This window comes from Sciurus carolinensis, chromosome 6, assembly GCF_902686445.1.
Source record: "Sciurus carolinensis chromosome 6, mSciCar1.2, whole genome shotgun sequence".
NCBI classification, from domain to species: Eukaryota; Metazoa; Chordata; class Mammalia; order Rodentia; family Sciuridae; genus Sciurus; species Sciurus carolinensis.
Window position 1 is genome coordinate 45,372,098 of NC_062218.1, and position 72,089 is coordinate 45,444,186.

A 72,089-nucleotide genomic window follows, 5' to 3' on the forward strand; every position below is an offset into this window, starting at 1 on the left:
TGTCATTTATTGAAGTACTAGACTATGTTTTAGGTATAATATCTCTCTCAATCTTCATTCTAGTCCTTGAACTATCAGTTCTTGACAGGGAAGGCAATAGTCTCAGGAAGGCTAGTGGGTTGCTCAAATATATGCAACTAATGGCAGAGCCAGGGTCCAATACAATGATATTATTACAAAGGTGATAACTATTTAGCAAACAAATATGAGATAAGAATAAATTGGACTTGGGATAAACATGAGTTGAAGAATTTTTTTTTCACTGTGCTTAAAATTCCAAGCATTTAACAGGTCTTTTGGTTTCCAGAATCCGTGTTAAAAACAAAACACTACTTGATAGAAATTCGGAGAGAAAGCATGGAAAGAACAATTCCCTAGAGGACAGACGCCATGGCATTCGACTGGTTGCAAGGAACACTGATGTATACGGCTCTGGTTATGAGGCCTTGGGCAGTAGAAACCAGGGCAGGGCTGTGCGAGGTGGGTCTGCGCACACTCTCTCTGGCTGCTCCCTGGCTCCTGGCTGCATCGCTGGTTAGCTCCCTCGGTGTCAAGACCTGGGATGAATAATCTAATTAGGAAGGGTGCTACAATAAATATTTTAAAAAATAGCATGAAAAAATCATTAAAGAAATTTAAATGGTTAAAAAAAAAAGAAAAAGAAAAAAGAAAAACAGGAATGATACTTCCTTCCTGAGAGCACTTGCTGGCTGCTACCCAGACACCTCCTCAGGCCTATCTATAGCTTTTCTGTTTAGACAGGGTAAAGAGATGGTAGGAAAGATGAGCAAACACTGCATGGGGCCCGCGGCAGAGGAAGCAGGCTGTCTCTGTCACAGCAGAGCAGAGATGCAGGCAGATGGGAGCCACCAGGGTGATCTGAAGAGGCCCTTCTGTAATTAGAGTTCCTGGGATGCTTGCTAAAAATCCATCCTCCCAGGCACCATCCCAAACTTACTGAATCAGAACTGTGGGATGGAGCCTGGCAAATCTCCATTTTTAACAAGTTTTTCTGGTGATACATTCTGAAAATCTTTCAACCTAGACCACTGGTTGTCATCCCTGGCTTCGTGTTGAAGTCACCTAGAAATCTTCTAAAACCAGCACTTGCTGACCTGGCACCCTGTGTTTTTTTAAGTTGCTCTGGGAGATTCTAAAATAAAACTAGTGGGGAAAACCATTGTTCTAGAATTCAGCACTTTTCAAACTTAACATGTACTCTCAGATTATCTTGGATCTGATTAAAAGGCAGAGTTGGACTCAGTGGGTTTGGAATGGGGCTTGAGACTATGCATTTTTTTCCCCAGTAAATATTAACTTTTATTAACAATTATCATAGAAAAATAGATCAACAAAATGACAAAAAAAAAAAAACACCCAAAACTCCAATGCCCCAAAATAAATAACATAAACATCATGCTGATATTATTTGTAATAAACTCCCTGGTGCTGCAGGTGCAGTTGCTCCTTGGCTGCAGCTGATGTTCTTCATCATTGATTCTGATCATTAACTGGTCACTAGAAGCACCAAGGGAGGTTTTATTAGTTTCCTAGGGCTGCTGTAACAAAAGACCACACTCTTTCTGACTTAAGACAACACAAATATATTCTCTTACAATTCTGGAATTCAAAAATCCAAACTCTGTCTCTTTGGGCCAAAGTCAAAGTATCAGCGGGCCCGCATTCCTTCTGGAGGCTGGGAGGGAAATTCTGTTTCTTTAGCCTTTCCAGTTAGAGGTCATCTGGGTCCCCATGGCTTGTAACCCCTTCCTCCATCTTCAAAGGACATGTCTCCAATCTCCGATTCCACTGTCACCTGCCTTTCTCCTCTGAGTCCTATACCTTGTGATCACATCAGTTTCACCTGACCCTGACTAACCCAGGAAAACTTCATCATTTCGACATCCCTAATTTAATCTGCAGAGTCCTTTTTGCCATATAAGATAACATCACAGGCTCTGGGGATTAGGACATGGGCATTTTTCAGAGAGGAAAGATGAGGGGAGATGTGTTATTTAGCCTACCATGGAGCTTCTGAACTCAGGCCCCACAGTGAAGATCCCGATGTGTTTGGTCCAGGCACAGGCAGGGCACAGCATGATTTAGAGCTCTCAGGTCAATGACAGGGATGGACAAGAAGCTTGAGAAACACTGCGCTAGCCAGGCCAAGACACATTGCCAGGCCTTCTGCTGCCCTTTCATGGATTTCTCCCTGGATTTCTACACAAAGATTCCATCGTAGAAACCTGCGTCTCACTGAGAGGCAAGGAAGGAGTAAACTAGGGTCCCAGGTCCTGCCCTTTGTCGCAGGAATTCAGAGACCCAGGGCAGCAGACAGAGGGTTGAGTCAGCACATCTTCCACAGCAGGCCTTGCGTGTTAGTGAGTTTCTTTTTTATTTGGCATTTATAGTATTCCCAGCCACTTCTCAGCCCTTATAATTATAACCCGAATCTACTCAGCCTCCTTCAGTTTGAATTTAAAGCTGAGAGCTCTCTTGAAGCAGCCAACTATTAAAACTTCATGGCCTTTTACAAAATATTGGTTGACAGGAGGTATTACGAAACACTGTCTAGTATAATTAAAATTACACTGCAATTGTCAACACCCATGAGTCAAACGCCCTGTGTGAAGCCACATTCGGGATGGCAGTCTCTTCCCTAGCTGGCTACCCAGGCCTGGGGCTTTCCTAATCCCTCTCCAAAGCCTGGGCCTTGCCATCAGCCATGAGCTGCCAAGGCCAGCTGTGCCACCAGAGATGGGGCTGTCCCTACCAGTGGCTTCTGCCCTAGTCTTTATACCCAGTGAGGATGCTGCCTTTGTATTCAGCCTTTTGGGGGGGCATTGGCACAGACTTGAGGAGGGGCAGGGGGTTCCATTTTTCCTGTACAACTTCATCTACAGTGAGAAAATGAGCCTTGGTTTGTGACCATCAGCATGATGCCTGAGTGTCTGAGATGTGTATGGTCTCAGGTTCCCAAGAAGATCTCCCTCCTCGCTCCCTTTCACCACCAAATTTACAGATGTGTCAAGTCCCACAATACTGCATCTCTCTCTCTGCTCCTTTGGAGACAACTGATGAGGTCCAGTGGCTGAATGGAGTCCCGGAGGCTGAATCCAGTGGTGTCTCCATCTCCTCTCTCGGTGAGCTCTCTTTCTCTGTTTTCAGTTTCATACTGTTGACATTTGCTCTTACTATAAATCTCATTACCCAGTCCATATCATCTGACACCTCTCTACCTTTCCAACTTTATCCAATGTCCTCTTCCTCCCTAGTCTCTTTTTTCTGTCAACCCATCCATGTGCCAGTATCTTCAATGAGCCAAGGTCTTTCCTGTCTTGCCACCTTGGGCTGTTGCTCTTCCCTCTACTGGGACACTCATCTTCTCCTTTGACTTGCCCAGGCCCTTCTCACCTGCACATCTCAACTAGAAAGAAGTATTCCCTGGTCACTTCTTCACTTCTTTAAAAGGATGTGTCACCCATTCTTTTTTCTTTCTTTTTTATTTTTTTGCAATGCTGTAGATTGAATCCTTGTGCATGTTAAGCCTATGCTCTGCCACTGAGCTCTCTCCTCAGCCTGATCCATTCTTAACATCCTCTATCAGAGCATCAAGCTTATTTCTTTCATAACTATTATTGTTATCTGTAACTATTTGTGAGTTTCTTTGATTACTTGCTTCACCTGACTTTTCCTCTGGACAGCAAGCTTCATGAAGGTAAGGACCATTTGTCTTATTCATCCAAGGAGTCTCCAGCAACAGGAGCTAGATGCATAGACTGAATCAACTTACTGGATTGTATGACATCTCTCCCCTTAGCTCTGGGGTGTTTTGCTCTTCTGTTCTTTCTCCAAGCCTTCTTTCCCTCATCTGTCTTTTCACCATTTCTTTTCTTTTTCTTTTCTTTTTTTTTTTTTTTTTTTTTTTTGTGGTGCTGGGGATTGAACCCAGGGCCTTGTGCTTGTGAGGCAAGCACTCTACTACCTGAACTATATTCCCAGCCCCTTTCACCATTTCTTAAGAGCTGTCCTTGCTCTTCTCATTTGCTTTGTAGACGACTGTGAACTCAATAAGTTCCTCTTTGACTCTGGGGACTACCTCCTCCTAATTGCCTGATATCCAGCTCTCAAAGCCCATCTTCTATCTGCTGTGCTTGCTGACATTTCTATCAAGATGGTCAAATTCCCCCCAAACTAGCTTTTCCTCTTGACTCCCTAGCTCTCTTGACCTTCCTATTTCTCATTGGTCAATTGGGCTTGGAATCTTGTACCATTCTTGATTGAGCCTCCTCTTTCATTCAGTCAGGTAAAGACTACACAGTGGGTATCCATTATCATTGGCCAGTGCTCTTATTCGGACCCAGGATCCCTTTTCCTGGACTACACAAATAACCACTCGCAGTTTTTGTAGCTTCAGCTTCTCCTCACCATGATCCACCTTCTGTCTTGAGATTAATCCATGTTAACTCAACTTAATCCTCTTACTCCAGGACTCAAATGCCTTCACTGGCTCCCTGTTGACTACAAAAGTGAAGTTCAAATTTCTAAGATGATCAGGCTTTCCATTACTGCTTCATCTGGAGTACTCATGTTCCAATCCAACTGTCGTTTCCTGTTCCTCATTCTCCTCTGAGCTCTCCTATCTCTGATTCTTTGTTTTTGCCATTTTCTTCCTCTGAAAGTCCTCTTGCACCTTTGTCTGACAAAATATTTCAAGGGTCCCTCCAACATTGCTTTTTCAATCAATTCTTTTCTGATTCTGTCCAGTGAAAGTGAGCACTTCTTTATCCCAAAAGCTGTGCCTTTTGTTTGACCTTTCTTTGAATTTTAGTTATTTGAACACCTACGTCTTTTTAGAGTATATTCAAATTCATTGACACCCACAAAGGATGGAACAAGTTGCCTTTACTCACTTTACTCAGATGCCAGGGTAATGCTGGGGCTTATTCTCTATAGAACGTGGGCCTTTAAACCAAACTAAAACTGCCCATGTGATCATCCTCCCATCACGACTATACTACACCTTCCCAAGTGAAGTTCAGGGAAAGAAACCAGTCTTGATCCAGAGGAAATCAAGCTGCTGTCTGAGAGTCTGGGTGCCTCATCCATACTGGCTCCATCCATACTGATCCCAATGAGTTTGTCACTGATATGTTTCTGCAGCACAACATGGAGTATTTGCCAAGGAATGCTGGGAATTTTTACCAGTAACAGATGGCTTGCTCACCTCTGAACTCTTATGGTACTTTTTTACTATTCATCTTCAGGAAACCTAATAAGCAAACATACCAAGTAAACATTATAGTCCCCAGTGGCTAGCATAAACAAGACCCATGGTAGATAATTCAATATTTCCTTAATGAAAGAATGAATGAGTGAACTTCTCTATTCCTCTTGTACCCTGGAGAAGCTCATATTTTCTAGTATTTGGAGGAAGAATCTTCTACTCCATTTCTCTAGTGATAGCTCACAGGACACTTCTAACTACTACCCATTTGGAAGTTTTATCAAGGGACCTGGCACCATAAGTCTCCTGTTCCACTGAAGAAGCCCAACTTGACCTGCAGTTTTGCGTGAGAACAGAACAAAAATAAAATGATTTAAAATAAGAGACCTAGTATTGCATCCCAGTTCTTTGACCTTGGACCTATGTTGTCCAATATAGTAGCCACCAGTCACATGTAGCTATTTAAATCTAAATCAATTAAAATTAAAAACAGTTATTACAAGTTTAATTCCTCACTAGCACCAGTCACATTTTTAGTGGTTCAGTAGTCACATAAAGCTAATGGCTTCCATATTGGGCAGCACAAATACAGAATACTTTCAACATTGCTGACTGTTCTCTTGGGCAGGCACTGTCATGGAGAAGTCTCTTAACCTCTTTGAAGCCTCAACATACTCACTTGTGAAAACTGAGTCAGTTGGACCAGATGATACCAAAGGTCATTTCCTCCTCCAAAAATTTTGGAATGTTTAGTATCTCTGCCTGTTCCTTTTGAAGCTCTAGAGTATGACTCATTCACAAGCAATTAGAATAGAAAACGGCCTGAGAACAAAGACAACAGAAGTTTAGCCACTCACCAAGTCAGGGAAAGAATTGGAGAAAGGAGACAAGTTCGTTTTGGTCCAGATCCTTGAAGTCTTGAAGATTTTAGCTGTGCTAAAGATTCTAGTGGTGCCAAATCCACACTTTGCTCCTTGCCACTCTACTGATAGCCCCTTCTCGAACCCAGCCTCAAAAAATATATCCAGTTGTTTGGACCTGCTCTCTGCTATGCTGTAGTCAGCTAATCTGATCAACTAGACACCAGTGGATTTTAGAATTGATGCCTGAAGGGTCAAAGCAATGGTTCAGCATGTTGCAGGGCATGCCAGGATGTAGCAGAGCTCAGAGCTAGCCCTTGACCTGTCACTCCCCTTCTGGTAAACTTGGGCAAATCACCCGATGAAATACCATTTCTCCATATGCAACATTAGTTAAGTCTCCATACCCCAAGAACATCCCCAAGTCCAAGATTCTAGATTGTAACATTAAGTTTTCCAAACCAGCCACAGGCCTTTGGGGAAGTTGTATTTTGGAGGTAGAATAAGTTTGTATTGGCAGAGGCATTAGTGAGAGCTACAGAGGTCTCAGGGAAGGGGACATTTCCCTTCTTGAAGGTTTAGGCTAGGAAGAACAGAGCAAGACGTCCTTGTTTTGGATCAAGCTCCCTCCTAGGAATGAGTCACCCAACAGGAAAGGTGTGTCCAGGTGCCTGCTTTCCCTGCCCTGTTGGTTAATGGAATTCCTTATATGGTACTTATTTTTCTGATAGGTGATATTTTCCTGGACATAAAACATATTCTAAGTCAGTTCTTCAGGTGACATTCAGAAAATGTTTGTTTTGTTCTGTTTCACAAGATGTTTTCTCAAGGGTCTCAGTCTTCTCACTGGGAAGTTCCCTTCTGGATATGTTAGTTGCACAGAAGCCACTGAGATTTGGGGTTCAAATCCAGGGCCACAGAGTCCCCTTCCCCTTTCCTACGACTAGTCTCATGCTCTTTGAGAAGAGTGCAGTGCAAGGGCAGGAGTATAGACAATGGAAGCCCTGCTGAAGCCAATGACTTGGAGCTCCACCCACACCAGGGTCGTGGGTGACCAGAGCCTTCCACAGGTCTTCCCGCCCCCACCTCCTCCTCTCACAGAAAGTGGGTTGCTGCAGTACAGCAAAGACTGGTGTGTCCATGTTGGCCAGGTTGGTCCCAGGGCCAGCACAGGGACATTAGGATATAGTGAGGGTAGTTCACTCTGCTTACACACAGACACACACAGACACACACACACACACACACACACACACACACATGGGGCCTTCTGTCTGGACCCCACACCCTCAGTTAGAGGATACCAGCTGTCTCAGTCAAGTTCAAGATATCCTTAGCAATATAGATCATAACCCTGCCTGCTTGATTCTGGAGTTTTCCAATATAATGCATAGGGTCAGTTGTTTGCCAGGGGGCCATGTTTGCTGTCTTATCACACTGTCCGAGTCCCACGATCACACTGAAAGGTAGGTGTTATTATCTCCTCTACTTTACCGATGAGATACCTGAGTGAGGGGCCAGGACTCACCCAAGGCTGCCCAAGCAGAGAAGCCGCAGAGCTGAAGTAGAGCAGTCTGGGGAGTCTTCGGTATCCAGGCTCTGATTCCCCAAACACTAAGCCCTCCTAAGAATGAGTAGGGTTAAGATCCAGCATTGCAGAGTTTGAGGAAAAGCTTAGGAAGAGGAACGTGTTAGTTCTCCATTGTTGCTGCAGCAAATTACCACCAATTTAGTGGCTTAAAATAATTCAAACTTAATTTCTTAAAGAGTTTGGAAGTGAGAAATCTGAAATCAGTTTCACTAGGCTGAAGTCAAAATGTTGGCAGGTTTGGTTCCTTTTGGAGGTTCTGGAGAAAATTCGTTCTTTTTTGCCTTTTCCAGCTACTGAAGTTCACCCGCCTGCCTTCATCACATCTCCAAGGTTCCTCTTGCCATATAAGGTAACATATTCACAGGTTCTGGGTTTTAGAACGTGGACATCTGTGGGAGGTGTTTTTTCAGACTACACAGGGAATTTCTCATTTACCTTCAGAAATGGGTCGCATTGCTGGAAGTGCATTGAGTTTCCTCCTTCGCCTCTGCTCAGCCCTTTTCTCTTCCCCTTGGGTGGGAAGTAGATCTGCGGAGATTGCAGGGGTCATGCAGTGGTCTGAGGAGAAGACTCCCATCCAGAGGCCTGGGGCACACGCACTAGGCCCCTGCTTGCCTCTCTGTACCCCTCTTTCCTGTGGAGGTGGCGGCAGGAAGAGCCAGAGGTTGGGGCTTGATGAAGCAGCCAGTGACCTGAGGTCTGATGAGTCAGTGACTTTCTCCCCCTGGCAAGTCCTCTCAGATGAAGGAGGCCAAACTGCTCCCTTTACACTCTTGCTGGGAAAAAAAAGAGCACCAACTGGCTTTAACTATTTTGTGTGTTCCATTACACTTGAAAAGAATTCAGCTTCCTTCCATGGTACACACAAGGCCCTGCAGACGAGCCTCCTGTCCAGGTTCCCACCTCAATCCATGCCACTCCCCCGACCCACTGTGTTCTGGCTACACCGGCGTGGCCGGCAAAGGGAATGCTCATAATTTCAGCAGAGGCAGCCATTACTTGTTCCTGGTACTGCTTGCTGCTAACAGGTGTGCTGTGGCTTAACTAATCCACTTATGTCAGAATCTTGGTTTCCACTCTGCACAGGCTTTAAAGGTGATTTAAGCAATCCAGCCTCCTAATGAAATATTGTGAAAACCATGACACATACTTTCAAATCACTCAAATTGCAACTGGGGTCTATTAAGAATGACTTCTTCCTTCAAAGAATAGTATGTTTTATAAAACTGCTTTGGCAATTCCAAAACACAGTGTATGGACTGATATCCTTACTTTACAGATGGGATGACAGCTGTTGAAAAGAAAGTCAAACAATTTTTAAACAACAGGCCTCAGACTAGGACCCAGAATTCTGGACTACCTTCCCATCCATGTGCAATGTCTTAGGGGGCTTGAAGATAAATGGATGAGGTACCTCATAAAGGTTAGGGCCAACAGAGAGGTCTGTAACTCAGTGATAACTAGTTTATTGAGAAACGACTCTGAATTACACATGATTGTAATTAATCCTCTTTGCAATCCCTGAAAGAACATTCTTATTTCACTTGTAGAGATCACAAAATTAAGGCTCAGAAAGTTTATGACCTGCAGTGCAAACTGATAACTGGAAGCTAATTGACACAATTGTGAGTGAGTGAGGTGTGTGTGTGTGTGTGTGTGTGTGTGTGTGTGTATGTAATGGGGGTCAACTGGATTGGAGGCAGAGGGTGAGAAAGACTTCTGGTGGACCTCCTACCTCCTGCCCGTACGTCCCCTGTACCCTTTATGCCCTTCCCTGAGGTTTACCTGCATCTCTCAAATCCACCCTCCGGCCCAAAGGTCAGAATCCAGCAGCTGAGGCCACTGCGAGGTGGGGAAGGAGAAGAGGGTCCTGGACATCACTTCCTATCTGTGCCCTCACGGTCTTCTGCCGGTCATTGATTATCTTTGCTCAGGGAGTTCGTGGGACTCCAGGAGCTGAGTGACAGGAACAGAGGCATTTCTTTCAGAGCCTTCAATGGGCAGGTCTTCCTAAAACATTTGCAGGGACACCCCAGCCAATGGCAAATGTTACATAAGCAGGTTTTTTGTTTGTGTGTTTGTTTGTTTCCAATGACCAGATTACAGAGAACACAGCCTCTACCCTGTGACCCAGCAGATTCTCTTCTATAAACACACACTATTCTGGGCAGGTGACGATCTTTCTGAGCCTTAATTTTTTCATTGGTACAAGTAAAATAAAATGTCCTTTCAGAGATTATAACCAGGGTTCATTAAGATAGTGTGTAACTAAGACAGTGTGTACTTCGCCACCATGCAGGTTGTAATGTTTACAATGTATTTGTTTTAATTGGATGAAGGACATGTAAGCCAGGTATACTACTGCATCCACATTACACACAAGAACCAGAGCTCTGGAACCCAAGCAAAATCCTGGCACTTCTTAGGAATAACTTTAATCTTCAGGACCCATGTACGGTGCTCATTGTGGAAGGAACATGGATTATTGGTAAGGATCCTGACCAGGCTACAACCATTAGTGGATCTCAAACAACATTTAAAAAATAGTCTAGAGTAGAAATTATTAATAGTAAGCATATTATTTATTAAGCTTTCATTCCCTTTTTATTTATGGATACACATGGATATGCTGAGTGTAGAATACTGAATTTAATGTACCACACAGTTTCTGCTATGGGTTGTAGTCCAAAAACTTTGAAAGATGCTGTTCTTGGTAGGAGTATAGCTTTTGCCCAATATTCATGGAGCAATATTTACTGTGGATTGTCCATTTTCATGATTTTGGGGGGTTGCGTATGACAGGGGAGAGAGCAATACTGAGAGGGAAAAGGAGAGCCCAGGGTTTGTGGAAAACTCCTGTTCTCAAGTTCTGCCCAGAGCACCCTCATTTTTCCTTCAGGGAGCAGAGATAATGGTGTTTTAACCAGTGGATCCACTGAATGATTGACGCCTAGGGCTTCAGGTCAGGGAGATAAGCCAAAGGCTGCTTGCTGGGCTGCCCCTGCCTGTACCTATGGTGCAGGTGGGACTTCAAAGAGCTGTCACAGAACCCAATTTCCTTTTACATTGCTTGCAAACCACATCTCCAGTTCAGCTCCCAGCATTTCCTGAGCTCTGTGGTGAACACTCACTTTGTACAAGGAAGATTCACAGGAGGAAAAGAAACCCTGAGGGGAGAAAGGAAGCACACCAGCTTCCTGGGATTGCCCACCCCCGGCAGGAAATTAATCACCTAGTAATGTCAATAGTTATTCCTCCTGGTACCCCAACTCAGGGATGATACTCATGCTGATTTGAATTAGATAGACCTGCAGCAACAATAATAATAACTACCTTTCAGGAATCATGCAAGGGGGGCAGAACCATGAGCTCCTCAATAGATGTTGCTTTAAGCTGCTAAGTTTATGTTAATTTGTTTAGCAGCAATAGGCTACTAATATACTCTGCATATTGCAAGATAACTGAAAAGGACCTCCACAGAATGCCTTCCCCTGAGGACCCCTTGGGAAACCCAGAACTGGTTTGTCCCTGCCATCTCTCCTGACTCCAACTTTGTCTGTTCCTCCATTCCACTTCCTTCTGATGGAACGGAATGGCTTTAAAGAAATTGTATTTGAAACTATGAGGTGTACGAAGTCTTCATTTCTCCTTCCCCTTCCCCTTCCCCTTCTTCTCCTCCTCCTCCTTCTTCTTCTGTGTCTAGTGACCCAGGGACTGTTAGAAAGAAGTGGGGCTTCCTAAGCAAGTACTGCATAAAATGGAACAAGGACATAAACATTTTTTAGGGTTAGGGCATTTGATGATATGGAAAATGTATTAGTTGGCAGTAGCACCAAGGCCCATGTGACCGCCAGGGAGGTAGCCTAGTGGATGGAGTAGTACCTCCTATCTATAGCACCAGTACGACAATGTCAGAGTCACCTTTGTTCTCCTGCTCACTCCAGATGAAATTAAAGCCCAGGCTTTATGTTCAGAGAGAGTAGTCAGTCCCCTTGGCCACTTATGACCAATAAAGAATGAGAAGAACTCAGTCAAGGAAGCTGGTGGAGTCCATCTGTATCCGTTGGGTTGTTCCTTTTGAGTGTCCTCTGACGCAAAGGAGGAAATTCATGGGTGACTTTAAATCTCACCAATGTTCCAATGAAAACAGGAATATTGCCTGTGGAAACACTTCCTGACTTGGAAAAATAGTCACAACCTCCAGGACCCCACTTGCCCCAGGCCTGTTGCTATGCTCGCTTGGTGGGACTGCTTCAGGGATAAGGAACAGTTACAGTCAGACACTTGGGTTTGACTCAGCTCTGCCACTTACCATCTGAATGTCTCAGCTAAGTGGCACAACTTCTTTGAGCCTCAGTTTCCTCATTTGCATGGATGAACAAGAGGAGCACCTCCTGAACAAGAATAATAGAGGTCTAAGGAAAATTTTATAAGGTAACATACTCAAAAGATTTCCTACAGTGTTCAATAAATATCAACAAAAGGAGTGGTAGTCACATCGGTATCCTCTGCCCTTTATCAGTTTCCTTGCACAAACTCTATTGAAGGCATTGCTTTCCTTCTGGGGGAACTTTGTCGTCCTTTCTCTGGCCTGGTGTTCATCCCCGCGGAATGTACGAGGTAGCTGCTGTGTGGCCAGGGCTCCCTGGTGAGCACAACCAAAGGCCTGCAAGAAACAGCCCTTCCTCTCTGGAGGCTCATGTTTTCATAATAATAATATGTGTGGGTTATATAATCAAAACGGGATGAGTTAGGGTATTAATAAATAATAAACTGTCATGGTTAACCATGTGTCCTTGTCATCATCGTCACTAGGAGCAGCCAAAGAGACATCATAGGTCTCAGTGTTTATTAAGAACATTTAGAGTAAACTAAGTCTTTATTTTTATTTATTTTAAGGTAAAATAAGTTTAAAAAGAGTATAAAATAAGCATTTTATGAGCAAAGTTTAAAGTAAATCTGTAGGTTGGGGAAGGTCCTGTGTGGGGTGCGGTGGGTGAGGATGGCACCGGAACTGGTCCTTGAAGACGTGGCAGACGTCAGCAGAACAGAGGGAAGAAGAGTTCAGTAAGATACCTGAATTTGAGGCTGATCACAGTGTGGTCAAAGTACAGGGATGTCTCTGGCAGGTCACTGAAAGCCTTTTGGAGCTTCAGTAAGTACAGAAGAAAGCTCTGACTATCACACTTGAGAGGTGGGGACTCAGCACTCAAACTGTTAATATGAAGCCTCTTAAGTTACTTAAGAAATGGGGCAGCATATGGAGACTGGCACTTTAGGGATAATCCCAGGTGGCAGTTTGTAGGAGGCTCAGGGTCGCTTCAGACAGAGGTAAAGAGCTTATCTCAGCAGCATTTCTCAACCTGCAACATGCACAGTCGTCCCAAGGATCTTGCTCAAATGCAGATCCTGATTATCTGCACTGAGTATCTCCCAGGTGACGCTGATGCTACTTGTCAAGAGATTACATTGTGAGTGACAAGCACCTACACTAGTAGAGTTAGAACAGAAACGGAGAGAAAGAAGTGTGTGCAGCAAGGGAAGAGTCAATAAAAGTCAGAGTTTGAAGAAGTTCTGATGTAGGCCACAGCACAGGTGAGTCTCCAGGGCACTGTGGAGTGAAACAAGCCAGACACAAAAGAACACCTGTGACTGTTGGTCCACTTATAGTCATCGCTCCATATTCTTGGGGGACTTGGTTCAAGGCCTCCCCTAGGATACCAAACTCTGCAGCTGCCCAAGTCCTTCATATAAAATGGTGCAGTATTTGCATCTAGCTTATGCATGTCTTCCCTCAGGATACCTAATGTTGTGTATATATTGTTACACTGTGTTGTTCAGAGAATAGCAACAAGAAAAAGATATGTATATACATTCAGTACAGATGCAATTTTTTTTCAAATATTTTCAATTCACTATTGGTTGAATTCTTAGTTACAGAAGCCATGAATAAGGAGGAACAATTCTGTAGGCAGTGCCCAGAAGAGGCAAATGTACAGAGACAGAAAGAAAATGAATAGGTGCCTAGGACAGAGTGTGCAAAGAGAAGTCATTATATGAGAGCATGAGTGTTTTCGGGGGGTATGAAAAATGTTCTAAAAGTGAGATTGGGGAGATTTTTGTACAACTTTGTAAATGGTCATGGTAGAATTGTATATTTAAAAGAAGTGAACTTTATGGTTTGTAAATAAAGCTGTTAATTTAATTTAATTTAATTATTATTATTTGGGATTATTATCAGGGATTGAACTCAGTGGCACTCAACCGCTGAACCACATCTCCAGCCCTTTTTTGTATTTTATTTAGAGATAGGATCTCACTGAGTTGCTTAGTGCTTTGCTGTTGCAGAGCCTGGCTTTGAACTTGTGATCCTCCTGCCTCAGCCTCCCAAACTGCTAAGATTAGAGGTGTGCCCCACTGCGCCAGGAAAAGCTGTTAATTTTAAAAAAGTTCCAATGTGTGTTTGTGAGGAAGTAATGCAAGAGATGACTCACATATGAAGCCTGTGTAGACTGGCACTTGCTCTCTCTGCTTCCTCCTCCAAGAAGAACCAAGCCTATAGGGCTGGTGTCTGAGCTTAGGGCTGGTCTGGGTTTTCTAGATACGTGCATAGCTAGACAATGCTTTTAAGTGACTTCAAATCACACCCTAGGTATAATTACCTTCACTGTAAGATCAGTCAGGTCAGTAACCTGGAAATACATTAGAGGAAAAGATAGGGCCACCAGAAAATATCTAATGTAATAATATAAATAGTTAACTCACTAATCTATTAATTTTTTATACTTATTCTCTAATTGGAGTCCAGTGATATGGCTCAGATTGCAAAACTATATATCTTCAGGTTTCTGAGCACAAAATTTGTTTTCAAACGCTGCATTTCTTTCACTACAATCTGTGTGCAACACCAGAGCCTAGAGATTCTAGGTGAGTGTGGTCCCAGGACCAGTAGACCAGCATTATCTGAGAATTTGTTAGAAATGCTAATTCTTTCCTATTCCCATCTCCCCTCCCTTCCCTTCATTCCTGTTTGTCTAATCTAATGAACTTCTATTCTCCCCATCCCTTATTGTAAGTTAGCACCCCCATATCAGAGAGAACATTTGGTCTTTGATTTTTGAGGACTGACCTTTCACTTAGCATGATAGTCTTCAGTTCCATCCATTTACCAGCTAATGTCATAATTTCATTCTTCTTTATGGCTGAGTAATACTCTATTTGTGTATATGTACCACATTTTCTTTATCCATTCATTCGTTTAAGGGCATGTAGGTTGGTTCCATAGCTTAACTATTGTAAATTAAACCACAATAAACAATGATGTGGCTGCATAACTAAAGTATACTGATTTTAACTTTCCTACTATCTTGGGAATGCAGAAATCATGATGATGCATATGGGGCATGAGCACAACCACTTCCATCTTTTCCATGACAGTCACCACTCATCAGTGAGTGCACTCTTTTACAATGAGATGGGGCAACAGAGGTCTGGGGCCAGCCTTGGAAGTGACAACCTCGCCAGACCTTCTGCACTATTGTGGCACAGGATGAGGAAAGCTAAAGTAGATTCAAAATTATAACATGGAAGGATGTAGCAAAGAAAAAGCGTCTGACATAGTGTCACTGATTCTCCCAGGTATTTGGTGGTATGTAAGAGATTCAAAATTTCCTATTGCCCAAGATAGGAATCATGTACTAAAAGGTTCATGACTCAAGCAAGGTCTGGAGTCCAAACGAGTTCTCAAAAGTGCCAGTACCTTAAATACAGAATCAATGGCAAAGTGCTAGATATTCACATGAGGTTCCAAAAGTCCTGATGGTATTAGCTATGCCTGGTGGAAACTGGCATGGTGAGAAGGTAAGACACAGGCATTCTCTGGAGAAGCCAGAGAAGATCCAGAGGACATTCTGGACCCAGGAGCCCTTTCTCAACTTCCTTGTTTGAGAGGGAACTTCTCCCTACTAGAAGTCATCTAGGGGGAAGGTAACAGAGAGAGTTTCCTTGAGAACAGAGGCATGATCTTGATGTTAAAATGTTTAACCCAGTATTAACCCAAAAGAGACAGCCATAAACTGGAAGAGATTGGATTATCTGGGAATGTTACATAGATAATAATTACTGATCAGTTACAAGAAATAAAAATTTTAAAACTTTGGCAAATATCTGATTCATAACTGTTTCAAAAACTACCTATCCACATGATATTGATTTCAGATTTTTTTTTTTTTTTTTTTTTTTTTTTTTGTCCTCAATTGAATTCCTCCTGGTCCAGCTAAAACAAATGGGAGGTAGGAGGCAGAAGCAAAGGTCAGTCCTGGCTTCAGAGAGTTGACCAGCTCCAGGTTTCAACATGAGGTGCCCTTGTCCCATTTCAGAAAGCTTCCCCTTCAGCCTAAAACGTTTCGACAGTTAGTGCTTTCCCTTCAACCTAAAACGTTTCGACAGCGCCATTTGGTCCAGTCACATTCTCACAGCTGGTAACTGGAGAAGGTGAACATGTGCTTCCAACATTCACTTTTCATAGAATCATGAGGTCAAAGATCATCTGGTCAAACCTTCTCATTTTACAGATGAGGAAACCAAGGTCAAAGAAGCTAAGCTAAGTTACGCGCGAACTATAGACGAAGATGGAACTCAAATCCAAATTGCTCCAAATCCAGATCCGTCACACTTTCTACCACATCCAACTGTTCATATGCTAGAAATGATCAGTTCTACACACTATAGCCATAGAGCAAAAGCCAAAGATTCAAAATAGTGACTTTCTTTAAAGCAATCATTGATTTGCTTCCCATCTTCTTCCTGTGTTTGTTTTGAGAGACGTTATGAGTCTCCGGATGAAAAGTTATTCTGAGAGATGCTGAGACAAAGCCTCCATGATCTATGGCTGCCAAAGTTAGCTGCTTCACAGCTGTACCAGCACAGCCGAGTCTCGGAGGCAGCCAAGCTGTCTTTGGTGCTGTATTAAGAGGTGCGAGCGCCTGCAATCCTACAATCCAAAGAGACCTTGTGGCGGGCAGCTGCCTTCTCAGAGTCTTTGAAGGACCACCCTGGTTTGACTGAAGGAGGACTCTGCATGTGTCAAGGGGCATGACTTTCAGAAGTGCCAGAGTCCAAAGTCTGGACCAATCCATTAGAATGTAGACAACTCTTAACAAGATTTGGTGATGATGTCATGCATATTTTATTTTTTCCCAGACCTACAGAATTGTGCCTTTAACTTGGGAAGACAAATGGAAATCAAAGCAATTATCTAAATAATTTAATTCAAAAGCACATTTGTTTTAGTTTTCTAGAGTATTAACTCATGAATGGATGCAAATAGAAGTGCTCTTACTATGAAATAAATCTCAGAACATGGGTTTAGAAACCTACCACAATTCTTTCCCAAGTGAACAGGACCTTCCCAGTCACCCAAAACAAAGGAGCCCCAGCCCCGTTTTTGTCAGAGAGTTGGTAAGAGAACCAACCCTTTAAATTGCATTTTTAGTGTTGATTTTATTGTAGGCTACTAAAGTTTATATGCTTTTAAAAATGGTCTCCCCATGGACAGGGTCTCCCCTTTCAGATCACAACAGTAGCTGGCAGGATAAATAGAGATAATTTTCTACTTTAACTCTTGGGGTAAGTGCCTGACTCCTATTAGCTCTAATATAAAGGAGGAGAATACAATAAAGTTTATAGTACTAATTTTATGGCTAATTTTTGGCATACAGGTAATAAGTATCTAACTCTGGGCTAAATGGCCATTTGGAAGACATCTTTTACTATCAATTAACATTTTTCAACTTTTCCAGAACTTATGGAGAGAGGTTGGACACTATTCTGTTTGTCTAACAGTAAAGTCTGCAAATACTTCAATACTAAAGGTCTTCACCAAATGTTAGTATTGTCTTATTGTTGCTTACCATTTCAATTTCAAACTCACTTTGGTCTAAAGAAAATTGAAAATTTTCTTCTTCCCTAAATATTCCTCCTATTTTGATGAGAAAGAAAATAAAACACGCCCATCTGTTCCACCACTCCTCCGGTCACGGCCCGGACTGTCCTAGCCTTTACGCATCCGTGCTGGGTAGGTACACGGTTCCCGACCCTCACCTTGCTCAGAGTCCTGGGAAGCTGTTTAGAGAGGCCCCAAAGAGGCAAACACTATGCCTTTGTTCTGGAGGCAGATTTCCTAGACAGAAGTTCCTTCACCTGCTCCCTTGGGTTGACCTTGCTCCCACGATGTGGAAACCAAGGCCTCTGGTGAGTTGCAGAACAGCTGTTAGCTCACCGCCACTGGCAGATGGCCTGCTTGGCATATGGGTGCCTAGGTGAGCTGAGTCCTTGGAACTGATAGAACCATGATCAAGAGAAGAGATAAGACAAACCACTGAGGGATATCAGGGCCAACCCCCAGTGGTGAAGGTTATGCACCACCATCTGAACTGGTGGCAAACACACGGGTGCATTTTCTAGAAAGAGTAACATTTGCTTCAAAAATTCTATCTGGCTTTTCATGGAGGACATAATTATTATATGCCTGAAGCTTTTAAAAAAGCTCTACCTTGGATCCTTTTCCAAATGACAACAATATACTAATGGAATTTCAGGGCAGAAAGAGAACTTAGCACTCCTCTAGTTGAGCCATTTTAATGATAAGGAAAATGAAGTCCAAAAAGGATGAGTTTTCCAAACTTTCACAGTAGACTAGTTGTGATTAGAATTAACTTAGCCTTGTAAGACAATTCTTTAACAAAAACAAGTTTAAAAAAAAAAAAAAAAAACCCTGCATTATTTTAATTAGAAAAGCAATGTGTGTTGAAAGAGCAAGATGGATACAGAAAAGGGCAGTAGCTGAGCGTGCAACAGGGGCAGCTTATCACAGGGATGAAAAGCAAAGGTCTGGGGCAAGCAGACTTAGTCGTGGGCTTGGCTCTACCACTATCAACCACAAGTCCCTGGGTAATTCCCTGGACCTCTCTTACCCTCAGTTTTCTCCTCTGTAACACATTCAGATAATAATACAGCACAAAGCGATCTAACTGCCCCCTCCCCTTTGTTCTTTATAACAGAACTCTGATCCTGGTGACAAGGCTGAAGGGACAAACTACCCGGCCTATTGTCCTTAGGGCAGTTTGGGGCAATTTTGATGGGTATTAATGAAAAGTCCTTATAAATACTTTTAATAGGTATCCTTGACTGGATGGGAGCATGAAAATGTTTTCCCTCTGGCTTAAACCTGATCTCATACCCCTAAGTGATTTTTTGCTTTGTTTTGTTTTTGTAGTACCGGGGATGAAACTCAGGGCCTCACACATGCTAGGCAAGAGCTCCACTACAGAGTATATTCTCAGCCCTTTTATTTTGAGACAGTCTTGCCAGGTTGGCCAGATTAGCCTCAAACTTGCCATCCTCGTACCTCAGCCTGGAGCTGGGATTATAGGAGTGAACCTAACTAAACATTTTTGGTTCTTAGCCACTTCCTTTTTGCTGGAGGGGCATCCTGGGGATTGAACCAGAAGCACTTCACCACTGTGTTATAGCCCTTTTTATTTTTGATTTTGAGACACAGTCTCGCTAAGTTACTCAGAACTTTGCTAAATTTGCTGAGGCTTGGTCTCAGACTTGCGATCCTTCTGCCTCGGCCTCCCTTTGAGAGTACAGGCCTGCATCACCATGCCCAGTTCTTAGCCTTCTCTTACATGATTCAAGCACACATCAAACCTTGATTGGCCTGGAAGCCAGCCATGGTGGTCCCTTTTCTCCCCCCATGATAGCTACTTTAGGCATAAGCATGTGAAGCGATTGTATACACTCTCTAGAGGAGTGTGGGCTTCTGGGAAAGGTTTACAACAAAAGGCACAGTGAGAAAGAGACTGGATGTGACCACAAGTGGATGTAACGTAGCAGCCATCTCAGGACCATGAGGCGAGACTTCTTAAGCAATACATGGCATGTTGATGATGGCAGAGCGAAAACACAGAAATGTGAGATCCTAATGCCTCTGTATTTATCACCCCTGGAGCCATTTGCTCATGGAATTTCTTATAATGTTAGATAATAACCTTTGCTATTTCTGCCAATCCTATGTTACTTATGGCTGAATAGAAAACTGGCACAGTAGCACTTATCACATAAGGTTACTGTGAATGGTAAATGGTAACTGCAGTAAGGGAGATGCTTGTAATCAACACACAGGGATTCTCCACTAAATATTAGCTGTCAATATTACTGCAGTTATTGTAGAAGAATATATGATGAAAATAATTACTTCCCATACTTCCCAATCTGTTCTCTAGTAACAAAAACTTGTTAATAATGTTTTACTTAACCTTATATGAGTTTTTTCAAAAACAAGTAAAATACCATAGCTATTGTTTTCCAATCCAAAGATATTTTCTAATAGAGATGTTGATGTCCATAGTAACTTGCCAAACCAATTAGAAATTACCTCCAATTCCCAAGAATGCATTTCACTTAATAATCTTCCAAAGATTTGGAAATATTGCCTTCCAACTGAAAACATTTGGTTTTCAAAATCCTCCTTTTAAATGCAGAGGGCAGGGGGACAGTATGCTTAGAAATGACAAAGGATATAACTAACCAACATGAACTTCCCTACTGCACACTCAGAGCCAGTTCCGACCATCTTAATGATAGATTTTTTTGTTGGAAGTGAATTTTACAGTATCTGCAGAGACAGAATGGTAGTCACTGTATGAACTGTGGCAATAATTTGATCTGTTTCCAAGGGCAGGACACCCTAAGTCAAATGACCATCGGGACTTGGACTGCAGCTCCAGTCTCTAAGGACCACACACTATTCCCTGCTATAACCAGTGGGCCACGGAAATCCAAGCAAAGTTCAAATGATCCAAGAGGAAATCCCTAAGTAGGGATGGAAGGAGAAGAAGCCAACTGTCAGCTGAAATTTCCCTCCAGAAATGATGAGCGACCAGGGATCATATTTGAGTGATGAACCAAGATTCAAAGAAAGATGGTTACAGATCTCTTTTCCCCTCAGGAATTTGTAGTAACTACTGTTCTCTTTGAGCAACATAGTCCTCAGGAGCCTAGAAATTTTTGTACATGGAAAGGAATAAGGAAAGCGATCAAAAATTTCCTGAGAGTTCAACCCTATCCAGACGTTTCCTGATTCTAATGTGTTTTGGGAAGCGCTTCCTAGTACTTTAATGGGGGGGAGTTCTGCTCTTTTTTATATCAGTGTGGTATCATGTGACTCGGGCATGAAACCAATCATCTCACCCTAGTTATACTTTAGAATCATACAAGAAGTTTTGTTTAAAATGCCAACACCAAGACCCAACTCCAGGCTACCAATTAAATCAGAATTTCTGAGACAGATGTCTAAGCACGTTGAGTATGTAGGTATGGGGATGTATACATGAGTTTTTATAAGTCTAGGAGTGAAAATTTATTAAGTTAGGCCCAGGGTTCAATCCTGGCTCCCTAGCTTCTAAACTGTGTGACCATAGACACATTATTTCTTCTACCTCATTTTCCTGTTTATAGACTGGAAATTACACTATACTATAACATATTAAATGCTATGTTTCCTGTAAAGAAATTAGTCTAAAACTCAGCAAGCCATGTCCCATCTGTTCCCTCTCCCTGGGACTCTTCACTCCACTCCCCTGCAAGCTGAGGTGTGCACTGGCAGAGAGAACCAGTAGGTACAACCAATGGTGGAGGAAGTTCATTGGGAAGAGAATTACCATTCTCTCTTCTCTGGCTTGTTAGTTGAGCTGACAAATTCCTGGAAGAAAACAAGTATACAGAAATAGCCACTCAAAATGAATCTATTAGAAAGAATTCCACAATGAAGAAAAAAAAGATCCTCTGTCTCTTCTCCCTGCAGGCAATCACATGGATGAAACAGTTACCACACCCTGCTGTGGACACTGGCCAACCTGTCATAAATGTCCAGAGTCAGTAAACAACAATGGTGTCTACCCCTGTCCTGAAAGACACAGAAAAACCCAGACGACCAATGTTCACCTGGCAATAACTGCCAACAGGCCAGGCTTTCCATGATATCATAACTGTGTGTGTCTCTTCATCAGTCCACAGTAAAATCCCTCCAGAGCTAACAACTGAAACTTCTTAACAATGTCTTCTATTTATTGAATAATTTCCAAGTACTGAACATATTTATAGTTTACTTCCTTTAATATTCATAATTGTTTAGAGAGGCACTGCTACTCTCTGCTGAGCAGGAGATAGATTCTAAAGCCAAGGAAGTTGAATGACTTGCCCACACTCACATAATCATGAGAATGGTTAGATTTGAACCCAGAATTGTACTGGACTCTAACTATTTGAAACCTCTAACTGAAAAACTGATGCTGTATAGTATACTTAATCTTTGATGAATGAAGGAAGATTTTTTTCCAGAAAAGAAAAGAAATTGAAAGTCAGCATTCATGTCATCCTTATAATTTACACTCCCTTATTGATTTTTTCTAAACCACAATCAGGAATAAATCTACATGGAAGCAGTAGATGCTGTGAATATTTTTTTCATCCACCTGAAAAAAAAAATCACACTTAGTAATTCATAATTTTATTTAAAACATGAGCATTAAGATAAAACACATGCATTCATCTCGTCTCCCTAACTTCATTGTAAGTCCCTAAGAATAGAATTATACATAATTCTTCTTGCATTGTCCCATACGCCTAAGTCAAAATATGGGTCATATTGCAGAAGGGTTCAAGCCTTGGCTAAAACCTGCTGTGAACTTGGCCCTCTCTCATCATTTTTATCCATGTGAAATCAAATTAAAACAAGCATTCCAAGCAGAGTAACAGAGGAAAATAAGCCACCAAATGGTAGCAAGAGGCACGGCCCTAAAAAGGCCAATCAGCCCTCTAGCCTCTGAGCTGTGTTGATGGTGGAAGTGTGTATTGGTTTCCTGTCTAAATGTACAGCCATCTCTAGCGCACCTAGTAACCCCCTAGCAGGCCCTCCACCTTCATTTTTGCTGCCTCCGCAATTCCTCCTTGAGGTTAAGTCACTTCTTCAATAATGAAAGGAGCAGAAAGGAGAAGCAGGCTCTACCCTGCCAATATGGACAAACGGGCAATCAGTGGATTGGAGAAAATTTCCTCTTTGAAAATCCGTTATAAATCATGTGTTCAAGCCTCCAATTTTCACAGGTAAGTGAACTGAGACCACAAGTCAAGAACTGATGTGCTCATGGTGCTAGAACTTGAGCCCTTAACTCCTGGCTCCCTGTCCTCCGCTCCTCTGGCTTCTCTAGGCTGCCTCTTTACAATGTGAGCAAAGAAAGCCCCTGCTTTCTTTCTGCTGCTGGGAAGAGTGGCGGGGCTGCTGAGGACTGGGGCTCTGAGGGAAGTCAGCGAGCATGAGGAAGCCACGTGCAGTCTGGCTAAGGAAGCTGTGGCCTTCCAGGACCATGAGTTCCCTGCACGAGAGCCAGGTCAAGGTTTTCATCTGGCCACTGCAATTCTAAGAAGAGGTGGTCCTGGCTATGTGCCCTTGGCATTGTTAACTCTCTAAGGATGTTGTAAGCTGCCCAGCCATTACCATGGAAACCCAAGAATCTGAATTTTCAGAAATTGGAGCCCTCCTATTCCCATATAACCAAATCAAGAGTGAAATTCATGTTTGTTTGTTTTAATTCTGGCCTTCTCAAATTAATCAGAAAAAGACATTTATGATACCAACACATCTAGTTAGTCTTCTTTACAGCTTGGTAGCAAGAAAAAGAAACAAATGATTTAGGTGAAAATGTGCAATCAGTAACTTCATAGACCTGAAAAGGAGAGCTGCAAAGATTATTCAGAAGAAAAGAAAGTTTCATTTTTTGAAGCTACTATTGCTTCCATCTTTTCTTTATGCAATGTTTTCTGATTTAAATCTTTTTTTTGGGTTGTCCCAGAATACCCTACCTTGGTATCCCATCGTGAATGAGTATCACTTTAAGAAATCCCCTTCCATTAGCTAATATATTTCTTTTTTAAAAAGATTTCTTGATGTATTCATTTATTTAAACATTTGTATATTTGTTTATTTATAATTGCACTTTTTATATTATAATTTTTTGAGGTCAATTATAAAAAGCATGCATGATATATAATGCAAAACTAAAATAGAAACAAAAATATGGATTACAACATAAGTTAAGAAAATGCCAAAAAAAAAAAAAATCCAAGGACACAGAATACAGATACAGTAGATATGCAATGCTATTAGTTACATTGTATTTTTGTTAAACACATATCAAAACACAATAGAGAAACTGTTCTTTCACATTCTTATCATTTGCTGGAAAACAAGTTTTATTTTTCAAGGGAAGAAATATTTTTCTACATTTCATTGAAAAATTAATTGTAACATGTGGCTTCAGATAAGACAGAATAAGATACAAGAGATAAAATTAGCCAAGGGTAACACTCAAGCAAATGATTTTGTTACTAAAAGCTCAGTCCTTGCCCTGATGCCAATCCAACGAGGACACAGTTTTGATTGAGAAAAAGGAAAAAGAAGGTTTATTGGTTTGCTAGCAAAGGAGAAACACAGGGGATTCCTGTCCCAGAGACTGTGATTCTGTCCATCAGCAGAACAGAGACCTTTTAAAAGAAGATATTCAAAGGCTACATTCCACGTGTTCTCTGTTGGAGTTGTAATTCACTTGTTAATTTGGGAGAGTCATTTCTGAGATCTTCTGGTGCCATCCCCAAAGTCTGGATTACATTGTTCCTGTGGTGGGTGTGTGCTCAAGGACAGATGACTCTGCCTAGAATGGGGAAAGATTAGGAAGGAACAAGGAGAAAGAAACATGTCCATTTAAAAAATCAGTTGCAGTGGCAGAGCAGCAAGGGCTGTGTTCAGAGCATAAAGTGGACCACTGTTACATTCCCCACTGTCAATTTCTACATTTCATTTCTATGAAAAAATGGATGACAAATCTCCAAGCTGCTCCCTGTTGAAAGAGAGCAAAGACGGGAAAAGTAACCCAAAATCCTTATTCTCTTTCGGGGGGGTGTGGACAGTTAGGGGAATTCAGCATCAAAGCAGTCCAGAGGTCCACAGTGGCAGATGGCAGGTGACTGGACAAGGCACACATAGGGTAGCTAACGTATTTCCCAGGCTAGTTCATGGCCAACACTCCCCTCTCCTGAGTGGTGTATGTCTAGTAGGTCTTCACCTTCCTCCCTAGTGTTCTTTGCTCAGGAGGGTGTGATGCTTGCTGATGAACAGGGCCCAAAGGCACCTGAAAACCAAGCATGCAGCCAGAGTTGGTTGGCACTACTGTGCTTGTTGTTGGCTGCTGCTGTTTTGGAGGGGCATCCTGTAATATCCAGGACAAAGCCATTGCTAGTACCTGCCTGATCTTGAAAGGTCTTGGCCAGCTATGTGCTCTCTGGTTTTTTGAACTTTCATGAACGATCTTGTAGCTTTGTTTATCTTCTGGCGCCACAGCTGTCAAACTCTGCAGCATAAATCCATTCATCTTGCAAGATGCGTTACACACCCAGTGAAGTTGGCATTGACCTTGAATTAATCCATCACATGTGAAATTTATACCTTGGCATCCAATTATAGCACGTTTACCCAATTGAATCCTTGGGGTCTGTTCAGGATCATCCGGTGAAAAGTCAGCTTGAGCAGTGGTCACAAATACATGCCCCCGTACTCATGCCCTGAGTCCTTTCAACTCAGTTCTACTGGAGTGGCAGGTGGGGACTTTCTCTCAAATTATGTTCTCCTACTGCTTGGGTGTTCTTTGATAGAAAGAGCCACATCTGGATTCAGAAAGGTAGATCTTTTAGCTAATGGAATTTTCATAACTGCAAGAGAAGGCTGATTATTTTGGATTTGAGGTCAAACTCTAACTAGCAGACATTTAGTTCTTGTAGATATTTTTAATTATCTTCACTTTTGATTGGCAGTTTTGTTGCACTTTGATTTAAGTCATAATAAATGATCTTCCCCAGATTACATCAGCATCAGGCACTTACTGTGCAGGGGGCCTTTTGCTTATAGTTTGGGATCAGACTCTTAGTCTTTCCAAGCTCTGTCTTTAATGTTCTGTCCCTCACAGAGATGACCTTGTGAGTGCGGAAGAGTGGGACTGGGGGAAGGGAGATCGTGCAAGGCTGACCTTGAAGATATCATTCTCAAATAAAGAGCAGTAAACTTACAGTGTCTTCATTCCCTGAGGTGACCTCATGCTTTTCATGTTCTATATCAAGTCCAGCAATTTCGCCCTGTTGCCCCTCAGCAATGGGAGGTCTCATAGATAAAGCAGTACTCTTTTAATTGCCCAAAGTCTCTTCTCGTTCAAGTTTCAGAAGAGTGCCTTGGTGAAGTCTGCCCACACACAGCCCCAACCTCTCAGGTTTGCAGACTGTGTTTTTTCTCCAACTGACATTTTGGATATCAAAGATTGATTTTTGTTCAGCCACCCCAGTGAGATCATTGACACTGAGCTTTCTCTGTGCACTCTGAAAATATTCTCAGCTGCCTTTTCAGGTTGCACAGAAATAAATGTTGCTGGTTTTATAGCCCTATTGAAACCACCTCTGACCATGAGATGCCTCATCCTGGTATTAATTTTTGCAAGGCTGTCCTCCATCTCCAAATAGATTAGCGAGATGAACCAATTTTCCCAACCACAGAAAAGATGGTCTAGTTCTTCTACCAGTTTGACTATTTGGTCCCCAGCTATGAGCTCAGATGTGTTTGTTCTTGATGATCAAAAAGCTAAACAAATTATCCTTCGGGCTCAGATTGCTATGTCCAGTCTAAATTTCAAATCTGTCTAAATTTCAAATCTGAAATTTCAGAAAATATCCCTTCGAAAGGTTTATCAAAGTTTGAGGATATTATGATTGGAAGGAACCTGAATATTCTCAGCTGGTCCATTGACTTCATCTTATCGATGAGGACACTGAAGTCTTTCTGAGGAACTTAAAGTCCCAGGGAGACTTGGAAATGGCTTTTCTCCTTTGATGAACTCAACTATTTTGGCAAAACTGTGGGACTGAAAAGGTTCTAGACCTTTTTTTCTAGTTCCTTGGGGATAGATGAAAGCCTTCTTTGCTTCATAACAACAATAAATAAAAATCATTATTTGTATGAGTGGATCATTCTTCTAAGGGTCTCAAAATGGAATGTAATTGGGGGAAACTTTTTCTCTTGTCTTTTAATTTGGAAGTATGTGAATGGTTAGAGGGAAAGAAACAGACATACCCAAAGTGCCACTCGTACTGTACAGTTGACCAAACAGCTTCACCAAAAGAGTCCTTTTTCTTATTAACCCAAGTGTTTGATAAAACTGTCAACCAACATGAGAAATTTCTTCCTTCTATAATGGATGGGAAAAAAAACAGATGGATGAATTAACTAAATAGTTACCTAACTGAGGATTCCAGGACTGATCCTTATTGGAAAGATCGAGGACAGAGTTCGTGCTTGTGAAACAGTGCTCTGTAGTTCCATAACAAGAGTCGAGTGAAGTATTTGAATCTTTTAATGTGATAGTACAGTGGTAGTTTTAGAATGTTTTCTGGTTGACAATGATATACAGGGACACAGATTTTGATAATCAATTTAGATGTACTAAGAGTCCTCAGAAATTCAGGCAACCCAATCTGATTCAGCAATTCCACTTCTGAGAATCCTAGCTTAGGAAAATAAGTAAATATAAACAAAGGTTTGAGCACAAAGTTACTCATGACATTTATAGTAGCCAAAAATTAGAAACAACCTCAATGTTCACTAGTAGGATAAAGCTAATAAGTGATGGTACAACTATTCAACAGTCATCATTGCATGCGATGTTTGTGAGATTTTTAAGGGCAAACAAAAATGTTTCTGACTAAACATTAAGTAAAAAGATTAGGATGCAAAAACTCTGTGTGTGTGTGTGTGTATGTGTGTGTATGTGTATGTGACGTCCAAACATTTCATGTACATATAAAGACATGGGGGAAATACAACAAATGGTAAACAATATATTTGTCTCTGGTATGATTCCTTTAATTTTTATTTCCTTTATACACTTTTGTATTTTCTAACCATCTTACTATTAGTGTTATACTCTTATAAATAAAAAATAATAATCAAAGAAAATGTAACTCAAATGATAAAATCACACAAAGGTGAGTCACAAGTATTGCTTCTTTTTGATTCTAGATTGATTTTATTAAGTAGTAAATAAATGTTTAATAGATAAATAGAATTAAGGAATATGTATGTTTACCTTCAGAATCCACTTAAAGCTCTCCTTTTGAAATTATAGAAAATGGCAATGATAGGCTGTCTTCCATAATGATAACTACCAACCTGCCTGGAACAGCAAATATAATTGTCCAACCTCCAGAGCAGACCTTGCTTTCACTTTAGTTAATGAGCCACAGAATTATCAGGGAAATTATTGTTTCCGTCCAGTAAACTTTTTTTTTTTTTTGGTACTAGTGATTGAACTAGGGGCACTTAACCACTGAGCCACATTCCCAGCCTGTTTTATTTTTTATTTTGAGACAGGGTCTCACTAAGTTGCTTAGGGCCTCACTAAATTACTGAGGCTGGCTTTGAACTTGTGATCCTCCTGCCTCAGCCTCCCAAGCGTCTGGGATTACAGACACATGCACCTGGCAGTCCAGTAAATTTTGACAAGCATATATTGCATATTTATTGGATTGTACTAGCTGCTATTGAGATTGTAGAAGTAACTAGATGTGATCCCAACCATCAAGAAGGACAGGTTGCCTGGGTGAGGCAGACCTGAATGGGTAATTAGCACAGGTATGCTAAGGACTTTGATGGAGATACTGCAGAAATGCGTGGGAATGAAGAAGAGTTAGAAATTAATTCAGACACTCAGAGATGGCAGATCTTTTTTGCCTATGTCTTGATATCTAAATAAAAACAATTCACTTTATTCAGGGAAATATTTTTGTTCAATCTATGGAAACCAATATTCTTCATCCATGAGAATATATTAGTTCTTTAGCATTCAGTGGTATTTTATAATATCTTTCTAGGTTTAAAAGTATTTAACCTAAATATTTGCAGATATCTTCAACACTTCCTTTTAATAAGGTGGGAACCTGTCCTATCATCACCACTTAACGGTCAAGGATAAGACTAGGAGAAAAGCCTCTGTTGACTGACTTCTCTTTTCACTGCTGTGTTCTTCTCTGGAAAGTGAAGATGGAAGTAATTTCTGAGCTTGAATTGGTGCCGTCAGAGATAAACATTTCTGTGTTCAGACACTTTTTCTTCAAGAAACTTTTCTACAGTGGAACTTAGTCTACAAAATGTGTAAATCAACTTTTGAGTCTTGATTTTTAAAAAGTTGGAGTCAGATTGTGGGGGGAACTCAAGTTCACTCTAACTGTCCCCTGTCCTATTTCCCGGGACCCAGACAGTCTCTAGACTGGAAGGCAGGAAGGCATCTCTGGGGAGCTGGTTTTTCTATTTCTGGGGAGCGGATGGGAGAGATAAGAGCATCACACTGCCTTGGCTTCTCTCCCCACTTGCCCCTTTATCCCCATTAATATAATTTTGGGGGCAGACAAAGGGGGAAGGAAAGACTCCAGTCCCTTAAGGAGCTAACATTGTAATCTAAGTTCATGTGACGAAGCCTTGTAAACCAGTATGCTCGAGTACCACAGGACATGGTGTTCTGAGACCCTCAAGTGTTAAATATTTACAGATAGAGCTAGTAAGAGTTCATCCATGCATACTTTTTGGAAAGGAGGGAATATTTGGCTTGAGCAGGGGGAAAACATGATGTTTATATTAAGTGGAAGTTAAAACTTCTTTATTCAAGCTTGCATCAAAATCAAAGATTCTAAAGGTCTCGCTTTGGTTTCAAGTTAAGCCAAATTTTGTCATTTTAACGATGCATTTTAGGAAATGGGGGGAATGGAGTAAAAAGGAGGTCTTTGGTTGGTATAAACATAAGCAAGATTGTGATGCTTGAACATGGTTTACTGTGTCAAAATCTGCCCTAAATATTTTTATTCTCTGTGTGCTTGAGTATCTGGGTGGTCTGAGCTCATCCCGCAGCCTCTGGAAAGGCAGTCTCTGTCCCGATTCTCAGGGCTGAGTAGTTGTTCATCAGCCATATTGCATGAACAACATAACCACCAGATAAACCTCAGAGATACTGCAGAGAAACTACTTTAAAACAGTCCAATTAGTTTCAATCTGGTGTTTAGGTTAAATCATGCCCTTAGAAAGGTCGTGTGAAAAACTCTAAAGAACTTGGTGGAGTATTTAATGACAGCACTTTCTCAGAAAGTCATCAAGTCCCAGGAACTGAAACACTGTCTCCTCCATCCACACCAGAGTTTCAGATGGGGCCTCCTCCACCACACCACGGCCCCCTGGTCAGCTCAGGAACTAACAGCAATTTGGAAGGAGGTTTACGGAACAAGAAACCCCACTGAGCAAACCTTACCCAGCATTGTGCTGTGGAAATAGTCACAGGTGAGCTTTGCCCAGCTCAGAGAGGGCCAGGAACTTGGCCAGCTTGTCAAAGCACCATCATGGCCACCGGCCTCTGCAACAGCTTTACCTCTGGGCCTCCTGTCTCTCCTGGACCCTGCCCTCCACCCCTGCAGCTTTTCCTCATCTTGCCTCCTCCACCTGGGCAAGGAAAGCATGTCTGTTTTTCCTCCTGGGCTGTCTCACCTTCCCTTCCAGTTTCTTTCATCCTCACCCTCGTTAAGGCTGCTCCCTTCTAGAGTGAGCTGCTCTCGCAAGCCTGAAGGCCTGCCCTCTGTCTCTTGAGAAAGATAGGTGCTTTCTTTTATGGTGTCCTCCACCAGAAGAATTCTTTCACCGGATCAAAGTCTGGAAGGCAAAACATGAACACGAACAGTCCCCACAGGCTCTGTTTTGATAGGACATGAGATAAGCAAGTAGAAGCACACAGTTTGCAAAACAAGTCTAGCTATGAACAGAATAACTTAGCAGGGAACAGGACTCGTCTGTAGACAGGGGTTTTCAAAATTTTAAATCTAAAGTGAGTTTTTCATATTTTTCCATACTCCCAGGGAAACCATTAGAATCTATGAACACCTTGTTATGTTTTACATAGAAGGTTTCCCCAAAAGCTCATGACTGGGTTATGAGGCCTGTGACCTAATTGGTGGATTAATTCATTTGATGGATGAATAATTTGAAAAGACCACTGCACTGGGTGATAACTACAGGTAGGTGAGGTGTGGCTGGAGGAGGTAGGCTACTGGAACGTACCTTTGGGGTTTATATTTTGTCCCTAGTACCTTGCTCCCTCTTTCTGCATCCTGCATGCCCTGAGTTAAACAGCTTTCCTCCACCAAGTCCTTCCACCATGATGTTCTGCATCATCTCAGACCCGGAACAATGGAGTCAGCTAACCATGAATTGAACCTCTGAAACCATGAACCCCAAATAAACTCTTCCTCTTCTATGTTGTTCTCATCAGGTATTTTGGTCACAATAACTAAAAGCTGACTAAAGCACACCTAAAGCAAAAAAAAAATAAAAGTTAATAAAATAAAAAATTAATTATTCCATTCCCACTTCTCTTAAAAATCAATCATCAACTTAAATTATACCTTTTTATAGGTATCAGTAGGGAAAAGCATTATTTGAGCTTGTGCCCTTAGTATGAAATCATCATCAATAAAATTAAGCCCAATGCTTCTCGTATTTAGGGAACTGTGACAGAAACTGAAAGGTAGAATTCGAATGTATGTAGAAAGTCATACCTTGATATCCACTTGAGAAACTAGCAATTGTAATAGAGGTTGATTATCTAATGCTTAACTTTAGCTAAAGAAATGCAAAAGAGACTGGCTTGTCAACTTGCTGGGGCTAGTGCAGAAGTTGATCAGAAGGAGATATGGTCTGATATCGGTGCCACGCCTTTCTTCTCGTTTTCCCTTGGTAATTTGTTCTAAGCAATAATGCTTTCTGTACCATATCACTCTGTTTCAGAACTATATAGAATTATGCAATTATGCAATGAATATGTCCATCTCAGCTTCTACTTAGTAAAATCCTACCATGATAATGTTTTACTATAAAAAAAAAACTGTAATAACCATGCACTCCCAATCTTTTAATTGCCCCTTATCTCACCTGGAAAAGGTAAAGAGGTAGGGAATGTTCCCAGACTGGACTACCCTGTCCTGTCTCCAAGCTCTCTGCAGAGCTACTTCTGGTTCTAATCTCCCTGGGGACTCATCTGTGAAACTGTAACTTCACCCTTTTCAAGATCTTTGGGCAGATTTTATTCTAGGACACTTTTTCTCTGATTTATTATGCAGTCCAAACATGAACAAAGATAAAGAATCAAATTTTGGTTCCCTTCATCTGTGCATGATTGTTTCCCCTGCCCTTTATTTCCTTCCCTGGAAATAATGACTCCTTTTCTCCATGTTCTTGAAGATTCTCCTCTTCTTTGAATATCTGTAGGACCTTAACACTGTACCCACACCATGGGACTTTATGGAGTCTAAATTAAAAAATAGTAGACACAACCCGAAAACATTAGTCTGCTACTGCAGGCCAATTTGTGTGCAAAAAGGAGGCATCCTGACCAGCACACCCTGAATGGCAACTCCTGTTTAGGTGATGTGCAATGTCACCTGCAAAGGGCATTCCAACTTGGATTCTCCAGTTGGAAGCTTAGTTCAAAAATCACTTGCCTTAACCCATTTTTGACAGTCTATCACAGTGCCTCTGCGTTCTTGCAACTGTCATCCTTTCTACTTGTTTTCTGCTGCCATCCTCTTTCTATTCCTTAGAATGGATGCTTACCCATCTTCTGGGTACCACTTCATACCCTGGCCATTAGGCTGGTTCTTGTCCAAGTCGCATTGCTTGAGTGATGACTATCTTGCTTCTCCTGGTAACCTGGGACCTTCTTTGATCTGTGTCATCTTCTGGGCACCCAGACCTAGAAAATGAAAACTGAAATAAGAAAAAAAAAAGATTATGAATTTATAAAAGGACCGTTGGGGCTTTTTTATTTAGCACAATCAAAACCAAATAATTTGTCAGTTTGTTGAAACTCAGTGAGTGCAGAAGTACTAGGCACAGCAGAGAGCAAGTAGCCTCTAAAATGAGTCCATGGATGCTGGAAGGTAGGGACCATGACCTGTGAAAAGGGAATGGTGACTACTAGTTAAGCTGGAGTTGATAGAGTGGGGGTAGTTAATAAAGCCTCTAATCTTTATAACACACACCAAGACTGACCTGCAAGCCTAAAAAGAAAAAGGAAATCGAGAAGATAAGATTTATGTTAAAGAATCAACTTAAACTTCAAACTTTCCCAGAGGCAGCAAGTTCAGGAAAGCAGCTTCTTCAGAAACTATATTCCACTTACTCAGGACCCAGAATATCTTATGGAAATCGTCAGTGACCTTGGCTGAGAATTTTCAACAAATGCAGATGTTAAGCACAAAGAATTCAAATCCAAATCCCAAAGCCCAGGGAACGTGAATAATAGAAGTCATAGACTACTAGTAGCTCAATAATAGCATGGTATGATGGGACCAAATCACAGAAATAATTGCAACTTGGGATGTTATTGGTTCATCTATTTGAAATCTTGGAAGGGACTCTGTGCCGCACAATAAGGAGGCTCTGAGTCTAAACCCTCTCTGTTATTTGGACAGTGCCAGCCACAGCATGTTTAAACAGCCCTGTTGCTAGAGAGGTGCCAATGTGGTTTCACCAGCAAGTGTGGGCAAGGATGTTTTTTAAAAACCAGAAGAATTGCTGCCAAACCAGCGAAACAACTACTAAATCTATCTACTCTTGAAAAAACTTCTGTATTCATTCTTAGTGAATCTGTATAAAAACCCATCTTGCCAAAAGCATGCTTAACTCCAGGGCCCGACAGGGCACTCAGACCTGTGATCAAAGCATCAAGTGATGTCCCCCCTCCCCTTCTCTGCTTCACATACAGCCCTGGCCAAGCAACAAGGGATTCTCAGGAGCAAACCCAGAGGAAGTTGAGGCCCTGAAAGGAGATGTAGGTAAAGGTGGGCTGCCTGGGATAGTCACCCACTGGGTGAAGACCATCTGTCACTAAAGAGGCTTGCTTTTGAAGTTTTGTTTTTAAGTAAAAAAGAAGAAAGACAAGACAAGAACAGGGGCTACAAGCAGATTATGAGTTCAAATCCCAGCCCCAACTGCCCCAAGCACACCACATGACCTTTCTGCTCCTTGCTTTCCTCATCTGGATGTAAGTCACTCCAACAAAATGATTAGTGAATAGTGAGTTGCGGTAGGTGCTTAATAAACGTTGGCAATTATTATTAACTAACTACAACTCTCTACTCTTGGTGTACAAGGATCCCCATGACATGCTGATTCCTGGAGGAAAAGACTATAACATGGAAATGGAATTCTTAGTTAATAAAACTGTATTAGAGCATGGATAATCTGGAGTTGTCAAAGCTACATTCCCAGAAATAATGGATGGGATGGATGTAGCAAATTCCTACAAACTAACAACCTGCAGGGGCCCTGTGTACCCGTAGACCAAGTGGAAAATAGTTGACATAGATATAGGAAAACTAAGTTGCAGTCTAGCGCTTCCCTTAACTGGCTACGTGATTTTGGTATTATCACTCCACCTCTCTAGACCTCAATGTTTCTAGATATGTCCTAAGAACACCGGTGTAGCAATGCCAGATGCTAGAATTTCCTGCTGTGATAGAATGATCTAAATCTGCCCATGTCATTTTTGAGCGCTTAAAGTGTGGCAAGCAGCAACAAACAACTGTATTTTAATTTTTATATATTTTTAAATTAACTCAGATTTAAATACCCTTAGTCACCTATAGCCAGTGGCTACCACGTTGGGCAGCACATATAGATTATTTTCTAAGATCTTTCCTGGTCCCAGTGTTCTGTAATTCACAGGGCTCATTGCAGTAAAAATGTGGAAAATAAGTCATATTACAGTGGATCTTAAGAGCTTATCTGGTCCCCAGGGCCTGTGTATTTTGGAAGGCAAATAAAAGCAAATATGTAAAAAGAGACATTTAAAAAGAACATAGAACTTGAGAAATTAGGGGTGGTCCTGTCTAGAGGCAGGGGAGTACTCTTATGATTCCCAGTGATATTTTCCAAGTCTTTCAATAAACTCAGTTTGAAATGGCTCACCTTCTAAAAGACAAATAACCAGTACCTGATATCTTTATAGCATTTACTCTAGATTGACTAATTTAATTCCCAACCACCAGGTGACATAGGAGTAGTATTATTCCTGACTTACAGATAAGAAAGGAAGGCACAGAAATGTTGAGTAACTTGTCTCCAGGCTATCCAGCTAGAAAAGGATGGGCCAGGATATGAACCTAGAAGCTTAGCTGTGGCATCTTACTTTGTGAAAATGAAAACAAACATCTTCATGAATAACAACACACACAGAGTAGTGCTCAAATCAACAGTGTGCAGCTGATTAATTTTCATAAAGTAAACACACCCCTGTTATTTCCAGAATATTATCAGTTTCCTAGAAGCCTCCATCAATCACTGCTCACCCCAACCCAACTAAGGATAATCTCCATGCTGATTTCTCAAACCAAAGATTAGCAGAGGTGGTACTTTAACCACTATGTTGTATAACACTGAAGACAGTATTTAAAAGCCACATCCTTACAAACAAGAGAAAAATCACACACATAACACAAGAGTAACAGCTATTTGGTGGTCTTAAATCCATCAGTAGTAAAAACAGTCAATTCATAGATAGGAGAAGAACTCATTCATTTGGTGCATATTTATTGAGCATCTACTATATGGCAAGGATTATCCTAAGCACTGGGTATTCAACATTAATCAAATCAGAGTTCCTGCCTCATATAGCTCTTAATCCTTAATCCAGTTCATCAGTCAAAAAGTGTCTTAGATTGGAGGAGGCTTACTCAGTGATCTGGGGGTGGCTGACAGACAACTTGGGGTGGTGCTAGCAGTAGTGTTGCATCCCACAGGAGAGTTGCCCTGGCCCTGATCCCTAGAATTTTAGCAGGATACCCTTTGAGTCTCCTGGAATTTTGGAAAGGTGACAATTGGAGCTCATTGCATGGCTTCCCACTAAAAATAACTTTATAAACAATTTCTAAATACTGCCTTTATAAGCAAGAACTTAAGAAAAGTCTACAAGCTTAATGTAACCAGAGAGATTACAACATGAGATGGGAGATGTGGGAATATTGCATGGTTGGGGAAAAAGTCACCAGGGAACTCCACCCCAAATGATGAGGAATGATTGCTCCCTACCAACAAGCAACCGAGCAATTCCCACTAATATTTTCCAGAGGGAGGAAAAAACTGATGCAAGACAGTGAAGAGTTCAGGGGTATTTCCAAATATATTCTGGTATATCCAAAAGCAAAGGGACCAATGACAGTTAAAAAAAAAAAATCAGCTCCCATGTCCTACTGAGAATTAAGCTCCTTCCATTGCTGTGACCCAGATCTGTCTAAGTCTGCCTGGAGAGACTCCTGTAAGTGTTCAGTTGCTCGGGGAGAATATAAAAGACAGTCAAGTCTCACATGCGCCCTCCCGTCTTGCCTTTTCCAGAGTCGTCTTGATCTCCCCCCTTGAAATGCATCCGCTAATCTGACCCTTGGGAATTGTGCAAACCTACCGACACACCACAAGGTCAGCTGCTTAGATGTTGTAGCGTTTTCTTAATGCTGAGAAAATAGCATGGGAGTCCTGCAGGAACCGTGCCATTACTGTGTTTTTCTTCTCCAAGCTCGGTTCTCACACTAGCTGGAGCTCTTGCATCTACTGTACAATGAAAACATGCTGTGGGAACAACCGAAATTGCATCTCGGGGGAGGAGATGGGCTGCATTCTCTCTTATTACCCAACTCCTTGCTGTCCAACCAGTCTCGCCCATCCTTGCGTCAAATCCACATTGCTCACGGAGCGTTATCAGCCCGAGTGGCCCAGTCTATTTATTGTAAACAGTGAGTGGAGTGAGCAGTAAACAGGACTTCTAACCACAGAGAGCTGGTGGGGGCTGTGCAAAGAGTTGCAGGGAAATCCAAGTCCAGAGAGGACAGCTAGTGTGCACTGAACTGAAAGAGTAGCCCCAGGTTCTCTCCTATAAATGAGCAGGACGACTGGCAGCCTCCGGGAGCTTTGCAGGGCTGCAGAGAAGCAGCCTGGCGCAAGCAAGAAATTCTGCAGAGCTCGGGAAGTTCTGAATCAATGTAAAAGAATGAGCAAGGGAAATGCCCCACTTCCAAGTGAAAAAGGGTTGTTCGTCTCAATCCACTGTTCTCAATTTTTCATCACCATGACCTCCACCTGAATCCCGTCAGACCTAGTCATCTTGCCACCCAGGTCTTGCGCCTTACCCAAAGAGAGTACAAAAATCAAGCTTAATCTGTGGACTCTATGGAGCATACCCAAGGCTACTTGGTAGAAAGCAAAGCTGTGCACTGACTTGCTCCTGGGAGCCTTTGAGCTAATGGTCAGCAAGGTGTCAGAGCCAGCAGAAGGATGGCTTCTGCCTCTGTGGCCAAGGGGTGGTACTGTAAAGATGTGTCCTCCTGGTCTTCTCTCCTGACTGTCCAGATCTTTCTGTCCTGCACCCCTCCCTTTTCCTCAAAGAGAAGTGAAGGCTAGATTCTTCCATTCATTCATTCTTGTACTCATTCTTCATTCTGAAATTGTTTATTGATTCCAGGCACAGTGGCACATGCCTATAATCCCTAACACTTGGGAGGCTGAGGCAGGAGGATGGCAAGTTCAAGGCCAGTCTCAGCAACTTAGTGAGACCCTATCTCAAAATAAAAAATAAAAATGGCTGGGGGTGTATCTCAGTGGTAAAGCACCCCTGGGTTCAATTACCCCACCAAAAAGAAAATGTATATTAAGAACATGCTATGCATCAGGCACTGTTTTAGGTGTTGGGGGACACAGCAGTATGCCAGACAGATGTGTCCTCTTGACGGAGCTAATGAGGGAGAAAAACAAAAGACAAATAAGTCATTGCATAATTCAATATCGGGCAGTGATAACCACCATGCAGAAAAGTAAAGCCAGCTCAAGGGAAGAGTTCCCACTATCAGATAGAACAGTCAGAAGAAAGTCCCTGTAACGAGATGGCATTAGAGTGCAGACCTACTGATGTGAGCAAGCCATGTGGATGTGGGAGAAGAGTGATCCAGATAGAGGAAATGGCAAGTGCAAAGGTTAGGGGTGGAAATATGCCTGACACTCAGGAGCAACAGTGAAGAGCTCAGCGTCCCTATGAGAAGCAGGTGGCGGGGGGAGTGACTAAAGACGAGGTCAGAGAGGCAGACAGGTGTCTGATCATGTAGAACTGTGACACAGACTTTGTATTTTATTCTAGGAGTATGAATAGTGTATGAGCAAGATGTCATTTCTATTGTGACTCTTGGTGGCCACATTGAATCACAGAATAAGACAGAACCAAAGATCTAGCTGGAGAATAGATAGCCAGTGGAGAGTAGAAAAGGTCATAAAGACCACAGCAATTCCAATGGATCCAAGTTCAGTTGTGTAGCAAGACTGGGAGGACTCTTTGACACAATATCCTGTTCTCCATGTTCTCTCTTCGGAACGACCCTGCTGCTGCTGTTAGGAAAGGGAGAGACAGCGGGTACGTCATATCTGCACCCTGACTGGCTGCAGGTCCCTCCTGGACACACACAGCCCGAGCCTGCCTCCCCACTTCTATTGTCTACTCCTCCTGCAGTCACCCGAGGCTCCTGTCACAGAGAATTGTGCATCCTCCTCAAGTGCGTTGTGTCTTAATGCCTAGAATTCTTCTGCCTAGAGTGACATTCTCTGCTTTCTATGCCTGAGAAAATACCCATTCATCCTCCAAGAGTCACTTTAAATAGCACTTCCTCTGTGCAGGCTATACTGTTTCTGTTAACATGAACTATGCCGTATGGAAGCATAGACAGGTGACCATGAATAACAATAAGGAATCCAGGCTTGTGGGAAAATGTTGCAATTTCAAAAGATGTTTTTCTGGCTTGTGATGGGGTGGAGATACCACCTCCTTGTGGTAGAAGAGGTAGGTCATTCCAAAGGGAGCTCCTCATGTCATTCACGAGGGAGTAGGTCATTTCTGGAGGCTATGGTCTGAGCTGGCTCTACTAAAAGGAGTTGAAGTGACCCTCGTCACTGGGGCTGGATGGATGTTTGCCCAGGAAGTAAGCCTGCATCTAGTTTATATGTCAGTTCTGTTCTTGCTTAGAGGAAATTGGTGTCACTTCTCCCCTGAGGTAAGGATGGCAGGCAGGGGTGCTCTGTCAGTGCCCAAGGCACAGAGGAAGCCAAGGTGGACAGCTGCCTGTGGGTCCAAGTCACACACTGCAGGGTGTGTGCTCCCACAGAACAAGGAACATTAAATAAAGGAGCTGTCTGCATCACAGTCTTTGCTCAGGAAGAAGAAATTAATTTTAGCCCAACGAATGGTTATTCATTGCTTCTCAAGACCAAATTGAAGTTAAACTCAAAAAAGCTCCTTGAGTAAGATAAAATTTGTGAAATTCCCAAGAAGAAACTTAATTCTGACCTTCTTGTTGATTCCATTCAGTAGCTGAAAACATCACAATTAGTGGGAGGAATACTAAATTTTGACTAGACAGACACATATTTGAGTCCTGGCTCTGTCATCTTTAGACTGTGTGACACCAGCAAGTCACTCAACCACTCTCAACCTCAGGGTTGTCCAACACAAAAGGGAGATAATACTAATAATTAATTTTCAATGCTTCTGGGAATATTAAATGAAATAATGTATGTGAAACCACTTAGTGCAGAACATGACATAAATGTCATCTTATTATGTACTTCTGTTATTAGAATTACAATGAACAATATGTTTACAGCCTATTTGTCATTATTATTGATGAGTACTGCCAAGTCCAACATAGAAACATTGAGCTTTCTATAGGTGTGTGTATTTTGACAGACATATATGAAAAGTGATGAGGTGTTTAAAGTTGTTCTTCAGAGTCACGCAAATGAAGAAGCCTCTGGGGAAACATGAGTCCTAAAAAGGGGAAGACCCTTTTTATAATCCACTGTCTTTCACATTTTGTTGTCCAAAAGCTGCCTCCAGATGTTGGTTCCTCACGGTCACCTAGACTTGGTAAAAAACCATCTGATCAGAGGGAGAGGCTTCCCAGGCATAACAAGTTCAGAAACTAACCATGTAAGAATGACTAGACTGAATGACATGAAAATTCTGAATGTCAAGAGAGCAAGTAGCAAGCAAATAAATTAAAGCACAGTCGAAACATAGCTTGCAAACAAAGGTGAAGAATAGCATATGGAAAAAGAAAGTGTTAAGTTCTTTAAGTTATAAATTTGTAATGAAAAATTATGAACACTCCAAGGGAATGTGAATATGACACATAAAGATAATTAATAAGAGAAGAGGCACAATTAATAGGAATGCCTAATCTCCCAGTAATTAAAGGAGCGCAAACTAAAACAAGATGCTATTTTTCACTTATCAGATGGGCAAAGGTTTAAAAGAATGCTAATACTCACTGTTGGCAAGGGTGTAGGAAGTGGGCACTCTCATAAACTGTTGGTGGGAATTAATTTTTGTACAACCTTTCTAGAGGGCAATTTGGCAACACCTATAAAAATCTGAAATATGCAAACTCCTTGACCCAACCATTCCATGTCTAGAAATTTACTCTACAGAAACCAGGAGAAAAATGCACAGGATGTCTCTGCGGTATTATTTCTCAAGAAGTTATTTACTACAGGAAATTGGAAGTGCTTCATATGTCCAGGGGATTAATTTCATAAATGAAAGAATAAATGCACAGTAGAGCTTTGGAAACAGCAATATAGACATAGTTATGGGCATGAAGAGATATCCATAGTGCAGAAACAAAACGTATTACAAAACGGTCAAAATATCAATTCTGATATTGCTGGTGAGTGGATGAATGGCGATATTCTATAATTTTCTCAATTGTTTTATTAATGTTTTTATTACAGCAAGCATGTAATAACTATACTTACATTAAGAAGATATTTCGAAGCTGGGTGTGGTGGTGCACGCCTATAATCCTAGCAGCTGGGGAGGCTGAAACAGGAGGATCGTGAGTTCAAAGCCAGCCTCAGCAAAAGTGAGGCCCTAAGCGACTCAGTGAGACCCTGTCTCTAAATACAATGCAAAAAATAGGACTGGGGATGTGGCTCTGTGGTCAAGTGCCCCCAAGTTCAATCTCTGGTACCTCTCTCCAAAGATATTTCCAAAGTGGCTTATTAAAGAGAAAGCAACACAGCTGTTCTCATGATCATTGTCATATATCACAAAGTGTGACTTCCTTTTTTCTTGATGGATTCCAATTGGACTATTCTAACACAGTATTCGCTATCAGAGAGCTTGATTTGTTTTTATCCACACAAGCTGATATACTGACATAAAAACTGAAATAAACTTAACAAATCACCTTTCTCCCACCTCCCCCTTCCCTCAGAAAACTTCTTCCTGCTAGGACAGCTCCCAGCTCCAAATCAAACACAGAATTGCAGGGAATATGTTTTCCACACACCCCAGCTAGTGACATCTCAGCTTTTGCCTGCCTTTCTCTGAGGCGACCAAGGGCCTAGACCTCATGTTACTCTACTCAGAACAACACAATTCCATTTAAAAACTAAATCAACTCAGTGAAAAATGCATTAAAGACTAGAAAGATTAGTTGAAAATGAAAAGTATAATACTTAAATACCCAGGTTCTACAGGAAGACTGCTTGACTTTAAATTCTGACTTTACTTCCTAGCTCTGTAACCTTATAACTCTAAGCTTCGGTTTCTCTATGAAATGGGAATATTATCTTCTCACAGGATGACTGTGAGAATCAAAAATGAAATTATGTGTGTGTAAAGGACTTAGCACAGTGCCTAACACTTGAGAGTGTTGATCCTTTGTCTTAATGATCTGTTGTGTAATTATTCTAGTTTCTGCAGGTCAGGAATCTGGCAGTGGTTGAGCTGGATGCTCTGGCTCTGGCTCTCACAAGGCTGCAATCCAGGTCTCAGCAGTGACCACAGTCATTTCATGGATCAGCTTCTGTGCATGCTCGAGTGGTGATTGGCACCATCCAGTTCATCCCGGGGTGTTGGCCTGAGCGCTTGGGACCCTCAGTAAGGGTGGACCTCAGCTCTCGGCCATGCAGGCCTCTGTCTACGCCAGCGCACACTAAGGCCTGCCTCATCAGAGTGAGCACCTGGGAGCGCCTGGGGACTGAGGGAGAGACCGCAAAATGGAATGACAGGCTTTTCTAACCTAATCTTGGACGTGACATCACATTACTTTTGCCATATTCTATTCCTGATAAGTAAACCACTGGGCCCAGCCCACACTCCATGGGAAGGAGTTACACACGGGAGTGAGTGAATAAAGGACGTAGGGATTACTGGGGGTCATTTTCAAAATGCCCTATCACATCACCATCTAAGCTTTTTCCAGGAAAATACTAACTTTTGAGAACTATTGAGTGGTTTGTGTAGCCTTCTGAGTTTATCAGACAAATACAAGTGTCCAATTGAAGTTAATGGGTCATTCTGTTTAAATTATTATTCATGTTGATATGGCAATGTGTATTTCATGGAGATTCCATTATATTACAAAAACAATAGGGTTTTTTTTTTTCATTTCTTTACCAAATGTAAATAAACTCTCTGCCCTTGAATATATGCCTTATCCAAAGTTTAAAGGAATGAGACATCTCTCAGGCTTTCAGGGTCACCCTCCTCTAAAAACAAAGAATGTAGCCCAATATTCAGGGTCCATCTGAACCATAGCCAACTCTTGTCTTCTGGCTCCTAACTATCCTGGGGGCTACTGTTATATCTTGACAATTTATTCCATGTTGTGAGTATCCACATATATTTTTTTACTTCTCAAAGAACCAGAGATTTTCTGTTACTTCATTTCAGAAAGGAATTAAGTTCCTCCTTCATCGTCTTTTTTTTTTTCCATTGCTATAACAAAATACCCGAAGCTAGGTAATGTATATTACCATATTCACACATCCTGTCCTTGACCCATATGTTCACGTTCTTCTCACAATGCAAAATGTAAATCATTCCATCCCTGTAAGTCCCAAAATCTTAATTCATTCCAGCATCATTCAAAACTCCTGAGTCCAAAGTCTCATCTCAAACTCAAGGCAAACTTTATCCAGATGTGAGCCTGTAAAATATTTTAAAAGTCACCTCTTTTAACATTGGGCCAAAGATTCCTAAGAGAGAAATAGGAAAGTAAAAATAGGCCCAAAGCCTATTTTTCAACTCAGCAGGGTGGTCATTGAATCTTAAAATTCCAGGTCCAGTATCCTGTGTACACTGGGGTAGGAGTGGGCCCCTGGGCCTTGGGCAGGTCTGCTTTGCTGGTTGCAGACCCCACAGATGCTCTCTTGGGCTGCATGCTGCTATCTGGGGCTTTTGTAAGCTGGTGTTGCACACTGGTGGTTGCTCTACCTTCCTGGGGCTTCAGCTGCAGCCCTAGTCCCACGGCTCTACTAGACGTTGTTCAGTGGAGAATCTCTGTACCAGTTCCCCCTTGTGATAAGCCTCTGCCTGGTTACCAGAGTTTTCCTTTGAAAAGTGGAAGCCACCATGAACCTGTAACTCTTGCATTCTGTGCATCTGCAGAATCAGCACCACATAGATGCCACCAAGGTCTGCCATTGCATGAGTGCCACCTGTGCCCACCCATAGCTATAGCCCTAGAGTGCTTCACTGCTAGACAGCAAACCAGAATCTAGAGGTGGCCTGGGTGACAAGCTCATGGAGAGGTCCCAGGGTTCTCTGAAACCATTGTATCTTTCTAGGTCTCTGGGCCTATGATGGTAAGAGAAGCCTCCAAGATCTATGAGACACCTTCTGGGCCTCTTTCCTATTGTCTTAATGCTTAGTATCCATGCTAATCTCTCTAGCAAGCAGTCTCTTGGCCTTAAATACTCTTTCACCTTTTCCTCTTTCCCTGGCTAGGCTGTAAATTTTCCAAGTATTTCCATCCTGTTTCCTATTGTTCCTGATTCTCATTGCACATCTCACTTAAAGCAGCCAATCCACAGCTTGAAGGTCTTATTGTTTAGAAATTTCCTTTACCAGACAAACTAGTCCATCATTCTTAAATTTGGCCTTCCACAAAGCTGTAGGCCATGAACACAATGCAGTCAGGTTGTTCGTAACAAGAATGGCCTTTACTCCAATTGCTAATAGGAGACTAGTTCCCTAGCCTCCTTCACTTCCCAGCCCTTACCAGAATCACCTCTAGGACTGTCCTTACAGCACTGTGTGCTTTTTCTAACCTGCTTCTCCACACTCTTCTAATCTCTGCCCATGTCTCAGTCCCAGAGCTGCTGCCACATCTTAAGGTATAGTTAGAGTAATGGCCCCACTTCTTGAAATCAATTTTCTGTCTTGGTCTATTTTCTATTGTGATAGCAAACTACCTGAGACTGGAAAATAGATTGAAAAAGATAGTTTTATTTAACTCACAGTGTTGGAAGTTCAAGAGCAAGGCACCTACATTCATTCAACTTTGGTGAGGGTCCCCTTGGCTACCTCACACCATGGTGGATGCCATCCTGGTGGGAGTGTACAGAGGAGAGAATGTGTAGTGAGACAGGAAGCTCGAGAGTGGGAAGGGGTCGACTTTGCTCTTATAGTCTTTTTCCTTGCAGAAACTGAGGTACCATGAGAACTCCATTCATTCCTTCTAAGGATTGTACCCTCAATGGCCTAATAGCATGTCACTAGGCTTCACTTCTTAAAGGTTCCACCATCTCTTAACATCACCACACTAGAGACCAAACTTCCAATACATGAAACGTTGGGGGCACATTCAAACCACATCCAACCACAGCCCCGGATCTCTCAATTCTCTTTCCAAATCATGTTTCGAAAGAGGAGAATGAGGAAAGAAGAACAGAAAAGAAAAAAAGCTGTTCTTTTCCTAAAAGGCTTTTTTAATCCTTTGAGAAGGGTGACCAACTTTTAAAATTGTATATTCTTCCTTTTCACACAAATTTCATTTTAATACTAAATATTATTTTTTTGCAATGACCTAACTGAAAATTATGTGTGTGTGTGTGTGAGAGAGAAAGAGAGCGAGAAAATATGTACCATGTTCATCAATTTTAAAAGTTAGTTTCTTACTCAATTGATTTATTAGATTTGGTGCAAAGTCAATCAAAATCCCAGCAAGCTTTTTAAAAATAAGAACTGACAAAATGACTCTAAATACATATGGAAATATAAAATTTAGCCGTGATAATATTTAAGGAAGAAACAAAGTTAGAGAACTTAAACTACCAGATTTCAAGGTTTACTATAAACTAATTCATAGTAATCAAGGTGATATAATGTTGTCACTAAGGTAGTCTAAAAATCTCTGGAAGATTTTAGAGAACACAAAAATAGAATCACATGTATACAGACACTTGATTTTCAACAAATGCACCAATAAAAATCTGTTAGAAAAGGAAGGCTTTTATTAACGATCAGCTGGGTAACAAAATAAAAAAACAATGAGCCTGGACCTTAATTGCACGCTGTGCTAAAAATCAATTTGAGATAGACATAAATATGAACACTAAAAATGTCTAGGCTTCTAAAAAAGCATGAAAATATCCTCACTAACTTGAAACAGGCAAAAATTTCTTAGGCACTAAAGTCATTAAATATAAAAAAGAAACTGATAAATAGTAATTCTTGCAAATTCGCAACTTCTGCTTATCAAAAGACACTATTAAGTGAAAAGATAAGCCACAGACTAGGAAAATATGCATAACATGATCTCTAACAAAGGACTCATATGTGGAATATGTTTTTAAAATCAGTAATAAAAAGACAAGCAACTCAACTTACAAATGGGCAAGTACCTGAACAAGCATTTCACACAAAAAAAATAGCATCTAAATGGCCAGCGTGCATCTGAAAAAAATGCTCAACTTCATTAATCATCATTGAAATGCAAATTAAAACCACAGTGAAATAGCAGGTACGCCCATCAGAACGGTGGGGAGAAAAAGACCAATAGTACTACGTGTTGTCAAGGTTGGAAAGGAAGCAGAAACCTCATTTGCTACTGGTGGGAACAAGTGTTAGAACTACTGGGGAAAAATATGGGATGATTTCTAATTAGGCCAAATATTACCTACCCCATGACTTATCAGTTTTATTAATACATGTATAACCATGAGAAATCTATATATATTATATATATATATATTTAATATATATTACTTAATATATATTTATTACTTGTATAAGAATGTTAATGGAAACTTTATTCACATTATAAAAAGATATAAAGACCATAAATGTCTATCAACAGAATGGATAAACAAATTGTAGTACATATAGTGAGACTATCTTCTATCATGGATAAATATTTTGTGTGTGTGTGTATGTGTGTGTGTACATGTGTGTGTCTTCATGATTTATGGAAAGAAATCAGCTACCTACTTGTAGGACTCTATTTGACTTTCAAGAACAGACAGAAATAGTTCAAGAAGATAGAAGCATGAATGTTTCCCTGGACTGAGGAAGGGGTGCTGTTGAATGGAGAGGGGCATGAGCTAACATTTTGGGTAATGAAAATGTTTTGGTCCTTAATCTAGGTGATGGTTGGAGAAATAATCTTTAGGCTTTATACCTAAGATTTCTGACTGGGCAGAGTGGTGCACACTTGTAATTCCAGCAGCCTGGGAGCTGAGGCAGGAGGATCACAAATTCAAAGTCAGCCTCAGCAACTTCCCTGTCTCAAACTAAAAAAAAATAAAAGAGGCTAGGGATACAACTCAGTGGTTTAGTGCCCCTGGGTTCAATCACTAGTTTAAAAAAAAAAAAAAGATTTCTAAATTGTATTATACAGAAAATACATGTCAATGAACACTGAAAAATTAACAATATTAAAAATGCCTTATTCTAATTAGAATCTCCCACCGACTTCCCCCAAACCTTCAATGTTCTACTATATCCCTGCTACCTTCCCAGTTGAGAAATACTGAGTAATTCACTTGTCCAAGAACTAACTGCGAAGCAGCCACTGCATCCTCCAAAGACTAAAACTGGACCTGTGGAGCCAGGGATGATGGCAACCATTTCATCCCTAGAGCAAACTTGCCCCCCGTTGGCTCCTCCATGGTTTCCTGGGCTTCTGAGTGGAGCACAGGAAGACGGCTGGCTCCCAATCATCCTGAAACTTCTGGTTCAACTAGAAATTCAGGAGTAGGTGCCTCCCACATGCAGGCTAGCAAGCAGGGAGGTGGGGGACCCTACCCTCTGTTTAATCCTTAGTCATTTTTCTCATGGGCTTGCTGGACAGGATGTGTGGTGGGGTTGGAGGAAAGGGCTCATCTTGATAGACAAAAGGGGCATGGGGGGAGGCAGGATAGTAGAATGAATCAGACATTGTCACCCCATGTACATAGATAACTATGCAACCGGTGGGATTCTACATCATGTATAATCAGAAGAATGAGAACTTATACTCCATTATATATGATGTATCAAAGTGCATCCTACTGTCATGCATAACTAATTAAAACAAATACAAATAAATTAATTAAAAATATTTTTTTAAAAAAGAGTTGAGATAATTCAAAAGGGATCATTTCCTCCCTGTGGATACCAAACCAATGGAGAATGGTTGTTATATGAGAGCAGTCTCAAAGTCACCTCTACAGATAAAGGAAGGTTAGTAAGTCTTTCCACACACCTGGAAATGGGTGGGGAGGGAGTTTGATGTATTCCCAGGGTCTGTGTTGGCTGCTACCATCTGGTATCATAGTCTTCAGGGAAAATCTCCTAAATATCTTCCAAGTTTCCTATTCTGTGAATCAAACAATTCTAGTTTTTCAACAATTCCAGGTTCTGGTGTAGAGAAATCATGTTATGGGTAAAACATGGAGAATCCTATGTTAGTGCTCCCTGTTCCCTGCCACAACTTCTGAGGATGCTGAGGTCTTCTCTTACCCTAGATGATTACAAACTTTCACCAAGAAATACCAACAATTTTATTAAAATTATCTATTTATGGCATTTGTATCATTATGTACTTTACTATTTGTATAATTATGTACTTTAAGTTTCCAGGAGCCAGAACATACACACAAACACATACACACAGGGGCAAAAATGTTTTGACCAGTTTATAGTATATATCCCTTAGCAGAATGTACATAGAATACCCAAGAGATCACAAAAAACAAAAATTAAAGAGACATCAAATTAAATACGTATCAACTTCCAATGACTATCATTTTTTAAGATAATACAATATTTATGAAAATACTTACTCCCCACCCCCCAAACCTCCTCTTTTGAAATTGCCTCCAATGTTAACTCAACAGCTGCACCCAGCACTGGGACAGATAAGGTGAAACTCATTATTTTATAATTATAACTGTCTTTAATTAAGAAAGATGTTGGCCTGGCTTGTGATCAAAATCCACACCAGCATTAAAAAGGATGTTTGCTCTAACTCAGGTAATTAAAAACTATCCACAGTTCAAATGTGTGATTTTGAAAATAAAAAAAGGCAGTTCAACATAAATAAGTGACAAGTCTCCCAAGCAGCCCTTTGAAAGAGACCCAGTCGTCTTCCATAGTAAGAAACGTTTGTGAATGAAAACAAAAACAAAAACAAAAACAAAACAGGAAAAACCCACCCATCTCCATTTGTTTTCATTCTTCTCATCCCTGAGCACGTATGAACATTGACACTGTGCACCATGTTGTCAGTCTTTGAATGAGTCCTTTTAATTTTTTAAATACAATTTGTAAATTTTTCCTGCTGATAATTATTATATACTATACTATATAGTATGAGTATAGTGGAAACTTTAGAAAACACTGAGGAATATAAAGAAGAAAGTAAAACCATCTATTATCCCACCATGAGAGATTAATTTATTTTTTTTATTTTATTTTGGGTACTGGGGATTGAACTCTGGGTCACTCAATCAATGAGCCACAAACCCAGTTCTATTTTGTATTTTATTTAGAGACAGGGTCTCACTGAGTTGCTTAGGGCCTCGCTTTTGCTGAGGCTGGCTTTGGACTTGCAATCCTCTTGCCTCAGCCTCCGAGGCCACTGGGATTATAGACATGAGCCGCTGCACCTGGCAAGGTCCTAACTTTAAATGTGAACTTTGTATATTACCTTAGTGTTTGGATGATATTAAGATGTGGGGATGAAGCTAAGACAGCCAAGCTGGTTGAGATATTACATGCAAGGAAAATTTGAAAGGACAGTAATCAAATCTTCATACTTGTCTTGTAGAAACTAAATGCTGGAGGGAATCGAGAAACAAAACACTGGAGGTAATCACATTCTAGCTTTTTGGCTGCACCTTAGACCTCAAGTAATCATTCTCCAATATGTGAGTACCTTTAGCATTAGGGACTCTTGGCATATCGTTTTTCCCAGCTTAGAAAACTATGTCCGACAGAACCAAGCAAATTGACTTGAATAAAAGAGAACAAGAGTTGCCCTCCATTAACTTTGCCCTCTGCACTACGAAATAGGAGACACTACAATCTTCATCCAGTAGCCAGGGTCATGGCCAAAACCAAGCACTCCTGCTAGTTCTTGGGCTCCAGAAAAGAGTCTTATTCTTCCCAAGAGCCCCAGTGTTTACCAGCAAGGTCAAGGAAGAAAGAAAACCTCCTTGACAGATACTTTACAGAGTCCTGAACGCTAAACCTTGGTTTACTCACTGATCATTATACTTGTGAGCCAACACAGGTACAGGGCACTCCTCTGTTCTATTTCTAGAAATCCATAGGAAACCAGTTGAAAGGGTGTTTCCTGTTTACCACCTTCTCTATTCCTCTGACCACACTGATGCCTCTGCCTTGTGTCTCAGTCTCTCATCTGGATTCTGCTGAGAGGCAGAGTGGAGAGGGAGACTCAGGAGATAAAGTGAAGGCTGAAGTAACAGGTGGAATCCCACCTCCAAGGTAGAATGTGGAGGGGAAACAAGGGAAAAACCACCATGGAAACCTGAGGAGCACTAACAGTCCGATAGCCCATGGTGACTGACAAGATTTGAGGACAAAAACCAGGGGCACACAAGGTGGGCCACATGCTGAATGTGTGCTACGTTATCATTATTTGTTATAAATCTGTTTCTTTCATACTGAGCCTCTCAATGGCAGGAGCTTTGTCTATTAATCTCTGGGTCTTCCTTAGCACCCTCATGGGCTTAGTTGCTATCTACAGAAGGAAGGAAATAGAAGAAGGAGGGAGGAGAAGAGAAGAGAAAATGAAAGAGAGGGAATGGGGACAGGGAAGGCAGGCAGGAGGAACGCCATCGAAGAGGTAATCCACAGGATTCCATGTCCAGCGTGCTTATAAACCCAGGACTCTGGTGGCCCAGTCAAACCAGGAGACAAATTGCTGAGAAGCCTGAGTATAGTAAATTTGGATACATGTCCAGCAAAATCTGCTGCTGAGGAACAAGGTCAGATCCAGGGACAAGCCTTCCGAGTAGAGGCAGAGTACTGTTCCTTGAGAAAGCAGTAAAAATAGACCTTGGGAACTCAGTCGACCCAAAATTGAAAAGAAAGTGCAAAAGATTTGGTAACAAAAGATAATCATGTGTTGGTGACTATGTGTTCACACTGGTGTGCTGGCTCGCAGGAAATCATTAGGACTGTGAGGTGGCAAGGAAAGGCTGGAGAGGGTTGTTCCCAGAGCACTAACACTGTCATCAATAGCGGGTTCCCCACAATGGTGCCAACTGATATTTCCCCAAATGGCTGTGGTCCGCATCTTCGACAAACTCTTAATTTTCTCCCAACTAAAGTTTATCTCCATTTGACTTTGAAGGTCCTTGAAACTAATAAATTATGGAACTACTTGCTTAGAAAAATATTTTTTGTGGAAAGAATCTATCATAATCTAGAGGAAACACTCACTGTCTGAATTCCAACAAACCTGTGCCATGGTATGGTTGAATTCTTGCAACTCTGCCCAGAGCCAAGAGGTGTACCCTGAATAGAAACAGGGCAAAGTCCTGATCCAACATTCTTACGCTGCATTGCAAACTTGGTCCTCTGATAGGAAGGTGGGGTGGGTGCAGGGAGGGTTAGAAAAATCTTTTTATCTGGCCATACTTGGAACTTTTTGTTTAGTCTGGAGAAACCCAAACGATACAGTTCTTAAGATTCTGTACTTTTGAATTTGGCTTTGTTCGTGTATGCTACATGCACCAAAAAACTGTCAAAGTACAAAACTCATTTCTAGAGCAGCTTAGAGTCTGCTTATGTTAAACAATGAATTAGAGCAGTGTGCTGCCTTTCTGTGGCTCCTTTCAAGTTTTAACCTCTGGAAACCAGAAAGCAATCATGTATTTACACAGGTATCATGTATACACAAAAACACAGATATCTAGCTTCTGAGAAAACCAAATATTCTAAGTGATTTAGCAGTCACTTCGACTAAGCCATCTAAAAACAGAGGGATAAGAATGGAAAATTCCAGTTTAAGGCCACAATCTCTTGGGAGGAAAGCATCCTTTAGGTACTACTTCAAATCTTATTCCATTTAACAGAAAATGAGAAACTTTAAGTACTTGGCATGTGGATACAACAAGGTCACAATATTTAGCTTTTATGAAACCATTTCTGCAATGTGTGTGTGTGTATGTACTGTGAGCCAAGTGTGATTGATAGCTCACATTTTTGCTTCTTCCATAACTCCTGTCACAGGGAAAGATTACATTGCAAAAAAGGATATTTGGTAGATATTAAAACATGATCCCTGAAATTAGGGTTTAGAACAAGTTGTAGATTTTTCACTTTTAATTTTGAGTAAGAAGTTACCCAAGGCTCAGATCGTTCAACTGTAAAATGGGAATAAGGATATGACATACCACATAGAGTTGATGCACAATTAAACGAGATAAAACATGTGCTAAACCTAGCAAAATTTCTTGACTATAGTAATTCTTCAATACTCTCTTATAGTATTTATTGTGGTGGATGACTGATTTTGAGTGATAGTTAAATAAAATACTGTTCAGGACAAAACTGCTTCTTGTTATGGTAAAATTGCATCTCTTTTAGGGTAAAAGTGGAGATGGAACAAAGGTTTATTAAGCACCTTCTGTCTTCCAGACTCTGAGCTAAGTATTCATCCAATCTTCACAACACTATGAAGTAACTTCATATCTCTTTTGCAATTGGGGCAACTGAGGTTCAGGGAGTATAACCAGTTCAAGAAAACTGACCCTTTATATAACAGAATTGGGAAATGAACAAAAATCTATACAACTCCCAAACCCACTGGTCCATGTTGCTACCCAAACAGAACTTGAATCTAACATCCTTGGAAAATGGAGTTATGATGGCGATTCTTGGGAACTGGGAGAGAGCAGAAATGATACAAGGAGCTGTTTCTTAGCAAGGAGAAAATACTCAGTGTTGCCACCATAAACCATGAACACAAAGTTGAGATACAAGCACCAAGGGAAAATATGAACAGGTAGGAGTAGATGAAATAAGCAGTGACAGAAATTAGAAAAGAAGTAGAAGAATAAAATTATGGCATTGCCAAAATGAAGTGTACATTGTATCTAGCACATAGAAGACTGGACCCTGATGCAACTACAATAAAGAACATGGAGGGCATGGTGAGGAAAGCGAGGAAAATAAATGTGTGAAATGAAAGTGAGAAAACAGTCATAAAATTTCTAAAAGTTTAGAGAAAAAATTAATAAATATGGAAAAGACTAAATAAGAAAACATAAACAACACTAACATTCCTAAAGAAGAGGACCTATGTAATGGAACAATAAACTACTTCAAGATGTAATTCAAAGCTTCTCTGTCTTGCCATCTCATGGGGTAACCCCAGGCCAAGGCAGTCCCTGCAGGAGGGGACCCATCTTCCTTAGGGAGCCAGATCAAACCAGGCTTTTCTGATGTACCTTCTTCAGCACTACCAGGATTACCACGTTTTGAATATTAAAATGGATTCTTTGGGTATAAAGCTATTGTTTTTTGTTTGTTTTTTCAATAAAAGAAGGAGAAGGATCTGGGTTCAGTGGTACACACAGGTAATCCCAGTTACTCTTCTTGGGAGGCTGAAGCAGGGAGATCACAAGTTCAAGGTCAGCTCGGGCAATTTAGCAAGACCCAGACTTAGCCTGATCCCTCAGGGAGCTCTCAAGTGTAAACATCATCTCAGAGTTTTCTCCATGTTTCAGGAAGGGAACTAGGTCTCTGTTCCAATCAGGCTTGGAGAGAAAGTGGAGGGCACAAGAACCTCTAGACCTCTAGACACTTCTAGAGCTCTACACCTACAGATGAAGATGCTACAATACTCCAAGATATTCTTTTAAAGAAAGTTGTAGGTGCACCTTCCAACCCTGGAAGAGCCAGAGAAAATAAAGCAAGGGGAGAAAAACTGAAGGACTAGTCTGGGAGTTGGTGAGGAAGCCCCTGTGCTCTATGTATGTCCAAGCCTGAGCTGGGCCCCACTTGTGCTTTGATTCTCTATTAGTCCAGACTTTAAAAGGGCAACTGAGTGGAAGAACTAAGCTACCTGCTAGAGAATTCATTTAAGAGCAGACATAGCAACAGTGAATTTCAAGGGTCAACAATGAGCAGGAGGGAAGGCACTTTTTTTTTAATGCTCTCAACAAACTCCTACAAACATGTACCACATACTGCTATCCATATATTACCTATAAATACACAGAGATACTTACATTCTCATAAGATCTCTCTGGAAAGGGATCCAACAAACTGATAACAGCAGTTGCCCCTGTAGGTAGTTTCAAGGCAAGAGTGAGGAAATCGATGGCTTTTAGTTCCAATTATAAACATTCCTTTTTTTCAACAGATGAATGGATAAAGAAACTGTGGTATATATACACAATGGAATATTATTCAGCCATAAAGAAGAATAATATGGCAATTGAAGATCAATGGATGGAATTGGAGAATATCATGCTAAGTGAAATAAGCCAATTCCAAAAAACCAAAGACCTAATGTTTTCCCTGATGATAATATATAATGGGGGTGGGGGTTTGGGGGTGAGAGAAGAATGGAGGAACTTTGGATTATGTAGAGGGAAGTGAGAGTGGAGGGGTCGGGAGTATGAAAACGGTGGAATGAGACAGACATCATTACCCTATGTACATGTATGATTACACAAATTGTATAAAACTATATCATGCACAACAATAGAAACAAAAATTTGTATCCCATTTGTGTACAATGAATCAAAATGCAGATAAGAAAACAAAGAACAAAAAAATACCTTTTTAAAAAAAATCATTGAAGTTTGAAGTATTTTCTCTAACAGGAATAGTAAAGCAAATTGAAAATTAAGTAGGGAAGTAAGCTGGACCCAGACAAGGATTAGTTTGCAAAGTACATAGCATAGAGTCTAATAAACTTGCTGTAGAATAGAAGCCAAATTTGCCTCTAAGTTTCTGACTTTCAGAATGAAGAAAGGAATACCATGATTGCCAATGTCCATCTTATGAAGACAAAGCCTTTTTTTTAGGAAACAGGAAGCTACTCCTAGACTAAGATCAGGATTAAGTTTCTCCTGCAGGTTCTCTCGTTGTATCCCAAACAGTATTGATGAGCACCTTCCCTAACCTCTTTATTATAAACACAAGGGCAAAATTAATAAGGTTGTCAATCCTATGTGCTTGTTATTAGCAGCCAGAGCTAAAGGTGATGAAGAGGATGTGGACCAGGGATCAGGATTGACTTCACGGACAAAATAATGAAATCACAACAATTATTTGACTTTAGACAGGAAAAGAAATTTAAGGGATCTATAGCCCTGAATTATTAGGTCCACTGCTACTGCTTGAAATTTACTTTATCTTTTGAGTCAGATGCAACCACCTGTGCATCAAGGATGAAATTTAAAAACTGTTTGTCTTACTCTGCTCAAAATAAAAAAATAAAAAGGGCTGAGGATGTGGCTCAATGGTAGAGCACCCCTGGGTTTAATCCCAGGTACCAAAAAAACCCAACAGATTGCCTTCAGCTGATAATTCAGGCTTTGAGGCCTGTACAGAACTACACAAAGCACTAAATATCTTCACCAAAAGCCAAAGTAAATATGAATTTGAAGTACCACCACCACTCCACTATTTGAATGGATAAGAGGGAAATGACTGACCATATCAAGTGCTGACCAGGGCGTAGAGCAACTGGAACTCTCCTACACTGCTGATAATGTAAAATGGTGTGACTGCTTTGGAAAATAATTTGACTGTTGCTTGAAAATGTCTACATGTGCCTATCATATGATCTAGGCTTTCTCCTCCTAAGTATTTAGCAAGAGAAAAAGGAAATTATGTCCATATTAGACTTGTACTTGAAGAGTAGCAGTTTGGTTCATAGTCACCCAAAAGTAGGATACAATACAAGCCCCCATCAACTGGGTGAATGAAGAAACAGCTTGTGACAACCTAATGCAATCCTAACTTAATACTAAAGAGAAGTGAATTGTTGATACAGGGAACATCAGGGCTGCACAGGAGTGGCTCCTATGTGCCTGGCACTGTACGTTGTTTCCCTTAAGTCTCTCTGGGATCTTATCAGGTGAGCACTATTGTTGTTCTCTTTTTAGACTCAAGGGAACTGAAGCTTGGAGGAGGGAAACAATCGTCTAGGGTCACCCTGCTGGAAAGTTGCAGAAGCAGGAGCCTCACAGGGCCTGCTAAGGTGGAGTCACCACACACGCTGCACTCTATGGGGAGCAGGGGCTGCTCTGGGCCCGTTGGGCCCACGGTCTCTTCAAGCACCACCGAGGAGATGATTTCCAGAAACGAGAGGGCCTTCAGAGTTGGTGTGAGAGGGCAACGCTGGAGGAGGAAGACTTTGTTTTATTTTTTTCGTACCGTGGCCAAGATGACTCACCCTTTCTTGTCTCTCAGCTCCAAATCCTTGGGTCTTAATCTTGATGTGTCAGATCTGGGGAGCCATTGGAGTGCTCCCGAGAGGCGGGCCTCGGTCGGTCTCAAGGTGCAGGTCTGAACAGGCAGCAGCTCCACCTGGGCACCTATTACCCAGGCGAGCTGCAATTTGATATCTTTTTACTGTTTACTTCTGCTTTAATTACAGGGTGGGGGAGAGAGCTCCTAAGCTTTGCCAAAAAACTTTGGTAAATTTTTTTTAAAACAGTCTTTCCAATTGTTTGACTCTGTTGGGAAAAGCAATAGGAACGTTTTTGGAACTGAGCTCTCTGCTGAACTGCCAGAGATCTCTGCAAAGGTCATTGTTTTTTGTAAAGGTCATTGTCTTTTCATGAAAACCCCGGCAAAGCATGCCAGAGCAGGAAAGCCACCAGCTTGCCAAATGTCCGGTGTCCCAGTCACCTGCTCTTCCTGCCCTAGGAAGGATGTGGAATGATCTCTGGAGTAAAGACATCAGATCGGGTCTGTTCTTTTCTTGCTCTTAAATCAGCTGCAAAATGCACGAACAAAGCACACACAGGACGATTCTCAGAGCCCAGGCGCCTCCTCGTTAAGCAACGGCAGCTGCTGGGTGTTGCACAGAGCGAGATAAGCAATATGACATTTGTGGCCATTCACATCCTGAGTGTAGGTCGTTGTGCTCGCAACGGACTTTCTGAGGCTCGCGTCCTGAGGACTGTCCCTCCAGTGCAAGCAGAGAGCGGGCACGCTGCGGGCAGAGGTCCCAGGTGGGTGGGGTGCCCAGCAGGAGGGGCGGGAACAATTAAGCAACCAAGTCACGAGTCACCAGCTCTTCAGGAAAGTGGCTCTGCTGACAAGAGAATTAGGGCAGGATGATTTTGGCAAGCCCCGTGTTGTGTTAGCTGCATAAACTTTTTCTTTCCTCTTCATGGCCTCTTCATAATCGAGTGGGAGCTTCTTTTCACATTTCGCAGGGAAGCTGGTTCCTGACAGCTGTTTTGCAAAGGGTTCCATGTTAGGTTTTTCAAGCGTGCCGATGCCACACACCACTCAGCCTGCGTCGCCAAAAAGATTCAAGTGTGCAGCTTCCAGGAGATGGGCAGCAGCTCATGTTCTCCCTTCCCTCAGTTTTTTCACATTACCTAAAGAGACTCTTACCCTTATCTCTACACCATGGCTTAAAGAAAAATATGTGGGAGAGGAGAAAGGACATAGCATGTCACCTAGGGTAACCAGCATCTGACAGGAAACTGCCAAGCCGCCTGAGTGTGTCCTGGTTGAGACACTTCCTCCCAGGGGTGCCTCTGACTTACTCTCTAAGGGAAGATACTTATTTCAGACCCATGGGTATGAAAATTATTTGTATTACTTCCCTTTCATCTTCCTGCCCATCCTAAGAGCTTATATCCCTAGTCCTTCTTTCCATAGCTTCTGTCACCCATCTTTGACAAATGCAAATTTGGTTCTCTATGGTCCTGCACCTAAAAGACAGGATCCTCAAAAAGAACCTGTGTAGCCCCCACATACCAACCCCTGCACCCAAATCAGTACCTCGAGAATGCTCTCATGCTCTTCAGGGGCCAGGATGGGTACCCCAAATATAGCAGGGGCTCCTCTACTATATTGAGCATTATAAAAGACACTCAGGCCCGAGCAAAACAAGATGCTCCAAGGAAAATATACATAAAGAAATTTATATGCATATTGATTTACACATACACACAAACATTTGTATACACATAAATATGAAAACTTGCACTACACTTCCACTTAATGAAGATTTAAATAATATATGTGTATATATGTCTTTCCTATCCCATTTGTTCATTCATTTATTGAAATTTTATCTATTTAGTACTTACTATATGCCAAGGACAGTTCTGGAGATTTAGGGAGAAGGAACCAAATTCCCTGCTCTCTGGCACTGACATTTTGGTAGAGTAAAACCAAACAATAGTGACGAAAATAGTAAAATAAATAAACAAACACATAAAGGTCTATTCGCAGTTATTATAAGGGACATGAAGGGAAAGTAAGCAGGGGCTTAGAAAATGATGGGGACTGAAGATGATGCTTTAGATAGGTGATCAGGGAAGTCCTCAATGAGAAGGTGAGAACTGAGCAGAGGACTCAGGAAGCAAGGATGAGCCACAAAGACGTTGAGGGAAGAATATCCCAGGCAGAGGAAAAGGCAAGTGCAAACGTCCTGGGGTGGGAGCATGCTTGGTACATTCAAGGAGCAGCAAGGAGGCGGCACAGCTGCAGTAGAAGAGCAAGCGGGGAGGTATATGATGAGGTCATGGAGGAGGGGACTCTAATGGGGGGCTCAGAACAAGGTGAAACTGTAACAAGCTCAGAGCAGAGGACAGGCACCATCTGACTCCTGATATAGAAGGACCACTGGCTGCTGGTTGGGAAGAGAGACTGAGCGCCCAGAGACAGAGCAAGGGAGCCCAGACTGATGGCAGCTGTAGTCATTCAAGTCAGAGGTGGCAGTGCTAGAACAAGATCATGACAGTGGAGGTGGTCGGAGAGGAGAATCCAGATCCGTCAGGAGTGAGCTGCAGGATTTGCCAACAGCTTGGGTTTGATGGATGAACTGGGTTCTGAAGTTTCTGGTAAAGGAGTGGACCCAGTGGTCCACAAAACTCTCCAGTGGAGTAATGGGACCAATGAAGTGAATGGAACAGAAATGGCGGGTTCTTGAATTCTGGATCTTCGGCAAGAGGACAAAGTCCCATTTGCTGAGCACCTACTATGTGCCAGGTGCTATGTTAGGTATTTTCACAGAAAACTTCTTCCTCATAAGTCTTTGCAGTAGGTTTGACTATTTCTACTTCATGAATAAGAAAACTAGAATCCTAGAGAAGCTCCATCAACTGGGGATAGAGAGCTAAACGGGCGTCTGCCAATCGCTGAGCCCTTGCAGAGGGAGAGCCCATGTGCAGGGCAGAGTGGCTCAGCAAGGGTGGGTGCCATGATAGGGGATCCCTGACACTGTCCCTGGCCGTCTGGCCTTCTCATCAGACCTCTGAGTGGAGTGGCAAATCCCAGGCCTGGCCAGCACCGAACTTCCTCAGTGAGAGCCAGGCTGAAACCCTGGACTGCAGTTACCAGAGGCAGGAAAGCCCAGCAGGGACGGCTCAGCATTCCTGTGCTCACAGGGAGGGTGCCACCAAGGTGCTACCCACAGCCCCTGGTCAAAGACCTTTGAATTCGGAATTTCCACATTTCAGTGTCCACACATTGAAACTTTCAGCCGGCCACGCTGGGAGGAGCCTGAGGTCGCCGGCTCTGGCTAGCTGGAGCTGTTTGGAGGAAATGGGCCCGCGCTCGGCTCCAGTGCACCTGCACTGGGCGTAGTCTATTTCTCTTCTGGTTGCCAGAGCAACGGAAACAACAGCGACTGCAGAAAGCCCCTGAACACCACAGCCCAGACTGACCCTGGCCAATGGCAACCAGACCCTGCATCTTCGTCTCTTTGCTTTTCTCCCACCCCCATGAAAGAGTCTTCCCTGAAACCAAAAACTCACCCACCCTTACTGAGCTGAGATGGGGTTCTGATCCCAGCACCCCAGGGAGAGGGTGGGTCCCGGCAAGAAGCAGTGTGATGGGCAGAGCGCCTAGCACCCCAGCAGCTGCCTGACTCCAGACGACCTGGGTGGGCAGTTTCCCAAGGTGTGGTCACGGCTGCTGACCCCAGGGCTTGTCTCCAAACACACATGAGCTGGCTCTGCCCTCATTCATGATCTTCATCTCACAGGGGGCACCAGGGCTATAGGTCCAGCCCAGTCCCAGGGATCAGTCCTCATTCCTTGCAGGAAAGGTCCCACTTTGAGAGCACAAATGACGGTGGTAACCATGACAGTGGTTGATGGCTGTGAAAAAGACTGGGAAGTGGAAAATCTGTCCCAGCCCTTAACTCACAAATGGACATCGGGGACCAGAGATGTACTTGCTCTGAAGCAAAGCCTGTGTACAGCCCTGCCTGGACCCACGTGTTCAAGGGTGCTCAGCTGGCCCACATGTCTTCTCTCCTGCAGCTGTTCAAGCTGCAACAAGAGCATCACAGGCACTGAGCTGGGAAATGGGCTGCCAGGTCCTTCCCTCTATCCTGTGAGGATCGTCAACGGGAATGATCCCTGACAGTGCAGGAAGTAGGGCTCTTCTGTGCTGCTTGGTTTAGTTTTCTCCACAATCACACAAGTTAGGTATGGCATGTCCCACACGTTACAAATGAGAAAATCAAAGTTCAGAGAGGTTTAAGTGACTTGCTAGACTTGCTTACCCAGCAAGCAAATAACAGGTTTAGAATTTGTATCCATTTGCATCCAGAGGTTCTATTCCATATGATAATGCAGTGACTTGTTTAAAGGTTTAAATATGGGATTCCAGTCCTTGATATTCCTCACAGTACACAAAGTTAGTGATATCCTATTAGTTCGATAGGGCTACGGTAACAGTGTCATAATCAGGGTAGCTAACAACAGAAATTTATTTTTTTCATGTTTCTGGAGACTAGAAGTCTGAGATCAAAGAATGGGCAGAGTTGGCCACTTCTGAGTCCTCTCTCTTGGCTTGTAGATGGGCTTGCCTCCCTCGTCTTCCTTCTGTCTGTGTCTATGTCCTAATTTTCTTCTCTTAGAAGGACAGTGACATTGAATTAGAGTCCACCCTAATGACTTCATTTAACCTTGATTTCTTCTTTGAAGTTTCTATATCCAAACACAGTCACAGTCTGAGTTGCAAAGGGTTAGGAACTCATCATAAAGATTTTGGGAAAAAGAGATAGAGATACAACTCGGTACATAATAGGCACCAAGTCCCATCTTTTCAATTCTTGTTTTAGTTGCTCCAGAATGTACTATTAAGTATAATAACAATATTATAAATATAATAGTCACTCAAATGGTGATTAAAACTTAAATTTCAGTTGCCATTCTGTTTGCAACTTTTTCTTTTTTTTTTTTTCAGAAAGCACCCATTATGTCCAAAATACTTCGGTCAGTCCAGTGTCCCATGGTAGGTGACTCTGTTACTCAGCAGGGCTGCGAAGAGAAGACATGGACCCAAATCACTTCTATACAAAGTGGACATGTTCTGAGCCCCAAGAATGCTGACCTGCAGGGTATTAGGAGGTCCAAGGGGTGAGAATTACTTTCTTTTAGCAGGATCAAGGAAGACTTCCTGGAGGGGGTGAATTTAAAGCTGGGTCTTATAGTCACGTGGGATTTTAGTAGACAGAAATTAATGATTTCAGTTTTTAAAAAATCCATTTAGATCATATATTTGAATTTTAATCCCTGATGGTTTTCTTTATATAGAAATAGGAATCTTTTTAGTATAATTATGCTCGTATCTCCTGATGAGGTGCATCTACAAGGAAAACAGGAGAGAAAGATGACCGTGTTCAGAGGAATAGAATCCTCTAGTCTACTTTGTCTGACAGCCTTCATGTGCCTTGGGCCACCCTCTCCTTTCTTACTGGCTGGTGGCCCCCCTGCCAGCAGCAACCAGAAAGAAACCCAGGACTGTTGCGGGGGGCGGGGGTGCGCTGTGGGCAACCTCATTTCTCATTCACCCTTCAGAAATCAGGAGGTTGCTCGTTTCCCAGGACAGCATGAAGCAGGCCTTGCACAGGGAAATGACTGCAGGACCATTTCCCCATATGAACAAGGGTTTTTTCCATTCCCTACCATGACTTTGGAAATCTTGACTTTTTCCCTTTCATTACTTGTCTTGAGCAGAGCAGATGACCACTGAAACCACAAATCCAACTTTCACCCTGGGAGAAACCATCAGGATACAAACAAAGAATGTGGTGTGTGTGTGTGTGTGTGTGTGTGTGTGTGTGTGTATACTTAGGTCTCCCTGTTAGAAAAATCCTTCTTTCTCCTGTCCAACCTGGTTACTTCCTACCTGGAAACTCAGGTCAAAGGGGACTCTTCTAGGAAACCGTAGCCTCTCTGCCCATTGATATCTTGACAGACTTCCTTAGCACATGTTCTCATTTTGCTTCTCCTTCAGAGATGGTGGTTACACATTAACTTGTATCTCCTGCACCAGATCTTAATGTCCACAAAGGCAGGTACCATCCAGATCATTATCATGCCTTGATAGGAAAGGAACTCCATGTGTAACTGTGGATGAGAGGACAGTCTCCTGGGAACACCAGCATCACCTGGAAACTTGGAAAATGTAAAACTCCAGACCCCTTACATTCTAGCAAGGGATTCCAATGTGCAGTAAAGTTCACCCTGTGCTGGCATAGATAACTCCTACGTCTACAAATTCCAATTCCTTCTAATGAACATTGAAGGAGCTCAAATCATTCCCAAAAGCCCTTAAGTAGATTTTATTCCTCCCTTTGGGATTTTACAGAGCTCAGCATTCTTTTACAGGGTGGGCCTATACCCTTGAGAATTCCAGGACTTCAAGGAAACCTTAGCAATTTGTGGTTTGGCCATAAAGAAGCTGAGCTGACTTCTAAGATCCTTCCTAAAACATCCCGTGGGGATCCTTTGGCCTCTGGCATCAAGAGATGCTCCTTCTATACCACTGCTGATTCCTTGCACACCTGGGAGGTACTGTTGTAACTCGCCACAAACCAGGTAGCATTTAGAAACCCAGTTATGCGCAGAGCACAAAAGGAATTCTGAAAGGGCACTTAATTAGCTTTCTGTAAAAACAGTTTCTCAACCACCAACATGTGTGTTCACCAAATGTGGTGGATTTTCAAACAACGTAAACTGTAACAAAACCAATTTTGGTGTCTGGATCCCAGCCTGTCTGCTACCCTGTTACCTGCCTTAAGTTACAAAAGGCCTTGCCAGTTCCCATAATGCCCTGCTCGTAGGGTAGGATTTCAAGGTATTTGGAGACTGATGGACCAGGTTCAAATACTGGCTCTGCCACTTACTAGTCAAGTGAAGCCAACCACATTGCTTTACTTCTCTTTGACGGGGGTTCCTTCCCGTAAAATGAACCCATGCAGCCTGGCGACACAGATCTGCTGTAGAGAGGGGCATCAGCATAGTGCCTCTGATGTCAAGAGCCTCAGTCATGTATGACACTCTGCCCCTGTCCCCAAGCCACTCACAGAGTGACAGCACGGGACTTCCCTTCCCACAGGCCTCTGGTGGGGCAGCCACCTGCAGGCTGTGGAAATGACAACCTGATCCTCCTGCGGTTCCCAACCTCAGGAGTCACCTATCCTCTGCCTTAAATGCCACACATCACAAGGTCCAGAGGCTGCCTGGAGATGAGCACATTTCTCTCTCCACCTCTTTAGCAGCCCTCCAGGACCTATCCCAACCTGTGACAGGCCTGGGGAAGGAGGCGAGGAGGAGAGCTTGGGAGGAAAAGGGAGGGGCAGGGTGGGGACTCCCTGCACAAACCTACAACTTGGGGTCTCTACCTTCTGCTGGTGAGAAGGAAGGAAAGGGAAGAAACAGCATGCTCTCTTCATAAGCCATGGGGACATGGTAAATAAACCCACTTCTATTCAAACTTGGAGCTGGTAGTTGATTCTACTACCCAGTTCTGACATGGACACACACTCAGAATGTGTGTGTGAGTGTGTATGACCGGGAGTGGGGACGAATAGGGCAATTACTATTTGCAACTCACCAAACCCTTCAGAGGAAGAGACAGAGAGATAACCATTAGATAACCAGACTCCAAGTGGCAACTAGATTAAGACTAAACAAGATCATGGACCACCCATCAATTGTTCCAGACTCACTCATGGGTTCTCCAGGGAACTTCATGGCTAATCATCCCAGCTATAGTGTTTTCCAGATAAGATAGCTAGTTCTGTGGACGTGCAGAACTCATATTAGTAATACCGGCAAGGTGAAGCTAAAGATGATTGGTATTAGGTCCAAATCGTATGTCTAAGTGCACTGACCGGAAAAATGTGCCACAAGGCCTTTTTCCAAAATAGACTCTACAAATAATTTTATTTCAAATAGTCAAAAGAATGATTTCTAGAATTCATCAATGGTCCTAAAGTATTTGAAGAAGATCCCATTCCTACAACCAGGGCTGAAGATGGATCCCCAAAGGATTCAATGTGGGCTCCGGATATCTGTGTTTCCCTGTGTAGGGAAAATGCTCATCACTGTGTCTCTTAGAGCCACTCAAAAGGTGGCCAATGGACTGAAAGGTTGACATTGCCTGGAACTTTAGGAATGCAGAGTCTCAGGCCCCACTGCACACCCACAGAACCCGAATCTGCATTTTAGCAAGACCTGAGGGGGATCTGTGTGCTCATTACAGTTCTAGAAGGGTTGTTTTAGAACACCAGAAACCAAAGAGCTTATTGCACCAGGTTATTCTCTGGAGGTAGTCAGGGAAGGAAGAGTCATCCTGCCACATCCATGGAACAACTAGAACGGGACAGGGCTTATTCAGGCCACTGCTCACCAGGGCGGGAGAAATGTGTCTTTGTGAGAGTTGGATTCCTACTTGGATAAATTAAAGGTCCCAAGTCAGTGCTAAACTCTTGAGACAGGAAGAAAAAATCCACATGGCAATGTACCCAGGGAGCCACACCACTACTACGAGAAGCCTTCTGGTGGTGTGTTCTGGGGCTCCAAGGCCTCTCAGGTGGTCAGCTTCTCTTGGTCTTATTCTATTTGGCCGTATCATAGCAGGGCCATGCTGGAAAGTGCAATAAGAACAGATTGTGCAGCAGCAGTGAAACCAAGACATGGACCAAGGAACAGAAGAGAGGAGGGAACACTGATGACTTTTCCAGGAATCAGGACCAACATGATGCATGGAGTTTCAGGTCTGAGGTACGGATGGGGAGAAGTATAGAGGGGTTGCCAGTAAAAACTAGTCTCTGGCATTCGATATGTACATTGAAATGTGTTCTCAAGACCCTTTGAATTTGTCAATATTTCTGACCATTTATGATTAGAGGTTTTTTTGTTTGTTTTGTCTTTTTTTTTTTTTTTTTTTGGTACTGGGGATCCAGGGGTCTTAACCACTGAGCCACATCCCAGTCCTTTTGTTATTTTTTTTTGAGACAGGGTCTCCCTGAATTGCTTAGAGCCTTGCTAAGTTGCTGAGGCTGACTTTGAACTTGGCAATCCTCCTGCCTCAGTCTCCCAAGCTGCTGAAATTTGATTAGAGTTTTTGATGAAATCCTTAAAAATGAACAGAAGAACTGCCAAATCAGAGCACATGTAAAATGTACCCAAAGTCTGTGTGCCATGCACAAAAATGGTATATTTGTTTATAATGTGGAGGTGAAGAGCTCAATCTATACCACCAACGACCTGCCTCTGACTGCCACACTGCTTCTGCACTTCCTACCCCTCAGAAAACAGCCAGAAAAATGACGATTGTCAAAGGAGTGATCAAATCCTCAAGGGGGGGGGGTGCAGTTCCATATAAGGATGAAAAAAAGACCAAGATATCACCTTTTAGAAATGCTGGGGGGCTTTCTTTCTTTTTAAAAAGTCCATTTCCATGGTGAAATTGGTCCATTTTATGGCATATGATCGCCAATGGATGGTACTTAGGGTAATTTTATCTTTTGTATTTACATATCTTCCACTGTGAAATCATCTCTCCAAACTTCCAGAAGAAAATCTGATTCTACCCCAATTCTACCCTCTTCTCCCATCCTCCTAGGGCAGCAACCCGGGAAGACTCCTGACTTGGATAAGAGGAACGGAACAATGTATAGCAATGCATGACATTTGTGCCGGCATCCCTTATTTATAAACCTCCTTGACATGATCATCTCAAGTTTCTGAAGAGGTATGAATTGTGTTTAATTAAAGCTTGAGTGATGGAAGTGGACAGAAAGTTATTTCGAGACTGTTCACACATCTTCAGTCCCTCTTATCAAGCTTTCAGAGCTCTATTCTAAAAGGTTAGGGGGTGGTAGGAGGCAATTATGTCTCTTCTCCAGCAGCTGCCAGAGATTACTGCCGTCAGAGTAATTATCACCAAATAATTGTCCCCTTTCTTTCCTGCTGACGGGGCAGAATGGGAACAGACTCAACTGAAATAGATTTTGTACTTGCTGAATGCAGGTTGGGTAGCTCAGGTCAATGAGCATGCACCCAAGCCCTTCAGCATCATGCCTGTTGACCTTGGGAGAAAATTAAAATTCATCTGATACAAACAGAAAAAAACCATCAAATGTCACCTGCTTGGAGTTTTGCAGATTCCTGGAGGTTGAGCTACTGTAGTTAGAATCAGTGCTTATTTTAGCCTAAACCAAATTGTTCTCTTCTGCAGATAATTCCAGAAGATGGGAACAAGAGGAACGTTGCCCAGCACCCTGAACTTTGAGACAAGTACCTGACTTATCTCTGCTGTGGTAGACCATGAGAATAATTCACTTCCTTCCTGCCTTTATGACACACACAGGGAGGTTATTAAAGTTGTCTATTTGACTTGTCTCTGGCAGGTGCAAAGTTCAAATTCTCCAAGAGACTTCTCAAAGTTGTCATGAGACTGATCGTGCCATCTTTCAGTTACCATCTACCCAGAATGCCTTAGACTTCTGGGAAATGAAACACTCATTCTAACAAACATTTATGCATGATTCTATGCTCAGTGGTGGACAAGAGCAAAGCAGAACAGGTTGTCATCAGCATCTTTAAAGTCTGGTAAGGGGAGGACAAGAAGGTAACGTTCTCTTTATCCTCTTTCATCAAGGAGTCTTTCATTTCAACCAATAAATGTTCATTATTGCCTGATGTGGGCCAGACACTGTGCAAGAGGCTAAGGGGGCAGGGAGGAGCCTGAGGTTCCCAAGACTCCTGGCTCTTTTCTGAAGGAGGCTGAATGGTAATGAGACTTCTGAAGCAGAAGAGTCTTAGAGAAGACTTTGGGATTCAGCTTCATTATTTGCTAGCTATTGACCTTTGGCAGGGCATTTGCCCCTCCTTGCCTCAGTTTCTCCCTCTACGAATTGAGGATAAGAATACTCTGACTACCTACCTCACAGGATGGTTGTGAAAACCAAGTGAAATTGGACGTGCAAAACCTCTTTATAAATTACAAAGCATTATGCAAATGTGAGGATTATTGTAATTATGGGTTATAGGAAAGGAGCTACCAGAGTCCTAAAAACAATACCATCTGCTGCAAAAACAAAGATCCTACCCAACAACTCCCATTATGTCTCCAACAAAGGAGCACATGAGAAAAGCAGACTGGCTTTCCTTCAAAGGCAGGGGTAGATTATGACATTTGTGTGAACCTGGCACCAAGAGTACAGGGCATGCTCAATTAATGTTGAAAAATGGAGTTACTACTGGGTTCCATAGTCGGATTAAGAGAATAGAAACCAAAGGACCAGTCTGGTTGCTGTTGGTGGGAAACTGGGTTCATAACTATACATCTTTTTTTTTTTTTTTGTCCCTTCTGAGGGACCAGGGATCTGAACTGGGGTCCTTGCGCATGCTAGGCAAGCGCTCTCCAACACAAGCTATTTCTTCAGTTCCATAACTATACATCTTAATAGTCCCAATTAATCAACTTGCCTTCTTACGAGACAGTGTCATTGTAGGTAATAAAGGTAAATTTTGCGGTGATTTGCCATACACCACAACCTCCTCTTCCACCACAATACAATTTCTTATTAAAAGTCTTTATCTTAGCTTAAGTCTCACCCAGACTGTGAAAATCAGAGTAAGCAGTCTGAAGCCTCTTGAATCTTGAATTTTGGGATAATCACAAGCCAACTACAAAGATAGAAGAGTTGAATTGGAAAAGAATTCAGTGTCAGATTCTAGAGTGTGCAGAGCCCAGCACACATCGACCTATAAGGCATTGTTTTTGGAAGAAGGCAAATGATGAGTGGAACTCTAGTTAAGATGATTGCACTTTTTGACTTTAGGCAAAGAGCTTAAATTCTTTCATCTACATTTTCCAAATCGTCAAAAGGCATGCACAACATTTTTCAATATATACTCACACACAAAACTAAAACAACAACAAACAAGCTAGAGGCCAGGAGGGTTTAAGCAAATGACATTTGTTTCATTTAGGCCAATACTGAAATTGACCAGGAGGAAGGCTGGGGAGATGAGCTGGAGAAATTGTGCAGGAGTCTGGTTGGGCTGTAGGAAGTTGGGCAGGAATGAACTTCCCTGCATGTAGCTGTGTGATGTATACCTGAACTTTGGAGACTGAGCTCAGAATAGACCAAGCGTTCTTTATAAGAAGCCTACACCACGCTGTGGCCAAGAGAGGAGACCAGTTACATGTGTGACTGATTAATCACCTGGCCTCTGCCCTGCCATATAAATATGAACATTTATTATAGGACTAAGCAAAGCTCTCAGTGTGTAGAAACTGGGGCAGGAAGGGGGTGATTGAGCACAAACTCCTGGCCCACACAGACCCCCGCTCTCCTTCCTCAAGTCCAGTTTTTACTTTTCCCCTCAGCCACTCTCTGCAGTACAGGGTGTTCAGAAATCAGTTTAAAGAGGAAAAAAAATCTCCTGAAATCAAAGACATTCATTTAGACTTGAACAAAGATGGTTGTTTTAAAGGATACAGGAAAAGAAACTTAGGAGAAGAGAAAGGAAGCATATAAATCGAACTAAAAATCAGACCTTGAATAGTTTCAATGCAAAGAATTTTCAGGAAGGCTCTCATATCCTCATCTCACAGGAGTCAATTCAGAGAACTGAATCCTCGCTCTGCCCCATAGGATGTGCCCACACACGCAGGCCCCTTCTACCCACCCAGGATCCAGCTTCTCCAGCCCCAAACCATCTCACTTAGGACCACAAAATTCCAGCAGCTGTTAGGGATGGGTTGATATCCCCTTGTTTTACAGGTGAGGATAGTCAAGGTCCCAGACCTATGATCTCTCAAACACTTCATCTCCCACACACAAAGTTAGTGCATGACATTTGGTTTGGTTTTGTGAAAGATTTGTCTTCATTTTCAAAAGAAATTTTGCAAATTTCTAAGCTGTCAAACCCAGGAGAGAGAATTACAATTTTAAAAAAATCTATGCACCAACCAATGCTTGTGTTACATCACCTAACCCAGAATATCTTAAAGTTGATCCTAGGAGTGGTTCCAGTAACCAAATAGAGCTTGTTCAGAAAGGGACACCAAAGTACAGAGCAGATGCCTTCTCTCCCCCTGCTGACTTCTGTCCCTCTCTTTATCACAGGCCCCTTTCTTTGCTCTGGGGATCCTCATACCCAGCCACTAGGGCTCAGGAGGCACTAAGACTTTTTGTGTTGACAGATGTATAGAAGAGAACTAGTGTCTGTTCTGTGTTTCAGTAAAAAGAAGTGTGTATACACACACACACACACATACACACACACTTTTACTAAGAAATTAATATAAAGCAGCTAAAACCAAACAAGTTCTAGATCCCTGGGGTTTAAGACGTAAGCTGAGACTTGCATCCTGATCTGTTGTGGGCAGTGGAGGCTCAACTCCTCTCTGCCCTCTGTCCCCTGGCTCTCTTGGATCCTGCCCAGTGTGGCCAAACTGTCCCCGACCAATGCAGGCTCCAGACTCTCCTGTGACTGGTGATCAGTGCCTTCAACCTCTCCTGAAGACCCCTGCAACTGTAGGTGTGGAAACCCTTTCTTCCATGACGTCACCTTCCTCCTCTGGTCTCATCTGACTTATCTGACTCGTTGGCTGGCTCTGGTCCTCAGTGAGTTCCTTCACCTGCTCATCTTAGCTTTCGCGTGGAGTTCTTTACTTCGATCTTTTCTATAAGGCACCAGCTCCATTTCCTGGCCAGAAGTAGAGTCTCACTCTGCCCTGTTCAGCCCACAGTGCTGCTTCATTGCTTCAGCATGTCCTGGGCTCCCTTTATTTGAAGATCAGAGAGGAAACACAAGCTCTGTTGATGGATCCATGTTCTCACTGACAATGCAGTCATCATCTCTAATGCTTTTTCAGTTTTTAAGGGTCTTTGTTGAGATTCTCTGTGGCACTTCCTCAGAGGTAAGGATTGGGGTAAAGTCATTTATTTGGCTGTTGATTCATGGAAACATAGTGAGAAAACATGGAAGAGACAAGGGAGGAGAGTCAAAACAGAGTGTGTTAAGAGCTGTGGGTACCCAGGGCTTCCTCTTGTAAGAAACCCTACGAGAGACGTGCAAAACATTCCTCAAAATAAGGGCAAGGATGCTGGCTATTTATCTAGTCAGCCATGTCCCTTCTTGGTCTACATGGTCCTCAGGCAGAGAGAAGTAGGAGGTTGTCCATTTGAATAGTAGCTTAGTCTTCAAAGAGCTTGGTGACCAAGGGACAGGGGTGGGGCATCAACACTATCTTCTGTAAGGATGGTCATTGACACCACTCTGAGAATCCCCCTCTCTGTGTGCCCTTCCAGAATTTAATTTAATTTAACATGTATTGAATGCCAATCATACATAGTATCGCTGACTAGATCCAGGCAAATTAGAAGATGTGTAAGAGTTCTTCACCACAAAGAATTTTCAATATGATGTAGGAGACCAATAGAAATAAAAGTCACTGTAGAATGAAGGAGAGTATGAGAAGTATCATTTTAGAGCTATGAGTCACAGACTGAGAGAGCTAGAAGAGAAGATTAATTTTGACTAAGGGGGAAAGACTATCAGTGTCCTTTTCCAAAGCCAAAATATTTTCAACATATGCTAAATCGACAAACATCCAATTCCCACCAAAAGCAAAAAAAAAAAAAAAAAAAAAAAAAAAAATGTTCACAGGACCCTAAAGCTAGAAAACAGCAAGAAAATTATAACCATTTTATCTCAATCTATAAAAGGAAAAAAGTCACATATTTCAATATTGCTCAGTCTAGTACAACATGTAAAATCAAGTCTCAAGAGCAAGATATAATCCTGCTCCATATTTAACCATGCATCTATAGGCTGCTGCCATTTGTAGAAATGAGTCATGAGCAGATTTTGTGAGGCCGTCAAACTCAACAGTGTGACCTTCTCCTGCTGCCCTGTGACAAGCAGCCACTGTGCATGGCCCTGCCTTTGAAGGACAACTCTGGAACGAAGCCGAATGAGATCTCAGCAGTTTCCCAAATCCAGGTGTAGAAAGGGATGACTTCAGCAAGAAAGACAAGCACTGGAGAGAAGGGAAAGAGCAGAAGACAGATGGATGAGTCAGTCCACATTCATGGAAAGCTGGGGTTTTGTTGGGAGAACCTCAAGCTTTCATTTCACAGTGTTTGGAAGCTTAATTCCCAGCTTCTAATTAAATGTATAAACTGTAATCACAAAGATATTTCACAATTAGTTTCTTAGATCTGGAAAAGATTCTCTGAACCAATTTGAAAGGGGGAGGAAAGGGAGAGGCACAGAGGAGTGGGGGGAGGGTTGAACATCTTAGGGGGAGGGGGAGGAGGCTGCCAGCTGACTCAGTGCCTGGGATTCTACACCTGTGCTCCAAAATTGGTCGTCTGCAGAGGGAGAAAAGTGGAAATGGAGATGAGGGTAGAGCCTTCTTGTTCTTTCTGTCCAGGTTCTGCTTTCCTGATTCTTTTGGTTGACCTGCTCCAAATCAGACTTGGATATGCATCCGGAAGTTTGGTAACACTGCAAAACAGCAACTGCAGCCCAAGTCATCCCCCAGGTTTATATGTGGGCATGCCACCATCTCAGAAAGAAAATGCAAGTGGGAGACAATGGGGAGCATGGACTTAAACCACCCACTCTTGCTCTCAATCCCTCAGCTGCCAATGGAGAACACTGGGTAGGAGGTGCTTAATCAGGCTTCTCTCCTTTGATCCCCTGAATAATGACTCAGTAGTATTATTGTCCTGAACTATCTAACCTCTCTACTGTCCAAGTGGAGATTTTGCCAAATACCAATCATATACTGGCCACAGGCTGAGACCCTGGGAGGGATTATATATTTTCTGGAAGGGAGAATATGCCAAAGTCCCAACTCAAAGAGAAATATGGAATCTTGAGCACTTCTCACAGGCTGCTCTGTGATCAGCTATACCATTGGCACTTACTTAGAGTTTTTATGTATACAAAGAAAGTCATAGTCATAGAATATGCATCCTTTACATTTACCCATCCCTATATTCTAAATGCATCAGAATGTTGAACATACTCAGTGTTCATAGAATAAATGAATCAAGATGTGCAGTATTTCTTCATTGACCACTTATTCTGAGGAACCAGACAATAGACACAATTCTCCAAAACAAGATGTGAGACTACAAGATAGAACTTGCAAAGGCAGTATCCATACACCAGGTTTTAATTATTTTTAGCCTCTCACCACAACTTTCTCCAGGCACCTACCTTGAACCATCAGGGTCTTGTCCTCTGGAAGCACTCAGACCTGGAAGTGTCTGGACCTCTGCCCACCATCCAGGGGCCCATAGCCAAAGATGGATAGAGGCAAGGCGATGAAAACACAATTCCCCTGTCTCAAACTAGTATAATTTAATCTGTAGAATAATTTAGACTTCAGAGTTGCCCTAGGTT

The 72,089-nt window shown here is 42.1% G+C and overlaps 1 long non-coding RNA gene across 3 annotated transcripts; it reads right to left on the reverse strand.

The window, feature by feature from the left end:
• Positions 1 to 24,322: 24,322 nt before the first annotated feature.
• LOC124987636 (uncharacterized) lies at positions 24,323 to 36,676 on the reverse strand. Of its 3 annotated transcripts, XR_007109215.1 has the most exons (4): positions 36,328 to 36,522; positions 30,363 to 32,633; positions 26,910 to 27,024; positions 24,323 to 25,459 (listed from the first exon to the last, which is right to left on the reverse strand). It is a non-coding gene; the product is annotated as an uncharacterized LOC124987636 (long non-coding RNA). The 3 variants fall into 3 exon arrangements; XR_007109214.1 differs by having other exon boundaries at positions 24,323 to 27,024; positions 36,328 to 36,521; XR_007109213.1 differs by lacking the exons at positions 24,323 to 25,459; positions 26,910 to 27,024 and adding an exon at positions 36,553 to 36,676 and having other exon boundaries at positions 28,183 to 32,633; positions 36,328 to 36,473.
• Positions 36,677 to 72,089: the final 35,413 nt, after the last annotated feature.